The following is a 54069-nucleotide window of genomic DNA, read 5'->3' on the forward strand; positions in this document are numbered from 1 at the left end:
CAGTGTATTTCCTTTTCCAGGTGTAAACTCTGGAGAGTCCCAGCAGTTTGTGTAAGCACCATTCTGGTTGACGGCGGTGGCAGGCCACCCGGTGAGACATCACGTCCACAGAGTTCCTTATTAGAATCTGACCTCAGACCAGCACTGTTCAAGCGGCCTCTGCACTCTTTGGGCCCTGAGTTGGCTCGTTTCTGTTCACGAAGAGGTTCTGCATTCATACTTTCAGGTGTGGAAAGTAAAAGGAAAAGGAGGACAAGCTACGGTCCGGTGCTTTGTTTGCATCGTTGTCTACGAGCTTCCCTGTCTTTTCATACTGTGGCTAAATGGTGGTGAATGCTATGTTATTACCCTGCATGGCAGAGAGAACGTTTCCCAGGCTTTGGTTTGGATTTGTCAAAGCGCGTGTGTTTGCATCCGCACGCTTCTGTACTGTATATACATGCGTGTCCGTCAACTGTGGTAGTGTCTCTCTAACTGTGGTCTTGAGAGACATTTAATGTCCAATGCCGCTTTAAAAAATATCAACTCTGGATAGCATCTCTACAGAACCCGCATTAAAAAAAAAAAAAAATCATATTAAAACCGAAGAATAAAATATGATGCACGGATGTCCATGTCCGACACAACATCCACCATATATTGAGAGCAGTCACTGATTTTAGGACACTAGCAGCCACTGCCACACACATTGTTCCATGCTTGTCCAGAGAATAAATAACACTGCAGTCACAAACGAGATCTCCAAGCTGACACAGCACCTGAGTGACACATAAAAAGAGAAAAACGATAGTGAATCAAAGCAAATGAGCATCTACTTCTACACTTTTACTGCTGTAACCTAATGTGTTGCAATACGTAAGTGTTTAGCTGTGTTTGAGTTAATCTGTTGTTACCCATCAAAGAACTTTACAATAACTGAAGTAAGTAAATTTAGCAATTTGGCACAACAATACAAGGAATTCAAAATCTTTTATACTTGTTAGCTTCCCCAGTTTTTTTTTAATAAGCAGATTAATTCAATTTTTTTCTTTATTATTAGTAAATGATAAGTATGTTTTGTTTTCACAGGTTGCCACACGATGTGTACAATTTCAGATATGTGGGTCAGAAACGACAGATGACAATACACTAGAGAGGGAGAGATGGTGATGTTCATTCACTTAGAAGATGTCATATTCTTTCTACATACAGTGCATCCAGAAAGTATTATATCTCATAATGACAACCTGAAAGAAGTTTGTTTGGAATCTTTGCACATTTGTTAATAATAAAAAATGAAAAAGAACTATTATGGGGTTTTGTTTGTAGAATTTTGAGGAAAATAAAGAAATGTAATAAATTTTGGAATAAAGCTGTAATATAACAACATTTGGAATAAATGAAGCGCTGAATACCTTCTGGATGCACTATAACATGATGATGAATTTATTTTGGCCTGCTTGACAAAAACATTACAAAAAAATAAATAAAACACATTTTGAAGAAGAAGATTCTTTCATGTCAAAATTAAAACAGAGTTGAAGAGTTGATTTGACTTCAATCAATTCAGTTGAAAAACACTTATTAGTCCCCAGGGGGCAATTTAAGGCAAACAGAATAGTACAGCAGGAAAAAGAAACTACAAGTATCTGTACACCAAGAAATTCAGATGGTGTTACAATCCTTTGAACATATTCACTGCACTCAGGTGGTATTTTCTTTATTTAACCACCTGTGTGACATTGGAAACTTTACATTTCTAAATAATTTGGATTATGCAGTAGAGATTTGTTTTCACTTTGACATGAAATAATATCCTTTTTGTAAAATTTCTGTCAAAAAAAACAACAACAACTAAAAAAAACGCCAAATGAAATCGACAATTCGAAATCGTGATTAGATGTTGTCATAAAATAAAACAGGTGGAAACTTCCAGAGTAGGAGGGTGGATATGATTTGTCCACCGCACTGCAGCTTTCTGAAATGAATAAGCTTTCTGAAAATGCATAAGATGAAGAGAAAGCAAAGGGGAAAAAAAGGAATGTTGAACATTTCTACGTGAAGCTGAAGTGGGAGAGAGGGGTGATGAAGGCAGACCAGGGTCAAATCATTTTTTGCTCCAGGAAACTACTGAGTGGCGCACACAGGGGGGTGAGGGGGTTGGTGGGGGACTCACCTCTGCTACAGGAGACGCCAAAGACTTCAAGGCCAAAGGATAAAGGCAAGAGAAAAGAACAAGAATAGAAACAAAAACTGGAGAAAGAAAGAAAGAGATGACGAAGGAGCAAAGTACAAAGGGAGAGAATGTTCAACATATGTTAGTAACAGCAGAGACAGAGAAACTATAAGCATCAATTATGTAAGCATCCATTATAACTTTTGTAATTTTAGGGGCTTTTATGAAATTGGACATTGATTCCACATTGTGACTGGCTCTAAGCAAAGATCTTTAAACCAAGGAACCTAAGAAGCCTTTAACTGTGAGCTTCATGCTTAAGCTGCTGGTGTTTAGTTGACATATTTCACTTTTTGTACAAAAGACAACATGTCCTACAAGTACGTACCTTTTCCTCCAGGTCTTTAATCTGCCTCCTCTGGATTTCTGTTTTGTCTTCAAGGTCACGAATCCTCTGCAAATGTTCAGAGAGAGAAAATATTTGGAGCGTGTAAGGCAAACTTCCCTGGCCGTGGCTTTGCATGGGAGAAATCAACTATTCTGTGCATATGAAACATAGCAATTGATCATAAAAACACCCACACACACACACACACACACACACAGATCTATCACGTGTTCAGACGGAGACAAACCTGGTGCGCCTGGTGCAGCAGCTCCATCCTCTCCTGGAGGATCTGGCAGTCGTACTCTCGACTCTTTCTCAGCATCTGCCTCCGCAGCTTCTCCACCGCCGTCCGCAGCTCGTCCCTCTGACGCTCATCCAAAGGCTCGCCGTACTTTATCACCTGGAGGAGGGAGCAGGGCATCACATGGTGAGATCTCTACTCCTACATTCTTATGTAAAGTAAATAGAGGGTGACACTGCACTGCTCTGAGCTATCTAAGTATAAGTATACTTGTACTGGTGTTTTACTACAAATATTATTTTATAAGATTATGTTTTCATCGGACTTTTCATCTTTGTCTCTTATATGATATGAAATAAGACAAAAAATAAAAAGACCTTGTCCTGCTGCAGGGCGTTGTATAATGTCGCCTCCAATTCCTGGATTTGCTGTTGATGAAAGAAATAATGCACCACTATTATTTTTCATGTTACACGCATATGTAATAAGTTACTAATTTTGTTAGGAAGTTGTCGTTTACTGTTGGTAACCAACAAGCAACTTGTGCCAGACAGTAGAGGATCAACCTGGTGGACTGAATACTGGTTGTTAAAGTTGTTAAAGTGGACACATCACATCCCCACAGTGGGACTATAAATACACAGTCCATGCACACTCACCATGTAGGCCTGGTCCAGAGCCTGCTTTCTGTAGTCCAGCTCCTCCTCTAGATACCCTTTCTGTTTACAGAACATCTCCTGTACAGAATAAGCAGGTCACTGCCACTGATTAGGGGCTGTGAGCAGTGTTTTACTAGCAGAGTTTAATTCCAGTCCAGTCAACTATAAATAGTCATCAGTGTTGTGCTGATTTTAATTTTTTTTTTTTAGGGATGTGATGAGATGCTGAAAGTAAAGCTATTAAATCAGAGGAAATGCTAAATATGGTCCTTTGACTGGATCATGACTATGAACAGATTAAAAAAAAACCTGATAGTTACCATCTCTATCTGAAGGTCCATCATCTTCTGGTGCAGCGCTGCCTCCGTGCCTTCAATCTGCTGAATCCACTAGAGGGCAACAAAGAGCAAAACACAAGTCACTAACCACCGTGCGTGTTCATCTCTCTGTTATCAGGTCTCTAAACTCACCTTCTCTGCTAGCGACAGAACAGTGCTAGCCTGAATAATGGCCACCTGCTCTTCGTTTCTTAAGTTCTGTAAAAAAGGAAAACAACCTTTAATTAATACAGTGCTTGTTTTAGCATCGTGTGGCCGTAATGGGGTCAGTTCAAATGATTTACCCCATTGTCCCCCAGGATATCTAGAAGTTTAATGAGATCAGGTATGCACACGTCCTGTAAAAAGAGAAAAGAAAAAAAGAATGAAAACCTTTATTGGAAATTTTTACTTTCAATCACAATTTTTTCTACTATAAAGCTTCAAGGTGAATTGATGTATGTCCCACTTCAGCCACACACACACACACACACACACAACCATGCAAACCCAGAGCTCAGAGTTGTCTGGAGTTTTCCTGCAGTGTTCTACAAACTGTGTGCTTTCTTCCCACTGCGTACCTTGACTCCTTCCTTCATACAGTAGATCTGCAGTGCACTCACTCCCTCGGAGAAAGGATGCATCCTCAGGTGGTTGAATGGAGGGGACCTCCTCTCACGCTCCTGCAACAACACACGTACAACAGAAATCATGAGTCCCACTTGACTTTGCATGAAAAACTTAATTCACCCTTTTTTTTTTTTTTGTATGTTCTCTGAAAAAATGCTGCATGCAATAAAACCAGTGCGCACATTCAGAACCAGTATTAAAGGCTGAAAAATACACATTATGGAACAACCCGAGCTCCTTTGCTCAGCTTTTCACCTCAGTTCCCAGGCATGGCATATTTTCAGTGACGATGCTGTCATTTCAGCAGGTGGTGCTCTTTGTTCATTTCAACACGATACCGAGCGTGTTTGAGCATGTTTCCTCTGCTCTCACGAAGTGACAACTTTATCGCTCACTGCATTGTGCCAGTGTCTGAACACCAAGTCTGCTGTCAGCTACTCATCAGCCTGACAGACAGGCTGGCGGGCAGCTGACTCGACGAGCAGATTTAATGTGGAAAACATGCACTTCACATGCCAAAACATGGAGCGTGTGAAGGGGTCAGCACGCAAAGTGACTGCACAACATTTGACATTTTACATGCTTAAAACCCACATTTAGCTTTAGCTTCAGTTATTCATTTGAAGCCCACATTAGCAGCTTTTTCTTCACTACAAAATGACCACGGCATCAAATTCATTTTACACAAGATCTCGTTTTTTGCATCATAGGCAGGATTTTGACTTCATAATAAACCATAGAAAAATGTTTATATATGAAATTTCTCTTTAATCACCAAAGTATGTTTGGTGACCTTTTGGAAACACACTCACCTCTAGCTCCAGTATCCTAAACTCCAACAGTTCATTCTGGTCTTTGGAGTCTTGTAGCTCCTGCTGCAGTCGACAGGACTCTGTCTCCACCTTTTCCACCTGGACACAAGAATGAATCAGAGAGTGTATTGCATTACCATCCATGTGTACAGATTAACAGTAGCAATAACAAAACTAGCAAAGACAACTATAACCATCAGCACAGCTTACATGCACTGCCAACACATCACTTTTCTCGGAGCATCATTTTTTATGGAAAACATTTTGGAAAACAGTCTTTAAATCGCGTCCAACCTTGTCCAGCAGTTCCTGATTCCTTCGTAAGAAGAGCTGCTTCTCCTCCACCCATTTGGAGTCCTGATAGAAGACAGACAGTCGGTGCTTTACATCAAAACAGGTTGACAAAAGAGCGACACGACCATGTTTACATTTATATTTAGTCATTTGGCAATTGCAAGAAAAACTAGAAAGGAAGTTTTTTCTTTGGTTTGTTTTTTAAATGTTATGGTGATGACTGGGTTTACATGCATTTAAGTAACCAGGTTACGTTTACTTGCACTTGAGCCGCAGCAGAAAAAGCCCAATTCTCCTCCACCTCAGACTTATTTTACCAGCCTTGCTGACAGATTCTAACTGTATAGTGACAGAAAAAAAAGAACGCTGCTTTCTGACTTTTCTTTTGTGTGTGTGCATGTTGGTGACACAGCAGAGGGACAGGATAGAAAAGGTATGAAAGAGGAGACATCTGAGGAGAAAACTGAGAGGAGGCAGCTGATCCACAACAGGAACTGTCTGAATAGGCTTCTATGAGGCACTTTGTGTCAGTTGAGCTTCGGATGGACGAGGCAACATCATTAATGAGCTCTGTGTTACTCACGCGCGCAGTTGGAGAAAGCTGATTAGAAACCTGGTTACGCGTATACAAGGAAATCCGCGTTCTCTGACAGAAATCTACCCGGGGAAACCAGGTTTCCCTAATCCTCTTCCCCAGTTTTGGAAACCAGATCTTCCATTTACACCTGTTCAAATGGGCTCCTGACTAAGGTTTTAAGACACGCTTGAAAAAATGTCCTGTAATTTCTTGTTTTTTTAAATTGGATTTCTGGAAAGACAACAGCGTTGGTAGAGAACCTTCCCAGCTGCTGCTGGCCACATGTCAGAGTGTCCTTGAGCAAGACCCTGAAGCCTGGTGTGTGCTCCTTACTTGTCATTGCCGAATGACAAAATATAACGTAAATAAAAAATACACAAACCGTATTTTGTGTACTATGCATCAACTCCAAGAAAAATACGGATTTACTCGTCATACCAAAATAAATCTAAAATTCTTATTAAAGGGTCTTATGAAAGAGTAAATAAACTTCACATTACTTTGACAGAGTCTTTATATTCACTGTATGTTTTGCTGTATGGTTGCATTACATTGATAGATGCAAGCATCTTTATTCACACCTGTGTGTGTGTGTGTGTGTGTGTGTGTGTGTGTGTGTGTGTGTGTGTGTGTGACCTACCTGTCCCTTCATGGTCACTTCCTTCTCCAAGTCCTCTATTTTGGCTTTATACCTAAAAACATCTGCTTGCAGCTGCTCCTGAGCCTGAAACACATTTTCAATTGTTACTAGAGGAGGATTTTTAAAGTGGGGGTCATTCTGTGGTGCTGAATGTGTTCAACCACTGTACTCCTGTGAGGCTGGGAAGTGTTGGCACTCATAGCCCAATACTGAAGTTGGATGGAATTCCACTTACGAAGGATAATTTGGAAAGTGTGGGCCATTACCCAACCATTCTATAGACAGCTTTATTGACTAAAGTTTAATGATATCTGATGCCTGTGAAATGCATTGGGTGATGTCCACTGGATGCAGCTGCAGCGTGTGTACCTTGGCTTCCATCTCAGCATCCAGTATGCCTCCTTTCTGCTCCTGCAGCAGGGCGTAGGCTCGCTGTAAGGCCTGGTACTCCCTGGTCAGCTGACGAAAGCGCAGCTCTGACTCCTCGTTGGCTAGACCCTTGTTTGACACATACACACACACGCACACAGACACACACAAACAGGGTGGGGGATAAATGGTTTGACTGCTATGTTATTGACACTGGATGTCAAGGGGTTAAAATAATGAACAAGCGAATATTAGAACCCTCAAAAAGATGGGAAATAAACTGCATTTTCTTGCTTATGCGATGAATAGGCGACAAGCTATCACCTCATCCATGTCTTCATCTGGAGTAGCAGGAGTTCTGTCCATCCGGAACGAAGCCACTGAAGATGTCTCTGAATCCATTGACTCTTCATCATACCCAAAGAAGGTGTCGACTACGATGTGCCTCTGCAGAGAAGAAGGCAGGAAGATTTAGCTTTGTACCTGATATTTGGCCTCACCAAGATTCTTTTGAATTATTCTTATATACTGATCTTACTGATCCCCAAGGTAGAATTTATGACTGCATCTGATCCAGATTCAGCTGGCAGGCTTGACACCACTTGCATGTTTAAATCAATGCTAATCTACATCTATGGCCTTTAGCTTCTAAATAATGGGCATTTTAAATAGAATTGGAAAGATATTTACGAAATGTTGATGCATTTCGCTGCCTAAGTACATAGGTTTTGAAACTGATAAACATTTTTTTGTATTTTCAAACTGATACATTATAGGTTTGTTTGTTCCACCTTTATGGGCCTCGAACTTCTTTTATGCCTTTTCTTTCTTAGTAGTTTTTCTCTGTCCTGGTAAAAAGAGAAACACAAGACAAGCATGTCATTTATTTCTGTCCGCTTGCATCCACTGAACAACAGGAAAATAAATCCACATCAATGCTAACGCATATACACAGGTCACTGAGGAATTCCAACTGAGCTTTGGACACAAAAACAAAAAAGCTCATTTCAATTTTTCAGATTTTGAAAAAAAAAATACCCTTGTAAGATCGTCGATTATGCTTTGTTGCTCCAGGACTTGAAGTTTGAGAAAGGCTATTTCCTGGTCATCGTGGGCTTGGTCCAGGTCATTCAGGGATTTGAGCTTCTTCAGGGGAGGATGGGAGCTGATCTTTTCTTTCTGCAGACAGACGGAGACAGAGAAAAGTGCTCTAAGGTCATCAACAATCATCTTACAAAATTTTGTATGACGCTAACATGACTTAACACTGACCATCTCAAGGTTCTCTCTAGCCAGGCTCTTGAGTTTCTCCTCCAGCTTCTGGATAGTCTGCGTCAAGTCATCATTCCTCTTATTCAGCAGCTTGTTCTTGTCCAGCAGGGGCTTGCACTGCTTTTCCGCCTCACGAACTCGCTTTAGCTGGTGGGCAAACAGGGATACAAGAACAGGAGAGACAAGCTGGATGAATTGAAGTTAAGACAGAAAGAAGGAAAGTAGGAGTAAATTTTTAACGGAAGGATTTTGACCAAACCAGTTCATTTCTCTCATCGACCAGCAGTGAGTTGCGGTCCTCCAACTTTCGAATAGTTCCATTGAGCTCAGCAATTCGCCTCTGGTTTCTCCTCAGGTCCTGATGGAAAAAAGCAATAATATAACATTTCACTAATCCAATTACTACACAACTACTGAGAGAAAAACTAAATTAATATGATACGAGGAGGAAGCTGATGTCAATGAGAAACATATGGAATTAAATGTGAAGAGTGAGAGTCAACATTACCGAAAATCTAAATCTCACGAGTTGTCACATTAACAGTTGACCAACTCATGGTTAATCATGTCACATTGAGCTTATAATGGGATTCTGAAAACAGCCATTAAACACTGTTTATACAGATCAATCCTGGCAGATCGGTGCCTCAGCTACAAAGTGATGATTAAATGCAATAGCAAAGAGGGAAAAATGTGTGAGAGACATTGTTTTGAAAACTGAGCAGAAACTTCTCTTCCTCTTACTGGGCTGCCACAGTGCTCCGCTCCATCTCCAGCTCTGCCCGGAATCTCTCGTTTCGGGCTCCCCAGGCCGCACTCGGCCTCCTTGACGAGGAACAGCTGTTCGTCCAGCGCGTCCTTCTGAAGCTGCAGCTTCTGTAAGAACCCCGTTGTAGATTCCAGCTCCTTCTCCAGAGCGAAGATAGTGCGATCTTTAGTTTTGATTTCATCCACCTGTAGTGAAGGAGACGGAAACAGTGGTGCAGTGAAGAGACAGATGAAATTATATCACTTATGCTGTCGAACTGTCGTTATCGTTTACCTTAAAGGTAAAAAAGACAGGTCTGCTTTCTGCCTCTTAAACGTTGCCTTTGCCACGTTTCTTGCTGTTTTTCAGATAAAACTATACATTTTTATATTATTCTTGGACAATTTATAGACTATTAACAAATTAGCTAAAAATGTTTTAAGTGAAGAGTGAGTATTAAACAAATACCCAATGAAACATCACTATTATTCACTACGCTGAAATAAAAAGGGTTCTGCATATCTATACAAACAAAGTATAGTTGATGTATCAACTTGATTTCTAGAACTTTAGGGTGTAAATGTACATTGATGCTTTTAAACTTCCCTCTGTCCTTATATGAAAATATTTCTCTGCTTCTGGCTGAAAAACTCCTGACATGACATCACCTTCATCATTATGACTTCGGAGGATGTCACGTGGAGCAGCTCTGGAAAAGAACTCAAAACCAAAGTATGACACATGAAATGACATGATCTGAACTCAATGTAGCTCCAAGTGATGTCATCTGGAGTCATTTTTCAGCTAGAAGTAGGGAGAGATTTAATTCTAGGTAAGCCATAGGGATGTTTAATGACGTTCAATTACACATACCACCCAAACTAGAACCAAAAGAAGTTAAATATCAGTGTGAGCGTCCTTTAAAGCAGATGTTAACTCTTGAGTATGATAACATTTAGTAGCAGTGGCTGCGTGTACCAGTCTGCGGATGTCCCTCTCACAGTCCCACTTGATTTTGGAGATCTGCTCCTGGTGCTGCTGGTGCTCCAACCGCAGGTCGCCGGCCTTCATCTTGTCGGCCTGGATCATGTTGCTGAGAGCCTCGTCGGTCTGCTTCTTTGTAGTTTTCAGCTCCGATATCTCCTGCAGGAGCTTCACCCTCTCTTGGTCAAAGAAGCGACGCGCCTCCTCCTTGGCTTCCAGGGTCAGTGCTGTGCGCACCTGAAGAGGAGAAAGCAGAGCTAAACTTTAAACACCTCCCACCTGCATTAGCTCAGAGATCACTACCACATCAGCTGCATCCACCCACGTACTTCCAAATCAAGACACATATGGTTCACTCGCTCACCCACTTCCCCCTCCAGACACCAGGACTACATACACACCCATTCACCCCCCCTACAGACACCCAGACTGTATTCACCCCAGCAGCTCCTCCTCCAGACACCCTAGATAACATCAAGAAAGCTGAAGAGGAGGTGAGCAGGAACCAGGAAGTCTGTATCCACCTGTCAGCCAGCTTCCTCACCAACAGAACACAGCAGGTAAGGATGGGAAAAGTTACATCCAGCATACGGCAAACCACTACTGCTGCTCCTCATGGATGTGTCCTCTCCCCTCTGCTCTTCTCTCTCTACACAAACGAATGCACCTCAAGCGAATCTACTGTCAAGCTCCTAAAGTTTGCAGACGACACAATATATCTATATATAAGTTATCGGCCTCATCCGAAATTATGAAAGACTGCATGTCAACAACCTGGAACTGAAGATGCTCAAGACTGTAGAAATGAGAGAGGATTTCAGGAGAAGCCCCCCCCCCACACACACTGCCTCCCCTCATCATATCCTGCAGGCCTGGGTGAAATTTTGAGGGTCCACTATCTTGCATGGCTTGAGTTTGGAGAACAACACTGACTCTATCCTCAGAATAGCTCAGCAGAGGATGTATTTCCAACGACAGCTTAGGAAATTCGACCTGCCACAGGAGGTGCTGATCCAGTTCTACACTGCTGTCATTGAGACTGTTCTGTGCTCCTCCATCACAGTCTGGTTTGGAGCAGCCATCAAACAGAACAACAACAGACTGCAGACTCCACTGCCCACTCTCCAGGACTTGTAAACACCGAGAGCCAGGAAGCAGGTAAAGAAAATCCCCACTAACCCCTCTCACCCTGGACACAACCTCTTCCAGCTCCCGGACAGTCTCCTTCCTCGGGCCATCTCACTCATTGACAGCTGACCTCATACTTGCTGATACATTGCTGCTATCCCTGCTACTGTACACAGTGGACACACTGAACACTTAACACCTACATGCTCAGACAAAAAGCCCCACACACTGCACCTGGGCCTGCCTTCTTATTGGTCATTTTCATATTGTCTGTATTGTTACTCCTTGAACATGTCCTGGAGAGCAACCAATGACCGGAGCAAATTGGCCAACAAATCAGATTCTGATTCTGTCCTTTGATAGGAGCCAATTACAATTAGTCATTTACAGTAGCTGAGGCTTTTATCCAAAGCGACTTACAACTAAGCAGCAGAAACTAGGGATAACTTGGTGGTTCGGTGTTATGCCCAGGGACACTTCAGTTTGAAGCAGGGAGGACTGAGACTCGAGCCACCGTCCTTGTGGTTCATGGACGACTGCTCTAGCCACTGAGCTACCGCTGCCCCCCGAACCACGTTTGCTGCTTTAAAAGGAGAATCGTTTGGCTTTCTGTATAGTTTGTCCGGCAATTTTTCACCACACTAACTCCAGCCTATCTTATCCTCACCTTTTCGCCGCTGCCGTCGCGTATGGCGCTCAGTGCAGTTTTGAGCCTCTGGTTCTCCTGGTCTTTGATTTTGGCGTGGCGGGCCAGCTCCTGCTCATGATGCCGCGTCAGGTTTTCCCTGAGGGCCTGCAGCTCCTTTTGCTTATCCTCGTGCCACTTGGCCCGCTGCTCTGTTAACATGGCAGTGTAACGATGCTGCTCCTGCTCACGCACCCGCTTCACTTCCTGCACCTTGTCGCGCTCCAGCTTGCTTACCTGGAAGAGGAAGAGGAGAGAGAAATTAGGTTTGGTTAAATACCTGGCTCATACCCTATACTGTGCTCGAGTAGCCATCAGCCATTGTCTTTAAATATTTGATTATTTGGATTGACTTCATTCTTTTATTCTTTTTGCTTCCCTGTAACTGATTTAGTTTGAGGTGAATTGTACTAATCCTGCAATTTTGTATGTTCTGATGATGAATTCTAATGTGTTTTTCTCTATTCACGTTAAAAAACTCTAAGAAAGTGACTTGTTTCAACCCTAAGCAGCATCTGCTATTTTCCCTCAGGCTGTGGACTGCTCCTACAGCCTCCAAAGTCAGGATGAAGCCAGGCTTGCAGACTGGACCCTCACAGACCTCTTTCATCCGTAACATGATCTGCTCACCCTCACCACGTCAACGTCTGCGAGCACTGAGTCACAAATGGAGGAAATCTGCTAAGACAGACACAGTTGCTTCAATGCATATGAACTAAATTTTCTGACCCTATAACTCATTTCAACTCATTATTCAGCCTGTTAATATTTTATAAGTGAAATATGAACTCTTCCTAAATAAAAAAAAAGCCAACATTACATTATTACTTTATTTCACATCACCCATGCTGGTCAGAACTGATCAAACACAGACTGCACCCAGTGCAGTAGTTAGATCGAGGCTCCTTTATTAATGGTGGATTTTAGACAGTTCTCGACATTTACTGACTTTCCAGGAAGGCAAGTGTTTAAGTGCATGAGTCAGCAAGTGCATTGAAGTCCGACCATTGCCTAGAACAGCCCTGCAATGAAACCAGCAGCAGAAAATAACAGTCACAAGCCACAGTAACCTAGATTGCCCTGGAGTTTGCATGACTTGAACAACGAAATCTTGATCCCGAATATGAAGGATGTCTCGTTTTGTAACATGAGGTAAAATTTATTGGCCTTACTTTTGCGGGGAAATTTGTCACGCATGGAGGTTCAAATCTATAGAGTTCGCACATTTGAAATATTCAGATTCATGTGTTTTGATGTTGTGCACTACCTTGCATTTTTCTTGGTGTAGCTCGATCTGAATGTCAGTCAGTTTGGACCTGAGCTCTTCATTGGCTGCCTGCAGGGCAGAGATGAGCGCTTCGGGCTTCTCGCCCTTCGTACGCCCTTTCTTAGACATCGCGTCAAATACTAGAGAGACTCTTCTTCTAATGCTTTCATTGAGACTTCACAGGAACTTTCCGAGGTGCTCCCACAGTTTCCAGCTCCTCTTCTTCCTCATTCTCCTGTCAAGACAAAAGGGCTTGTGGGGTTGGGGAGAGACAAAGAGAGACACACTTTAGAGAAGACTGCATTCAAGTTAACACCATTTTCTTTTTAACAACAGATGTCAGCTTTTCAAGTTTACCCACAAGTACCAGCAAGATGAACATGTAAATGCACCAACACAAAAAAGGTTCCTGCGTATGTATCGTTATTTTCTGCTTATTCACCACTGCTGCAACTGTTCAATACCATGCACTGTCTGGGACAATAAGCTTGAAGCTAAAGATAAATGAGGTCAATCTGGACCAAGCGAATCAGTCAAAACTGGCTTTAATCACAATAATAATAAGACTGATACTCAAACAGGAGAAAGAGTAAACACGCAGTAAATCAGCCCAAACCGTTTGACTCGCCATGTACATTAATTTATCAGTTATCCCTGCCTTATTCTGAGGGAAGGTTTGAGTTTGTCCACTTATCACTTTGGTGATACACCGTGACATATTTTTTGTTTTCGTTTTTTGGACCCTTTTTGTGGTATCATGTGGTATGGTGCCTTGCTCAGGGACCCTTTGCAGAGAAAGGCACCCAGCCTCCAGGGTGAAAGGCTCAATCACTGACATGTACCGAATCAAAACAGAACAGATCCCGTGGTCACTGGTTGGTTAAACTAATGTGGTTGGACACACAGGGACGTTGGTATTGCATAGTTACAATTTGACAACTGATGTCTAAATCAGACTTGATCACTACACGTTGTAGAGCAGAGTATAACCCACGTGTTAGAAACAACTATATGTATAGTGGGAATCATTTGCAGATAACTTACAACTTGTTGCAATAACATAACCAAAATTGTCTGATAGTTACCTAATCATTCCTTATGAAGCCTGCAAATTAACTTTAATTCTGTGGGAAGGCTAATGAAAAAGCCTCCGTAATGTGCTGGTTATTGGAGAAAATTAAGAAACAGTGTTCGGCCTTTAAAGTGATGGGCACATTTATTTTATTTGTGTCTAAATTTAGACAAACATTCAATATCATGTGCAGATTGGAGAAGGTTTGTGGTCTCAGGATGTGTCTACCCTCTAACCCAGATAAAGAATTATTATTATATAAGGATTTCATCCTTTTTAAAAGGAACTCAATGTGTGCTAAACAGATTTAGCACACATATCATGGCCATGTTTAAAAATAGAAAAATAGATAGAAAAATATCATGGCCATGTTTAAGTCCGGCCATATGGTATTTGCATAATTCTTTTCGTGCACATTATCACTTGCATAATACTGACAACTGATGCTGATTAAATGTACAAATGTCAAATCCTCATAACTTCTACAGTATAGACATCTGAATACAGAACCTACAGATGTGACAACTACAGTGTTTGTTCATTGATTTTTAGATGCATATAGGAACATCTGTATTAGATTACTGCACATGGTAACTGATGGGTTTTTCCCAAATTTCTACAGCTGGTGGAATGTTTTTCAGCGGATTTCCTTAAAGCGCAATAATCAGCCGCCCACAAAAGCACACATGCATATAAACGTGCACACCATCACGCATCGCCGTGGTTACTCAGGAGGAGTTGGATGCTGTCTGTTGTCATTTGGAGAGCGGTGGCATAACATCGCTTAAAAGACTTTAAGATGCAGATTAGAGACGAAGCTGTCGTCATCATCACATTCAGTCCACGTGGGCTTTTAAGTCTGCAGTTGAAAAGAGCTGCTATTCTTTTTTTAAAAATGTTGTTGTTTTCTTAGTTGAATACTTGTACTTTTGTACTTTAAGTAAATTTAAAGTGTGTGAATAGCACTGTAACTTGAGTAAAGAACTTCAAGTGGTACTTGGAGTGGAGTAGTTTTTCTTTTTAGGCACACATTTGTACTTTTGCAGTACAATTTTACCAGTAGAAGTCTCTAATACACCTTAACACCATCTAACGTAATTGTTCTTCCAACGCTGCAGTAAATGTATGTGTACAAAGCCTCACAAGTACCCAAGAACTTTTTGAGCAATGTCACAGCTACATGTTTTTATGAGGACATGACATCTGACTATTGTGTCCTAAAACTTTAGAAGTAATACATTTTGTCAGTACTTCACTGTTGATACTAAAATGCCAAGATGCCAGAACTAAGAGAAAAATACATTTGAATCAAAATACATGGAATTCAGAATGATAAATGAGCAACATAGACAATAGCAGGTATTTGGGATAACAAAATCAATTACATCCATGTTTAGTTTCCCTGCTGACCTTTGACCTTTTTGATTAGTAGAATATCTGGAACAGCTAAAAATAATCTATTGGTTACACCACTGACAAACTATATGCATTTAAAGCTTGGCTACTGATCCATTGTTTTAAAAAGAAGCTTTTCAACCAAAAATAATAAAACATTTTCTAGTTTCAGCTTCTAAATCGTGAGGATTTTGCTGCCGTTTTTCTAATTATTTTGTTAGAGAGTGATACATTTGGTATCACTGGGTCAAACAAAATTAACTTGCCGTTTGACTTTGGTGACCAGTAGGGACCAGTGCTTCTTCACTCTAAAACAACTAAGAATTCATAATAATAATGGTAACGTGCTTTTATTGAAAGTTCTTGTACATTACATTTTGCTGTTCTTATTGTATTTCATTTACATTTTACATTTACATTTAGTCATTTAGCAGACGCTTTTATCCAAAGCGACTTACAAGTGAGGTACAAGGCAGCAAAAATCTAAGTCAAGGAGAAAAATATTTCCATTGTTGATCTTTGGTTAGTCAAGCTAAGCGCCCCTTATACACAAACTAATCCTCACATAGTAGAAAAAAACACTACAGTGGTAGTGATGATGACTCAATAATGACTTATTAATATTTATCTTGATCCATCCTAATCCAACCACGACTCACCAAGACTTCTAATACTGTATTAACCCACGAACCATCATCAGCACTCAGAGCCTGTTCTGCAGTGCGAAGCTAGATATGAATTTGATATGAGCCCAAGTCAATCTGATTAGCGTCATATTGCATTTTCAGACTGCACTGAGGAATAATCCTTTGAGTGGTCAAATGAACACATCACACACACACACACACCGAAATTATGGTAAAATACTGGGCCATGAACCAGACGTAGCCTCAGCTATCTAACCTTATTTAGACTTTCCCTTCTATTTATAAATGTATCACCTTCCCTCTTTCTCACTTTATCCTGTAAATACTCTATAATGCAACTAGTGGCTGAAACAAATGCAGAAATGGTAAAGAAACAGGAATAGTTTTTAATCAGCACTCAACTCCTTTACAACAGCAATAATAATATCCAATAATAACTATAATTACTAAAAACGTCAATAACTGATCCTTTAAATCAATTAGTCCAAGTTCTACTTTATCTAACAGGACCTTTGCGCATCTCAGTCGAGCTGCTAAAATATACTTTGCATCCTACATCTCAGACACCATGCTTCTCTTACAGTATACAGTACGGTACAGTATGTAGCATACGGAACCAGTTTAGAGTATTTTAATACGCATAAACTTCTTGCTTCAAAGTTTACGAATCAGCCTAGGGGCTGCAAAACATTTAGTAACTAGGTTGCTTTGCAGTAGAGGTTGTAGTGATACATTAAGAATATCTAAAAAACTTCACAAACACAGCAGGATAACTAGCTTCTTCGCTTGTTTCATGTGTAAGCCGCTTTGGATAAAAGCATCTGCCAAATGACTAGAAATGTAAATGTGGATAAGGTGAAAACTCCATAAAGGCAGATGGGTAACTTAGACAACAAGTCTTAGTGACCGATACGTTAATGAAGCTGAAAGGTGCAGAGTCAGGTCATAACTCTCCTGAATGTTTTACGTTACACAGTAATTTGATTCACTGTTTGTGTAAAAACTACTGATTAGTGCAGCTTTTACAACCTGCACACTCAAAAAAAAAAAAAAAAAGCATTAAAACAGATCAAGGCGAGCTGCTCAGCATCCAGCAGAAGAACACAACTTGATCTGGGAAGGCATCGATGGGTGAGGTGTGTGAGAAACCACGTGAATGTTTTCTGGGCTTCCTTTAGGAAAGCAATGAGTAAAATGCTCAGTGACCAAACAGACTGAGCAGATTAAGAGAGAAACTAAACTAACAGTAAGAAAAAAGCCTGTTTTCCCTGTTTTCTCTCTCTGCGCTGATTGTGAGTACGTGTGTGTGTGTGTGTGTATCACTGCGCTGTACAACATGAAGCACACTGGCACCATGACCCACTTTCCACTCCTCAGACATGAAATGCGGTGGTTAGCACGGGTTTTTCCAGTCAGAGTCTCCCCAGATAAGACAAGCAAGCAGACGTCCTGCTGCTGCCGGTAGGCTTCAGACTGTAGGTATGTTAATCTTATAGAAGAAAACGCTAGAAAATATGGTTGATTGTTGGGCTTTAAGCCCGTAATCAACTCTTTTTAAAGATTTACAATGTGTTTAATGATGATTTGGGTTGTTGCCAATGCGGCATTTAACAGTGTGGGCTATGATGCTACAGCATGTTTTTAGCCAAATCTGGCTCATTCACTCCAGTTTTATTTGATGTCATATAATAAATGGAAAGTCAGCTACTATGTTCCGTAACACTGCAGGTTGCACAGATATCACAGCTTTTATTCACTGTAAAATTATCATTTTAATTTGGAGAATAAACATGATTATGCTTCCTTACTTTAAATTGCCTTTCAGAAATAATTTTGAAATCTGCTAATCTGCTCTTTAAATGAACGTAAATATCCAGGCTTTATATGTTGTAACTAATACATTTGAAGTGCCTCGGTTGTACTGTCACTTCTAAACAAGTTTTAACTTGAACTGGTAAGTTGAATCAATTTTATTGAATACGTTCGTTAAACACATTAAACTGCTTTAAGTTGTTTCATTAACTCCCGGCTGATTCTTTTCATACTAATCACCTGACCTCATACAATCTGTTAAAAAAACACCTATGAAACCGATTGATTAATAGTCAAACATGCCACCATAAGCATTAGGTTTATCAGTACGGCGGCTCTGTCCTGACCTTACTGTTCTACCACTGCTGTCTCTGCCATCTTGTCATTTCAATATATGCCTAGATGTTTGAATGTATTTTTTCTTTCCATAATAAATCTTTCAACCTAGAGCCAACGTTTTCTGTGGGGATCTGCCGTCTGACATTCCCCGTCCAGTCAGACCTTATTACAAGCCTTGGGTTGGGGTCAGGATTAAAGATCTGCTGCCTGTGAGGAAATATTTGGAGCTTTCACATGCTCACATGGACTGTTGTGTAAATGCTGGCACATTCAAAATTAGCACATGCGCACACTTAATAATAAATCCCCAAATGATTCATCATGTCCCTGCTAGATTTAAATATCTTCACTTTGACATCAACAAATACAGCAGTAGAACATTTTTAGGAAAGTGCTGTTTGGGTTCTAGTTCTACTCGGCCAAATACCAAATCCTATTAGGATTCAGATCAGATTATTAGAGTAATAATTACTATTATTCTTCTATTAATCTGATCCAGATTAAAAGCCTAAATTTTGTATTTGCAAATTATGCTAAATGAGGCATCCGTGCATTTTTTGTTCCACATTATCTCAGTAGACTAATGATTTTAACCCCTGTCTCAATTACAAGACGGAGAATCCTTAAATAATGAAAACTCTACACCAACCTGTGGCCTGAACCATCAAAAATGAAGCAGTGTGAACTTATTATCATTTGTTAAACACACGGGAGGCAGGAATCCAAACTAATCCTAATACTAAGACTTATAGAAGTTTTAGTGCTTTGGGTTGTTAACTGCTCAACCAACAGGCCCCTTTTCCTAATCCACGTTATGCAACTGAGTCAGCAAAAGTTAGAGCCATGCCAGCGCTGCCCAAAAGTCAACGAGCAACTTACTGTTTAAAGCCTAAAACGACTTTTAATCCAGCCTGAGGTCAAAACGTCCAGCATGTGTATCAACAGAGCTGAAGGTTCATCAAGCTGATCCACGTCTCATCTGCTGTGTGCTATTCAAGTTTAATAAGTATGTGAATTTACAGGCCATCCAGCAGACCCGTTTGTATGATCTGACTTTGAGTAAATGTTACACCTTTTACACACATTAAAACGTGGTCTTGGGCAAAGCAGCAGTGCCAATCAGGAAGATCAGCAGCAACACATGAAGCAGAAAATTTGTATGAAGTGAAACAAATACAGCTCTAACCAGAAGACAGAGGACGATCATTGCTACATGATTCACACCGACTGCATCAGCACCATAACTGTGACAACGGGCCCCAGATCAATTCCACGTTTACAGTGATTTTTATTCCAGTAATTATATCGGATCTGTTTGCTCCATCTGCTATCCGATGGCTCTTTGAAGTGCACTACAATCTATAGACTCTCACCTTGGGCAGTCACTAGCCTACATCTGTGCTGACCCTAAAACAATAGTGTCACAAATCCCTTCACAGCATGGGTTGAGTGTCACATCAGGCCAGTGTGACATCCACAGGCAGCTGCAGGGTAAACCCTGTGTCTGCAGGCCCTCACCGCCCACAGTGACTAGCATCCTCTTGCAACATCACTGCAGCATCCTCTTCAAACACAACCAGTCCGTCAGAAAAAAGCACGCGCTGCCCACTTTACACGTCGGGTGTATAGTGTCTTTATATGTTTAGTTCTTGAACCCAGTGCGCATCTAGCTCCCCCCTCCCACCCCCTCCCCCCCGAAGCACACAGCTGGACGCTTCACTGCACGAGCACGGCTACCAAAAAGCCTGGCACCAGAAACACACCGACAGATGCGGCAGCGTGCGCATCCGTCGTGTGTGCATGTCGGCTCTGCACGGCACTGAAAATCCGGACACAGGCTCGATCCCCGTCATCTTTGAAGGGCTTGCTAGTGTAGGCCCGCGACTTCCGACATGCAGGATAAACACGACCAAATGAGACTTTGCTGGTTTTTTTGTTATTGTACAGAATGAAGTTATTTACTGTTCCGACCTTAGGCCACTTGTCTGGATCAAAGCGACGGTGAAATAAAAACGAGTCCATGTTTGTCGCCCCGCAGCTGAGCTGATCAACCTGACACAAACCAACAGGCCCCGACTCGTCCCCATAATTCCCAGTTTAGACGATGGTAACCCCAACAGCAGCGTTTACATGTTAGTCTTCACCTTACCTAGTAATCGATGCTCTTAGTGCGTAAAATCGTGTCCGTGGCATTCTGTCTGTCTCTCTCTCTCTTTTTAAGACATTAATCGCCGCCTCCGCTGCGATCTCAGCATCAGCAGCAGCCCCTACAATGAAGCAGTGATGGCCGGTGGTGATGATGCTGGAGGGAGCCCCGCCCTCCACTATCCTCCCCTCCCCTCCCCTCCATGCAGCTAGAATGAGCTCACTGGTTCCCAGATGAAGCCCAGATCCCAGATCCTAGATCCCAGGAAGCGTACAGGAACTGTAATGGTATGTGACGTGCAATCAACGTTTATGCACTTTATTTTTCTCTAAATAGTCGTTTTATGTCACGTTATCATGTGCTGACGTCGTCAACAGGAAAGAAATTGTTCCTTGAATGTCGCCTTTAGATGGATTTTTCAAAAGGACGCAGACCTACTGAAAAGTAAGGATCTCAAGTTGTACTGTTCAAAACAAACAGGAAATTAGAAAATTCAGACATCAAATTACCAAACTTACACAAAACGAAACAAACACATCCAACTTCCAAACAAATGAAAAATCATCCAAAAATCATTCAAAACATTTAAGGAAAAGTGGGAGGCAGCGAGTGAGATGTGGCGCCATCTAAAGGTCGGTCTCAGAGTTGTGCGTAGTTGTCAGACCCAGATTCCTCCGGATACGTGGGTGAGGGGATAAGACATGCAAGGGGTGGCACTTCTTTTGGATAAAGGCTGTGCCAGGTCACCCTATCAATGGCGTGGTCTCCTATAACCTTTTTCTTGTAGTTGCGGGTAAGATCTCTTTTTAGCTTCTCATACAAAATCATATTTGTGAGGAGGTGGTCATCTAAGACTATCACACATCCCCCTCACAAATAAGATTTCTTCAAAGGTTCAATTCATGTACAGAATAAGAAACCTGATGGACATACATTTAAGTTTATCCATTTAAAATGGACCCTTTATTTAGCAACAATAATGAGAAAATACCGACAGCTCAGATGAAACCCACACAGGCTCAGGGAGAACATGCAGACCCAAAAAGGCTTCAGCCATCTGGGGATTTGTACCCACGGCCTTCTAGCTGTGAGGCAGCAGCACCAGCAATGTCACAACCTACAGGACCTGAAACATGTGATGCTGAAATAGTGGTGCCACATCACAGAGGACACCTTCAGCAGTACCTGGAGTTTAGGACTCAAAGGGTCAGAGCTGTTTTCACCACAGAGAGGGACCTACACAATATTATTATATCAATAATAATATTGTGATTGATCTGTGTATATTTGTTAAGTATTTTATGTAAATGTTCATATACTTTAACTTAAAGTGCTGAGAAATCATAAAAAAAAACTGTAAATGAAGACAAAAACATTTTAATAAAAGACTGTTTATTGACGTACTTGTTTGCCCTTGTGAAGAAAAAACACACAATGTAACAACTGCAATAATTTAAAGACCATATAAATAAAAAATGTTCTGGAAATGATTTGGAGGAAATGTATTATTCTGCGTGGATTTAGAGAATATAAAATACTTTGGATGCAAATGACAAAAATTAAATTGAAGAATATTAGTACAATTTTACCCTAAAAAAGCTGTTTGCAAAGAACAGAATGTTAATTAGTGAACAAAAAAGTGTTTTGCATAAACTTCCTATATTAAACTCTAAACAGAACAGATATCAATCGATGTAAACCAGTATCAAAACCAAAGGTGGTTTAGCCAAGTATGTTTACTCAGTTTCATTTCTATGCAAAAGTGTGCAAAAGAACTATAAAACTATATTCATACAGAAGAATTCATGACCAGCTGGAGTGTAATTTGTAATAAGTCAGTAAAGAACAATAGGGCTCAAAATCCGACGTCATCTACTAAAAGCAGATTTTGTATTTAGGCAAAACTAACATTTTCAACTTTCACTTTAAGACAAGAACATATAATTTACCTGAGAGCCAAAGCACACATGTATTAATATGTTCTATTAATAGAAAGATTTTACACTGGACTTACTGTATAGCTCTACCAGTTTACTTTGAATTTAAAATGAGTATTGAAAACCTGAAATCTGAGCTGACTGTCGACCCTGTTTGCTGTACATATGTATTCTTTAATTTAATTCCCACATTAATTCACTTATTGAAGTGTGAATGTTTGCCTGAGCTCTACCTCTTTTAAAAAAAAAAAAAGATATAATAGAGTCAGATCTCACACACCTCATTAAATGTGATAAACTTGGACAATGGACAAAAAAAAGAAAAAAAAAAGGGAAAAAACACTGTGTTGTAAAATGTGTGTGTGAGTTGCATCATTGCCAAAATTAAGGCACTATGGTGTTTGTGTGTGTGTGTGTGTGTGTGTGTGTGTGTGTGTGTGTGTGTGTGTGTGTGTGTGTGTGTGTGTGTGTGTGTGTGTGTGTGTGTGTGTGTGTGTGTCGCTCTAGTGTGGGCTAAGCTTTAGTCCACTTCTGTCAGGCCACAGGGTCTTCTGAATTCTTGTCCTCGTTCATGGAACCACTTGTTTGACACTGAAAAACAGAAAAAACAATGAACACCAGTAACAGAAGAGCAAAGTAAAAGTCTGCATCACCTGGGCTGCACCACAAATAAACAACCATTAACTTCCATTACTGACATGGTGGAGGTGATGTCAACAATAACATTTAAAAACATTTGATAATACTGGAACATACGGGAAGGATTAGGGCCACTGTAAAAAATAATAAATAAAAATAAGTAGAGAGAGAGCGAAAGAGAAAGAGAGATAGAGATACGTCTTACTTTTCCCAGAAATTGTTTGTATAAGATGACTTTAATTTCCAAATTCAGAGAAAAGACAAAATTCTGAGAAAAATAGTCAGAACTTAATGTTTTTACAGTGTCCAGGATCATATACAGAGGTTTACAGTACTTAAATGTGTCAACTTACCCCATTTACTTCCTACTAAGACAGGACAGGCTGCATGCCTGGTCCTATAGTCTCCTTCACCGCTCCTGAACAGATTGTACCAGAACACTGCTGTTCCCTGTTGAGAAATTACAGTAATGTAATGACTCATTTTATTCTCCATTTCCAACAATAGGGAAACAAGTCGAACGCTCGACACACAATGAAGCAAATGCTGAAGAAAACACCTGAAGCACAAGTGGCTTTAGGCTGACAGGACTTTACTGCAATATTACATTATCTGAGGACAGGGGGGAGGACAACAGGACATGGGAAAACCTTAACGCTGGCTATGACTGACGAGTGACAGGAACATACACACTTGATATAAAAGTCCATCATAACATTAAAATATCCAGGTGGTGGTAATATTGTAGCTGATCAGTGTGTATTAAAGTTCCATTGGAAACTCTTTACATGAGAGTTTAAGAAGTCTGCAAGTCTTTCTAACACTTCTAGTAATTGTTTACCGCTATTCTCCTTTACTATTCTCCTATTCTTCCCAAAATTAGTCTGATTTAATAAACATAAGATACATAAAGTAAAAACTTCCATATACGTTTGAGGAGGGAAACAATAAAAATAATAAAATAAAACAAAACTGTCGTCACCTTTCTAGGCCAGATTGCTGCTCCAAAGTCTGGAAACACCGTGGCACCTCCTGCCTCCACGTCGCTCATCTGAGAAAAAACATCAAACTGGTTGGAAAATGTCTGTTTTGTACTTAAAGAGTACACATGGGTATTCGACGATCCTTAAAGTATAACTTTTTCACTTTTTAAATGCACATCTGCATTTTGGCAAAACATGCATGTAGGGCATCAGACAAACATTATGTTGCTATCAATATATACAAACCCTGTTTCCAGAAAAGTGACATCGTGTAAAATGCAAGTAAAATGAGAATGCAATGATTTTTGGCTTGTGTGCCTTTATTTTATAGTCGACTGCATAGTATATATAGAGAGAGCGGTATGACATGCAGGTTTCATCTGATACAGAATGTGGTTTGGCATTGTTTTCCCAAAGATAACATAATCTGGATGGCAGCATATCTTGCACCAAAACCTATAACACATATATCCTTTAGCATTAATGGAGGCTTCACAGGTGTCCAAGTTACTCATGCTGTGTGCATTCGTACAACCAGACACCGACTGCTGAACTGTCACCTGATAACAATTCACATGATGTTTTTCCTCTTTAGCAGAGACGTATGCAATAGAAGGCAGCCTCATTACTCAAACTTGTTTAATATGGTTGTTTGTTAGAACCTAGATTAGCGGATGCATCTTTTCAGAGGTGAGCCAATGCCGTGATTTCCAGTACACAACCTGTAGTATGTTTATAATGCAGTGCTGCCTGAGAGCCCAGAGAGCAAAGCCAGTCAAAACACAGGTTACTAAGCCGAGGTGGGATGTTCCACAAAGTTTTTTTTTAAGAAAAACACAATATTTCCAGTCTTTTGCTGCAGCTGTCACAACTTTTTGAAACCTGTTATTGGCATCGAATTAAAAAGAAGCACATATTTTTTTAAAAAGCATTGAGATTTCTCAGTTCGAACATTTTATGTTTTCTTGTCATATTTACAACAGAAAGAACTACATTCTCTTATTGTTTGCATTTTACAAAATATCCCAACATTTGTGAATATGGCATTAATATTTTACTTAGTAATGCAGATGTAATAATACAGCAAATAATATTTTACATTTAGTCATTTATTTTAACGATGTATGTAATGTATTTCCATACTAATAAATGTTAACTGAGAAATGTGAGATATGTGTCATTTCATTAAAGAAATACACATGTTTTGATGAGTAGCATGTTCATGTTTGTGCAAATGAGGGAAACACATTACAAGTAATGATTCTAAGAAGGTTGGTAAGTGTAGTACAGCTATGGAGAACAACCAATGGAAAAAAAAAGAAAAAAAAGAGAAAACACTGTCTTTAAACTAACCAACAGTTAAATGGTCGCTTATGCAGCACTTTTATCCAAAGCACTTTACAGTTGTTCCACATGCCCATCCATCACTTAGACGTGATCTGCTGTACCCTGAGTCAAAAACATCTGTTGAGCTGAACTTTTTTTTTTAAACCAAAATGTGCATTGTATTGTCACTTTGTGGGGTGTTTTTCTTGTTTACATGTTTCATTATAAAATAAAACACTCTGGGTAATTATAGTCTGTTTTGATATACAAAAAGAAAGGGCTTAATCTTTTTGGTAATATTTACTGCTTCCTGACAACAATTTTCCTGCATGAACGGAAGGTTTCATCATCTTCTCTCCCTATACACGATTACATCCTGTTCATATCTAGTGTTCAATTTACACTTATTCAGAGAAGTATTATCATATACAGTACCTTATATCAATAATGTAATATACATGATGAAAGTGTATACTACAGGTAAATACTACAGGAAAATGCCATTCAGCTACACACCTCATTAAAATAACGAGTAAAAATGAGGATCAGCTTCTAAATCAGCCTGTTAATGATGATGGCCAACAAAACTCTCCACAATATGTACTAGAACTGATTGACAGACAAACTTAATTCTTAGATATTTGCCACAAAAGTGTCCGAGTCATCCAGGGATTTTTTCCCGAGCACCAATGCCAATGAGCAGATCTTTGTGAAAGTCAATCAATCCAAGTCCAAGATTGAACCAGAGCTTATGCTTATGCCCATGAAGCTCAAACAAAAGAAGAATGGGGAGATCAGGTTACAGCCGCCAGCAACCTTCAAACAACGACGACTGGATGCACGTACTTACGTAGTTCAAAAAGGTTGCCACACGATTTCCCGTGCCTAATCTTTTGAAAGCATCGGCTTCATCTTTCTATAAAGATAAAATTCAAAAGTGAAACTACATGACGCAAACACTCCCACACAAATGTACTTACATAGTTAAGGAAGGTAGCAAGTCTATTTCCATCGACCTTGAGGTTGCTGTCAAAAGGACGCTGCAACAGATGTTCATATCGTTTAACCCAACAACACAAACACTCACATTAGGAGCCCGCCGCTAAGGGCACTAATACACTCACATCTACTAAATCTAAATGATTAAGTGTCAGAAGAAAAACTGAATTACAACAAAATAACATCTTTCATCTGTTGAAATAACAGCTCTGAACGCACATAAAAAGGGAAATATGACATGGAGCAGTTTGGTTTGCACTGAAAATGTTTCCATAATTAAAGAAAAGCAATAGAAAATATACAAATGCACAAAAAAATACAAAAATAATTTGTGTAGATTCTTAGTCCGAAGTGAAGCAAAGAATGTAAGATTAGATTAGAAATTTAGGGATGGTGGCCAGATATAACAGAGGGAGGCATAGCTGTCTTAATATTTCCTCATGCTAAATAAAAATAGAAGTAGTAACTGCTTTGCAGAACAATATTGAGTGTCAAACCCCCAGAGAAAATCCAGGGGGTATTTTTAGACAGCAAAACCCTCCCCTCACTTAACACATTACTGGTCTCACCATGTTAACTGTTGGGGGATGTGGGCGCTATCTTGTGAGGACTCCACTGCCTTTTTGTTGGTAAGCTGGAGTTCGTGTTCCGACTTTCTGTCATGAGTCTGAAAAAGTCAGTGTTTCTGCCATAATAATACGTCAGTGGACGAGTGCTGCCTTACAACTTTACCCAAATTAGAAGATCTTGCATGGAGCTACTGGAAAACCGTTTATTGATTTATAGTTTTTCCACTGATTGTTGTTGCAATTTAGTTTATCCTTGTTGGGTCCCTTTTCTTTTCCTTTATTTTTTCTTCATCTCTTCCCATCTCCATCAAATGTGAAATGTGAATTATAAAAACTTATTAGTCAAACACAATGCAAGTAACTGGCAGACACGAGTATAAAGACCACACAAGATTACAAGGTAGCGCCTGCAACCCCCAACAGTTAACACAACATGCCGTACTGTATTATTTTCTAAAGTGAAAAATATGCCAAGTCAGTTAAATTTTCACACCCTTTTGACTTACCCTCGAGAAGTCAAAATGTGGTTCGTACTGTCCTCCAACTCCATAGTTAGCAACCTGGTCAGTCATTGACAGATGTACGTTAAAAAAAGAGAAGTTAATTGTACTGCCAAATTACAATATATCTAGACACATTATTCATATGGTGAATAATGAATATTATTATTTGGACAGCTATAGACTAAACTGACGACTGTTCTGTGGCACAAAATGTTGGTGCAGAAAATGTTTAGTGTGTTTACTGTCCACAACATTTTATCCCTTCAAATGGCTTCTGTAAACATGAAATTGCAGAATACTGTATCTTATCTTTATATTCTGTCATTTCTTTATCTTGTGGTGTTTTTGTCAAAAGCAGCATTTCAAAACACATTTTCATGTCTTTTTGTCCAATGATGTACATTGTGGTCTTAAAAAATGTGTAAAATGTTTGTTTCAGGCCAAATTTAAAAAGTCACCATCATTTTTTAAAAATGATGGTGACTTTTTAAATGTAATGTAATCTGAAGTATTTCTGTCTTACTATCTGTCTTTGTTTACCTGTAGTAACTCTGCAGTGTCAACTGTAAGGCCTGTAAGGTCTTCCATTCTCTGATTAACCCTTGCAATGACAGTGTCGTCCATTCCATCCAACCATGCACTGAAAAATAACAACACGTTTTCTAGAAACATGTGGATGCGTGAAAACACAAGAAGAATTACAGTACAGCATGAAGAGTCAACTTCCTGATCTTTAATGCTTTTTGACAGAAAAATAAAGATTTGTAAAAATAAAAATCTTCTTTTCCTTTCAGCTGTTCCCTTTCAGGAGTCGCCACAGCGAATCATCTGCCTCCATCTAACCCTCTTCCTCTAGACCTCCTGCCTGGCAGCTCCAACCTCAGCATCCTTCTACCGATATATTCAGTTTCTCCTCTGAACATGTCCAAACCACTTCAATCTGGCCTCTCTGACTTTATCTCCAACACATCTAACATGAGCTGTCCCTCTGATGTCCTCATTCCTGATCCTGTCCATCCTCGTCACTTCCAAAGAGCCGATCCTTGATGCAGACCCACCTCCACCTTGAACTCCTCTGTCCCACCTGCAGCTCACCTCACCGCAGTCTTACAACTCTCATACATGTCCGGCACCACTCTAACATACTTCTCTGCCACTCCAGACGTCCTCATACAATACCACAGCTCCTCTCTCGGCACCCTGTCATAAGCTTTCTCTAAATCTACGAAGACACAATGCAACTCCCTATGACCTTTGGGGAGGGTTGTAGCCTCACCAGTATATAATACAACCCATTTTAGAGTTGGCATTAACCTAAAGCCAAATCTTCAAAATGCACACTCCACTACACACCTAGCCAATGAACAAGTCTCTGAGTATTAAGTGCTTAGACTGAACTTGTAATAATAAAAACTGATAAGGATTTGTCTGTGTTAACCACAGCAGTACCCATGGACCCTGTCTCCTGCATGAGTTACCTTTTTGATACTCTGTAGTTGGCTGTGGTCAGGACACCTGTTTTGGGATCACGGACAGTGGCTCTTGCCAGCTACAAAAACAAACACACACACACACACACACACCAATAAAGATTAATTAATTAACTACATTTTTGACATTTGTGCTTTGCCACATAAATATCTTCATCATATGAAGACATTACATGACATTACACATAACATGAATATAATATCTGTCCTAGTGATGTGAGTGATTAAGTTTTAAATACCCAAGTTTTTCAGAACTTTCACTACACTTTTTGAAGCGAATCCACAAGCCAAACATACATTTTGCCCATGTAAAGCATCTGACAAATCCCGCTTACAAAATTATTGCATGTTCTGATAATTGTTACAAATGTTAGAGCAAAGTGTGGCATTTATAAATTGCTTTTCGTCTCACATTGGGTTTCGCCAGCTCCTTAATTTTCTCTATCTCCTCGCTTGAGAGGAAATCCAGGTAGCGTACGATGTGGGGGCTGTCCCACTCATCCTCCTCCTTAACAGGCTTCAGCAGAAGACGAGGGTTCCTCTTGCCATCCCGGTAGCGACAGAACAAACGACTGCGCCTCGCTTCATTCTGGTAAGGTGTAAGATAAACACACAATTAAATGTGAACTGCTAATTGGTTGCTTCCTAGTCCACCCATTTTAATTTATACTTGTGTATCAATTGGAGGTATCACGTTGGTACCATGTAGCTGTATAAGATGTTTTAACAAATTAGGAGAAAAGGAGGAACTCGAATCTGGTTTGTTTTGAATGCTCCCTTTGCTGCCAAAATCCAAAATTTACAAGATGAGGTACCAAGACTTGCCAAAAAGCTCCAAAAGACTCACATAGAAACACCAACATTTCTAATCCACATCTTAAGACCCATTAGCACTTGGAAGTTTGTGTCTGTATTGTGTGTTAGTGCAGTTTTCAAATATGCAATTCATTGGCTTTTTTGACTGAATTAACTTTACTGTTATAATCTTCATTTGTATGTATGCACTGAATGCTTGTTATGTGTTTTCAGGTCTACCCTGCAAAAAAAGAGAGCTGAAATTTCCAGCTTAAACCAATCTTAAATAACTACTTAGATGGAGAACATCCGAAATTAAACAAATAACCCCTAACATCACAACAACATCCTCAGACCAACCAACAGTAACTGAAAAACATCTGTGACAGCAGAAGTTTGAGAAACAAACCAGACACAAAGTCTGTAATTTTTTATAATTAACTAAAGTAAAACATTACCAGCACTGTGAATGTTTAGTCTCTACAGGTAATGCAAGCTTAGCATTTATGTGTTTGTGTCAGAAGTGTGGGGGCATAGAGTAAATTTAGTCTCACCATTTGGATCCCCTCTCCTCTGCAAAGGGCCTCGTAGGACTCTCGCTCTGGGAGATGATCTTTAGGTCTCATGTAGGTCCCCAGCTGGATGGGCTCCTCAGAGGCAGGCTGGTAAGCCTGGTTCTCCTCCTTGAGCTGCTTTGACAGTAACCGCTCAAAATACCGGAGGTTTCCTCCCGCCCTCTGGTGGCTGGGGTCTGTCAGTACAAGAAAAAGAAAGTCCATCATGAGTGGCTCAGGGCTGAATGGACTGGAGCAGAAGAAATACTGCAGCTTTGTCTAAATGACGACTATGGTTTCCAATTTACTTCATATTAATCGCTACTACATTTACCTGTAATTATTAGTTAACCTTCCAATGAATGAAAAAAAAAAACCATCATCAGCTTATAAAGTATGTTTTGATAACAAATTTAACTTAGTCTATTTAAATTAGTTCCACATAGTCCAAAATACAACATTGGTGCTTCTTATATGTTAACACATCAGCAACAATGATCCAACAGTATAATATAACACTGACAATGGTTATTGTGTGTGGAGATACTAGATACTAGCACAGGAATATTATTATAGTGTGTTATAATATTGATAGTTTGCCTTAAATAAATTGAATATTGAATCTGAATACTTCTTCCAGCAAAGAGTTGGATAAAAGCAAGTGTTTTCGAGAAATACTCTGAATGAACTGCAAGGTCATTTGTATGTAGGAGCACTGCAGCTTCGTGTGCCAATATAACAGTAACAGCGTGTACTGAGGTCAGTTATTGTGGTTGGAAGAAAATGTGCAGTTATAATAATTTTACTGGAAGCCATTAAACTCCACAAAAACACATTGAAACAAAACAAATTATCATGTCTCCTCTTGTGCAGCTGATGTACTTATGTGAATGATAGATGTTCAGTATGACTACTGTCTCACACTAACCTCCTAGAGTAACCCATCAATCACCCTGCCTAATAGATTTACCTGAAAAGACAGACATGCAACAAAGGCCCACAGTTAGAGTCTGCAGTATATAGCATGCACTGCCAATGATTCAGCTACATTGTGTTAATACAAATTAACACACCGTATCCTGATTATTATATCCAGGCAACCATTGAAGTGAAAATATGACAAACTGTGGTGTTTTACAGTAGATATTGTAGAGTAATGCAGTGATAGCTTCTTTGTCTCGGTTTTTCATGCATTCTCGGTACGAGTTTTAAAAGACAACTTACTGCTTAATCTACTGCGCTGGATTTTCTACAGGTTCAGACTCTGTATTTTAAACTTCACTACATTTATCCAATGGGTAGCACAATGAGAGTCTCCAACATCTGCTCTACCTCATTTCACTTGACACGTAAAGCAGCATACCACTGTGCTAAAAAAGATGTCCTCCAGCTGTCATCACAGCCCTTAATACAGTGACTAAAATAACAGTTTGCAACCACCAACCCTCACTTCAGATGAACTACACCCTTTAGCTCTGGCGCACACACCACTGCAGTGAGAGATGGAGGTGGACTGCAGTGATTAGTAAAACAGCAAGAGGACAACCCATCAATTACCCTACAGTAGAAGAGTGAGGGTGTATTGGTCAACTAACTGGTGTACGTGCATGTAATGGGAGCAGGAACACTGCTGCTCCCTAATTATATGTTACAGATGCTATTTTAGTTTCTTAAAAACTGATCATAAAAGACCTCATCCGTCATTTATAGTTACAAAATGGTCAAAGCTCAAGCTGTGATAAATGATCGTCAGTAGTTCACACACACAGTGTCCTTGTCTCAGACCGCTTACCAATAGCCACCAGTCGGCGTGTCAGCTCAATGGCTCGAGGCAGGTCTCCCATCTGGTACACAGAATAACTGAGGTAGTCCAAAATGTCCACTTTGGAAACCACCGCTTCCTCTCCAGCATCCAGCTGCTTCAAGGACTGCTGCATCCACAGCACAGCATGATAATAATCTGCATCGTTATAGGCCGTCTTCCCCATGTCAAAGCAGTCATCCACTGTCAGTATGGCATGGTTGTGCACACCTAGGGAAGGATACACTGAAATTAGACTTATATGTTCTCTTCATTACATGATCACTAATTTCACAACATTGTGTATTTTAGTTTTTAGCAAATTGGTTTTGCTTAATAAACAAAGTCAGGCTTTTTACTGTACTTTGGTGTCACTAATGCAAACCTGCTACCATGTTTTAAGTTTCTATTTAACTGAACATCTGCGAACACTCCCTGGTTACCTGGCAGCTTTCCTCTGGAAAAAGCTTCAGAATCCAGTTGATATGTGTCCTGAAGACGCATCAGCGCCTTGGCTGCACCAGTCTCATCCTCCTGATCTGGGAAGTACTGTCTGTGCATGGACATGTTGGAAATGAACCCTGCAGAAAATGGGATGGTTACGTAATTAATCACCAAATTAACCAAAGAAAGAAACAGCAGAATGTTCAACTTTGCAATGATCCAGCCACCCAAAGCTGATAAACAGTTTATAAGACAGTATAGAGTCATGGAATTTAATATCAATGCCTATAAAATAATAACTAACCATATTATAATCTAAAAATATTATAATAATATTATAATAACTAATTAAAGATATAACTATGTAAAGATATAATATGTACTGTACGATATATGACTGGAAAGGGTAAAAAGAAAAAAAAAAAAAAGCTCTTTTTACTGATATAACCAGTGAAAGATGGTAAAGAAAAGTTAATGGATAAAGAAAAGAAAATGCTCTGATGTGAGTAGAAGTACAAGTTTTAAATCATATCTAAACACAGTGTGTCAACTATCTGCAGTACTTCCAGCCTTCTGAGTCATAGCCACGTATGCAAAAATCACTTGTGTAACACACTCATGTTTATCTGCCTCACACAGATATGAGAAACACAAATACATTTTCATGTCCAAACACACACACGCCAAGATGAGGAACAGCTGCAGCTACATGATGACAACAGCCTCTGTTCTCTCTCTTCCTGTCTGTCTCATAGTATCTGAGTAGAACAGCAGGACAGACATTTGCACTCTGCAGTAGAATCTTTAATTACTCTGCCCTGGTATTCTTTTGTGACGCTGACCACTCGCTCTCTGCACATGCTGAGATACGCCCCACAGAAAAAGTGGTGGCTGCTGCCCTTCAGTCACATTATGCAATGGGAAGAGAGATTTAAAAACCAAGGCTTCTTTACCGTCGGAGGGGTTCTGAAGCACCAGGCTCTCCAGTTCGGACCACTCTGTGTTGAGTCTCTTCATTAGTTTGTAGGCGTTTACTGGGTGGGCAAGGTAGCCCTCTGGGTCAGACGTGGATGCTCTTGTCAGCGCATCCAGTTTCGTGGCCCAGCTAACAGACGGACAGAAAAAGTTACATTAAGGAGAAAAAAGCTGATATATACACTGAAGAACCAGAAGACTAAAGTTGTATTACATCCAAATAAAAGGTACTATACAAGTGGAACAAGGGTGCTACACCTCTTTATGAGAAAAACTTCCATGGTTTTACACTCAATTGTTGCAGTACTCTTTACATTAACAAATCCCCGTGTTCAGTGTTGATAGAGCAGGCTTAAACGTTTGATGTATTTTGGCAGTATTGTTAAATGTTATTGAAACAAACATTACTAATATTCATACTATGGATCAGTAACACTGAGATGATTTTAATACCTCAGACAAAACAGAAGGATGATTTTTTTTTGCCCCTTTTACCATTAGAACCCTGGTATCCCTGTTTTACCTCAAAGCACAAAAGAGATGAAGTTATGATTCTTTTTTGAGCCTGATTTTCATTTAATTTGAATTTGCCAGATGTGTCTCTGTATGTGATATTTTTCCTCCTAAAAATGAGCAATACTAGAGCTACTATGGAACAAAGTATGACCCCTGTCTCATATATAATAGATACACTGTGGGACAGCCCATCAAACTATGCAAGTATGCTAAAATAAAGTACAAGTACCTAACAACTACAACAATAAACGATAAATAAGAGTTATAGAGCCATATTGGCTACAATTAACCAAGCCTATGTAAAAGAATGTACCTTTTGACTGCAGCAAGCTTGGACTCCTCTGCTTTTATATACTCCCTCAGAGACTGAACCAGCTCCTTTTCTGTGTAGATCAGGTCTGTCATTTGCCCTGCAGGGACAAACACGGACAGGGTGCGGGGCTCATTTCTCATGCTAACACGTTTAATGTGCAAGTTTATTATTTGCAAGGAAAAAAATCGCAGTTTCTTGATTTAAAGCTTTATTAACCAACATTCTTTAAAAAAATATCCTCACATAGAATTGCTAGTACTGTCTAAGAACATCTATGAGATATTAAAACTTATATTAATACCTATAAAATGTATCTCTGGAGCCACTGTTTGCCTCACACTTACCGGGGAGGAGGGTAAAGGGAAACACTTGGCTAAAACCAGCATAGCTGACCGGCCAAGTGCAGTAGATCAATATTGTTTTTAGTGGGTGTTAACTGACAGGATGGAGCTTGTTTGATCTAAAGTCTATGGTACTGTATACTTTAGTTATTTGTGAGTCTGTGATCCTTGTCCCACTTGTCAGATTAAGAGAGTTGAATGCACAATTAGAATATACAATGTATATAAAGTGTTGCAAGGTTCTAATTCTCTTGTTTCTTCTCAAGTGCAGAGGAGATATTGCAACTTCACCTGTAGAAAACAAGCTGAACGTGTTTCAGCACAGCAAATAAAAAAAAAACCTTTTCTTTTCTTCAGACATCTGCAAAAAAGTAATACCGGGACCACTAAGTAATTCAGGGCACCTTAAATGAACTTAAATTTTACGGCCCTGCTGTCCACATCCACCATTTAAAAGCTTTTTTAAAATATCAAACACACACACAAACACACATTCCTGAGCTAAAACAGAAAATGTATTTAAATCGTGCAAAGTACAGCCATGCTGACAGAATTTTTATGTTTTTGCAGCCAAAAATGCAAAGATTAGATTTAGAATAACAAAGTACAGAAATGCATTAAAAACCAAACAGTGTTAAGCTCCATTTGTAAGGTCAGACACTGATGTTGGACGAGAAGGCCTGGCTAACAGTCTTCGCTCTAATTCATCACAAAGCTGTTCTATCGGGTTGAGGTCAGGACTCTGTGCAGGCCAGTCAAGTTCTTCCACACCAAACTCACTCATCCATGTCTTTATGGACCTTGCTTTGTGCGCCTGAATTCATTTATTTGGATGGGTGAGCGAATACTTTAATTATTGCTTTTCTTAAGATACAATAACCGCATTTAGTTAAAGAAAGGACTTAATGGATTCTTAACATAAAAGAGTGCCTGCACACCCATGTGTGCTTTTAAGATGGACTGCAGCTTAAACACATTTACTGTAGTTGTCAAAGCAAATTCAGGGTTTCTTCTCTTTGCACTGCAGAGTTACTGCATAATTGGAATAAGAGAGTCCCACAAGTCAAGTTTGATGTGTCATTATGAATTTTGTGGCAAACTGATTTAAGAAACTTCCTCATTTGACAAAATGAAAGCAGACAAACGGTAAACTGCAGTTAGAAAAAGGAGAAAAACCACACACAAAGGGTTTTTAACTTGCCTATGGAGGTAAAGACTTCTGCCTGTGTGATCCAGGAGCAGCAGCAGAAGAGCAGAGCCCAGGTGGCGAAAGACATGGAATTTCTCATGTTGTCGCTTTCAGTGACCTGAAAAGACAAAAACAATCACATCAGGCTACGCAATACTTGTGCAGTGTTTTCATGTCCTGAATACTGTGCCCATCCATAGCTGACATTATGCTGGCCTTTCAGATTGGCTACTGAAGGATGACAAACAGAATTTCAATGACAAAATTGTGCTTTTTATTCTTAAACCACACATAAAAACAAACGTGCAGTTTTCATTGCCCTTAGTCCACAGTTTATAAATCCATGCTGTGGTTCTGTTCTGAATTAGTCCAACATTATTCACAGTTTCCAGTGTGTGTGTCTTATAAATGAGTCACTGATGTCTACATAGAGGCATGTTGTCATAGTAGCCTCGATGCCCAGTTCTCATTGGGAAAGAATAATTATTGGACAGTGTGGAAAAAGAAAAATTAAGTTCTGTAATTAAGCATTCTGTATCTACAATGCAACACAATTCCAATTTTCAGGCTCAGCTGTGAAGGTCAGCTGCAGTTATTAGGTTCATTTTCCTTCTCGTTCTTTCAATGTGGTCACCAGATGCTTTAATGAAACGTGTTTATGACTCATGCAAATGGCTAAATGAGGCTCAGTGCTCATTGTAATTGAATCACCAACCAGAGCTTGCACTGCAGAAGGTTAAATCGTTGGTGTACAGAACACTTAAGTCAATTTAGCTTAAAGTACAGTATACAGTTTCAATATGGCAGATGGCCATATAAAGCTAATTGTTTCTAGGTTTAAGATTTACTCTTTAGCGAAATAACGTAATTTTGGCAAAAGGAACACGAGTTGTGTGGTCCTCAAAGGACAGGTCTGAAGCTGAGAAAGAACTAAACAATAAAATTCTTTGGCAGATATTCGCTTTTTCTAAGTCCAACTTTGAGTCCTGCTTTGTGATTTTAGATGGAAAGTCACCCTGCAACACTTGCTCATCTTGGATTTTGTTTAATTGTGCTTTATCCCTTCTCTCCTCAGTAATAACTGCTTACTGTTGCCTGTGGTCGAAGATGTAAAGTGGGAAAGTTCCGCCTTAATTGTTAGTGTGGTAATAACTGCTCCAGGTGAAAAATAAATCATTTCACTTATACTGTACGTGACACCAGCAGACAAAATGCAAGTCAACTTTCTACTGGTGACAGGAACATATAGTTTGGCCTTTGAGAAACCGTGAGACTAAATGAATGTCAAAAAGCAGCGAACAGCAGCACGTGTCTGCCAGTGACAGATGTCCAGTGGATCCTTTGTAACTTCCTTGGAAAACAAATAGTTAGGATTTGGTTTATTTGTGACAAATGGACCCTTTAATGAAGCAAACATGCAGGCCACCTTCACCACATGGTGTTAGCCAACAGGAGGTACTGCTGGTAAAGTACTGTGAAATGGCTTTAAAAACCATACAAATCTCTGTGACTTTCAATTCAACTGTCCAGTAGTAAGCGGTTCTGAAAGACTCTACACCAACACGTTTTAAATAAGCATCTGATGAATGTTAAGGAGGAAGAGAAGAAATCAGGAAACCTCGCACGCATTTTTAGCAACAATGCTTCTGTTACTAATTATGTTCGTGGAAAGAAAGTTGTTGACTCTGAGTTTTAGTGATTATAGTTATTTTGCGCCACATTTGTGTCTGCAAATATAGGTCAGTGGCTGCATATAAAACATTTTACAACATGACTGGACTGAGATGCACAGAGCACCACATACTTGGTTTGACTTTTTGGCTTAGGAGTAGAAGCCTCTTATCAGTGTTCTCAGCCCAGAAGAGTCATGTCTTCGTGCTGGAGAGCTGGAGAGCTGTTCTAACTTGTTGCCAGTTGCAAGCTGCAGGCTTTACAAAATGTGGAAATAAAGAATGTTACATTTAAAATCAAAATAATCTTTGAATATACTGAAAAACGTATTTTTATGGATTGTGTTACGTTTTATGAAAACCGTGCCTGATGCACAAAATACAAAATCTTGCAAATTTTGATGAATTAAAAAAATACAAATTGGAACAAGCTTCTATCCATCCATCTATTATCTCATCCGCTTATAGTGTAGAGATTTGGGGGGGGGGGAGCCTACCCAGCTGTCACTTGGCAATAAGATGAGTACACACAGTCAGAGGGGCAGAGACACACAGCTGCAGGCAAATCCATCATGTCTTTGGACTGTGGGAGAAAGCCGTACTGCTGCCCGCTACATGACATCTTGACTGGAAATACTAAGTGCATGGTTATCCATGCCTGATAGTTGTAGTGATTTGTCTTGAGTGTTCGTGCAGCATGTCTTGACCTGAACCATGATAGCACCAAGAGTGCCAAAGTACTACCAAAGTACTGCTAAAGTACTGTCAAAGTACTGCCAAAGTTATTTGTGTTGACCAAAATGAACAACAACAACAAAAAAAGTTGTTTTCAAGCGTCAGTTCCATTTTTTTGGACTTTTTTTTGGGACTGATTTTTCCCTTGACCTATTTTTTGTTGACTGTGCACAAAAACCACTGAAAAAGAAAAGAGCACACTACATGTTAGTGTTCTTCAGGCTGTAAAATCGAAAGGAGCTATTGTTTGCTTCAAAAGCTTTATAAATAAGCTTCTATATCAGCAGGGCAGAGCCCCCAGGATGTAAACTAACACGTGATTTCAGTTTACTTGATGAGAAGCAGCCCAGATAACTAGTACCTTGGCTTTAATTAAACTAAGCTAAACTACAAATAAACAGAGCAAATATTTGTCCTTGTAATTTACAGCCTGTGTGCTTGCTCAGCCTAAACAGTGTAGCTTGTAGTTGCAGGCTGTAGCACCCATGTCACATTCCTGGAAATAGGCCTGTTACATTTATTACCCAAGCTTCCTTAGTCATGACCCTTGTCTGGAATTTCTAGCAAATGTAGTGAACCACACCAAGGAGAGAACAGAGCAGGACAGGTGTCTTTTTATTTTAGTCTCTCCTTGAAAAATAGGACATGAGGACAAATCATCATCTGTCTGCAAAATCAATGTCAGTGCAGGTCAATGAACAAACTGACTTACAGTTCTCTCTTTTGGTAAAATATGCCTGAACTGCACAATAACAACAATCCGTGATCTCTGCTCCTTTCTAGCCAACTATTGGATTTTTCCAGACTATTGTGTGTCCAAGATAGAGAAAGAAAGAGAGAGAGACAGAGAGATAAAGAACCAAAGAAACAATCTCTTTCCAAGGTCTACAACAGGCCGGGGATTTCTCAGTAACATTTACTGAGAGAGAAAAATCCCCAACATCTGTATTTTACTTGTTCTTATGTTCTTGTGGATGTAACTTGATTTAAAAAACATCCACAGAGAAAACCTGGCTGGTTCGAGCAGCAGCTGTGTTCTGTCACACAAGTACCAAATGGGAAAGTTCAGAAAGTACATCTTGTTTTGAGTTTTGAGGGAAATCAGATTAGATTGAGATGAGAGAACAACAACCATTTCTCAAAACAAAACATTAAAATGGATGTTTCTCATCTCTGCTTTTGCCTCACAGTTTGAAAAATCTAATGTCACAAGAAATGCAAACGATAGCACAGCCAAAAATCAAAAAGTACTGAGGCTGAACCGTTGCCAAGACAACTGAAGCAGTTAAACTAAAGCTCCAAAAGGCCTATCTAAAAACAAAAATGTAGAAATTGTAACAATGTATTTCACAAAATAAACTATCAAGAGAATTTATTTAACCTGTAAGATGTGAGAAGGTGAAGAAAAACAAGATTGAACAGGAAAAGGATGAAGAAAGACTGATCTGCAGGCCACGACCCTCACTGCAAAATTCATTGGAATTAAAGTGATAATATATTGACAGAAAAATGATGTGTCTGTTTAGGAGTGGTTCCCACAGCAAAAGATGGAACAATTTGACTCAGAGAGCTGACAAGGCCAGATGCTTCATTGCAAAGGCTGGGAACATCCCGCTTGGTGGTTTTTGTTGCTTGCAGAATTATCATGCCAGTTCACAATGAGTGTGGATTAATTTTCAGCAGTGAAGACCAAATTCCAGCATTTTGATAAAACTAGTAAGGAGTGAGAAAGCAGTCATCTGCAATATGAACAGAGTTGCATACCAAAAAGTCTTCATAAGAGAGGCGGTGCTTGCCAACTCATTGCACACCCTCAAGACCAAACTGTGAACGGGGATGTGCAACAAACCGTTCATATAAAAATATATATTAATTTCCACCTGAAGCTAAGCAGTAAACAGATCTGCCACTCATCCTCCACATGCCATCATAAACAAAATTCAGATATACATCCTCATGCAAATCCACGTGTGCAGAGTGACACTGTACATGCATGTTACATTACACAGTCTGTGTGCATGTGCAGTATTAACAGGAAGGGAACATGCTCAGACACTCACATACTGTCAGTCTCCAAGATTTAACACTCTACAAGAAACAATCTCGAATTCAAACATGAAACTAGTTGCTGTTGCTCAATATTTAGAGTATGAGTATCCATCTCTACTAAACTATAATTATACAACTTACAGTTAGTTCAAACATTTTGCTGACACATTAGTAGAGTGTAATTTATTATCAGACAATTTAAAAGATCTCTGCACAGTGAACAAACTCAAACGTTTGCTTTGATTTTCACTTCTGCTTTATGTGAGTAAAGAACATAAGTTCAAAGCACTTTCACAACTTCACAAAGCCAGCTAACAAATGGAAACACTCTTCATGGCATTTTAGTATGTCCTAACCCAGAAGTAAGCAGCACAGAGTTCCAACAGAGTTTAGCCAAGCTTATAAACTAGACAGTATTAGGAAGGAAGAATGATCTGACTATGTCAATGCAATGGGGAAAAAAAAAGAGACTTCTGGTGGCCATGTGAGGTTAACCTTGGGCCAAATATGTTTCAGATGCTATTAGTTATGCTGCCATGTTGCTATTAAAAACAAGGAACAACCTTTTGCACGTGGCAGCTAGAGGAGTCATCTTTTTGTTGCTGATACGACACAGTCAGTATTAACAAAGTTGCCTCTCTTTCACACTACATATTAACAGAAAGTGACAAAGAGGTTTACATAAGCATGGACCTGAGAACAAACACTTGCTCAGCCTTGAACACACCACATCCACAAACATTTGGGGTTATGTAAAAACAGAAGGTTCATAAAATAATGTTTAATAAGAAAAAAAAAGACAAATATTGTTCTAAATATAGATCACTCTGGGATCTAAATGGGCATTGTTTCAATACTTATAATAAAAGAACATCAGACTTGACACTGACTGCAGGAATAGAATGTAAAGATTAAAACATTAGACATAAGGGAAAGATCTGATGCATTATTGTATGTTGCAGGTGGATCAAACAAGGCATCAGCCTCTGTTGACAGAATAATGTTCATCACGCCTTTTGTTGCCTTACAATTACAAACAATCCAGCTGGTCCCATCTGCAACTGCTACCATTGTGTTAAATATAAATCACTGCAGGGCAGAAGGCATCTAGGGCCCACATTCAACTCTTTACTGTGGGGCATTGTGCACTTTAGGCCACGGGTCACAAAGCCCATGTCTTTTTTCTTTTGTCAGTGAACTAACCCTTAAAACCTGATGAGCAACATTAACCATAATGCTTTTTTTGTTAAAGGGTCCTAGGAGTGCAGGACCCAATCCCAGTCTATATTGGTTGAGAGGTGGGTACATGCTGTATAGATCATCTGTCCATAGGCCAAACATTAGAACAAACAACCATTCATGCTCACATTCACACCTACAGGCAATTCAGAGTCAACAGTGACCTACAGTAACATACGTGTATGTGGAGTGTGGGAGGAAACCCACACAAGAACGAGGAGAACACACAAACTCCACCAGAAAAAGGTCTCAGCCAGCCGAAATAGAACATGTGAAGAAGACAGAGTTTGCTCAAGAAAATTGTGTGAATGTAGGAATTAAATGATTTTTCCAAAGTTTTCTGATATTTTAAAAAAACAAATTTTTCAGAAAAAAAAATTAAATAAAATCAGAAAATTCAGAAAAATATCTTTCAAGCATATGTGAGCATTTTCATTGTTTTCTGATATTTCACAGATCAAATTAATCATGGAAAAAATAAATCAGCAGGCCAGACAATAAAAGGAAATAATTATTAGTTGCAGATCTGAGATGAATTACTCGGCAAGAACTTTGTCTAACTGAATTTCCAGACATCTGGAGGTGAATGATGAGCAAGTCTTCATGCAAGTCTTTTACAAGGAATAGTGAAAATAATTGGTACACTAACCCATGAGAATAAGAAACAAGACACTTTTGAAATATTAATATCTGAATCTTACATCTATGACGCTGAGATGAGGGAAAATAAAAAAAACATATTTTCCTTATTGGTACGTATAATCCTGATTTTACACACTTTAATAGATATCTCCCTGTCAGGTTTTTTTTTTTTATTTGCTAACGTTGAAAAGTTTAAATAAAGTTAAATCACGTGTTTTCCTTTTAAACCAACTTTGCTCTTGCTAAAATTGATATTGGCAGCAGCACAACTGACAGGCTTTTGCTTTGCAGAGCCTCCGTCTGCAGTTCGTCCGCTCAGCATCTGGACAGTAGTCGTCCCAGTGACGTCAGGGGCAGAGCAACTTCTAGAAACGAGCAGCCGTTCGGCTCGTTGCGCCCGGTTCATGTCTTGTGGTCTGGGACTGAGCGCAACATGTGCAGGGGTTTCAACTTAGTGGACCAAAGTCCTGCATTGTTCGTCACGTTATGTCTTTTAAAGTGTGTGTAACACGCCGTGTCCTGTCCGAGATGCTCTGCCACAACAAAGTTCGCGCCCAGTTTCCAAACTTTGTCCCAGTGTCGCTGTTAAACATTGCGGCCCCGCTGCCTCGCTGGGGCTTCGTGTTACAATGGAACGTTAGGCTCTCAAACATGACAGAAATAAACGCGGACATCGACTAATAACTCTTGGCTACTTCACCCTCTAGGCACCACAAAGCTCCGGCGTCCGCTGTCTCCCCCTTGGTGAAAAACCTGTTGGATCCAGTTGTTGACAACCATCCCAACATGTTCGGGAGACACGAGCTCAGCGATTCAGCCACTACCACTGATGTGAAGAAGGGTTTCTGGGGCTAAGCTGACACCATATTTCATGTTTCCTTACCTTATTCGGTTGGGATCCGAAGCTGAACCTCACGCTTTGATATGCGGACGTGATATCACTTGGCACATTGAGGGTCTGGAGCAGGACAGAGGGGTTTTAGTCGCTGCCACGTACAGAACCTCCTGGAGGCTTTACCGTAATAGACGTAGGAGATGCGCGGGGGGCATTCCTCGTTTTCTTTATTGTGTTGCCTTCAGGTTCACCTCCTACACTCCGTTTCTTTATATTGCACATTGGACTTTTTGTATAAAGAACGTGTTGAGAAAATTGGGTCTTGTAATATATTAGACTGAAAATAAAGTTGTAGAATGTAGACCAACTGTCGCCTGTGTCTTTGTCTTCAAGGGGGTGATTTGGTTCTCACTCAGATACTACACAAAATCAATGGCTTTCGGTTTGCCCCTTCAGGGGCCGACACAGCCAAACGTGTTCCGCACGTCTATTTGGCAGCGTATTTACACTGGATGCCCCCTCGCATTTTTATCTGGGCTCGGGACCAAGGTTGCCTTTGGTGGCTGGGCGGGGCTACATTTCGTGGGGTGGGATTCAAGCCTACGGCCTTCTGCATCCCAAGCACTGACCCACTGATCAGATATTACACAAGAATGATTAGAATTCATACCGACCTTGAGGATTGTCCACATAGGCCAACCTACCCAAATTCTATAATACCCAAATATTGAAACATATCTAGAGTTCAGCTAAGAAAAATCAAAATACAGGTGTTCCTCGAATTGCTTCCGCTGGTGCCTTCAGGGAACACATTCTGAATGTTGATTTGACATGTGTTTTTATGCCCTTGGTAGCTGGCTGGGGCCACCTGGTGGAATGGGATTTGAACCCGTGGCCTTCTGCATCTAACGCCAATGCTCTACCCCTGAGCCACCATAAAAAAAAGAAAATTTTGATCCATTGTAGTCCTCACTACAAACACAAAAAGGACAACAGAAGACAAATTTCAGGACAACAATGAAAATGTTTGAAAAACGACAACCAGCATCCATCCATACATCCATTATGTGTCACCGGTTGTCCTTTACAGGTCATGGGGGGCTGGAGCCTATCCCAGCTGTCATCGGGTGAGAGGAGGGGTACACCCTCATTAGTCTATCTCAGGGCCACAGAGAGACATATTTTAGAGCAATTTTAGATTCACCAACTAACCTAGCATGCATGTTTTTGGACTGTGGCAGAAAACCCTCGCATGCACAGGGAGAACATGCAAACTCCACACAGAAAGCCCACAACCAGCTGTGGCGCAAACCACAGCCTTCTAGCTGTGAGGCGGCTGCGCTGACCACTCCATCACCATATCGCCCTGACAACCAGAAATAACACAAAATCTTTTAACAAATGGGAGTACTTTTAAAAGTAATGTTTTCATAATACTTATACGTGAGTATTGTTTTTAACAGTACTTTTACACTGGTGTGTTGCTATTTCTATAACATCTAACTCCTGCTATCACGTGGTGAAGTCTGAAATTAAGGCTACAAATATACACATACTATACTTTACAACCCAAGGGTGGTGCCTTGGTGGTACGTGCTTCACATGTCAGGATGCAAGTAATGCTGTAGGGTAAAACCAAAGAGATACAGCAGTTGTAGTCTAGAGTAGACAATAATCATCTACACCCATATTTCAGTTGTGTTTTAAAGAAAAATGTTACTTATTTAAAAGTAAAACAAATACTGGACAGAGAAGCCCAACCAACAGCCACTGTTGTTTCAACACCAAAAGATAATAATGCAAAAAAGCTGATGAAGTTGAAGTGACCACTAATCAAAGCTTCACACGCAGGTTTCATTATGTTTTACTACTTGCAAAAATGTAGGTTGTTTGTAGGGTGTTGGTTAACGTCATGGAATGCAAACATTATCACCTAAACTTTTCAATCTTTTAGAGTAATTACGGTAACGTAATCCATGCAACCCGTCACGTTCACAGTGGATGTGGGTTCCCAGGGCTTGTTCACCGCATGGACTGAACATAATCGGTAAAAAAATAAATAAATAAAAAAACCCACAATGCTTCATGGCTTTTCAAATAACTGCTGACCTGGAAGCGTGTCTTCCTCTGTCTTTCCTGTACCTGACTCTTATGTTACATATGTGCAAATTGGACAGAAATGGGCCGAAATGGGACTTTTGATACCCCGTTTAGCGTCATAGGGAGGCACCCTGCTTTGAATGAGCAACATCAGATGCGCTCCACACTCCCACGTGAGTTGGAGGCTGTGGTACATATGATGAAACCCTGGAAGTGATTGCAGTGCACATTTTCATCACGGGGGATTTTCAATGGAAAACATGAACATCAACAGCTTTCTGAAAAAATGAAGATCAGTGAGAGATTTTTATTTCAGTATTACGGAAAACATTAATTAATTAAAGCTGCCAGTGTGCACCAGTACAAGAATAACTCATCCACTCCATCACTAATCTTGATGTTGATGTGCATCAACGACTATTAATTACAATAAGTTAAAAAAAAATGCATGTTAATCTCATTCTATTCTGTGTTTGCATCTGCCTACACGTATAAAATATAAAGTAAAAGCCTTTTTTCTACACTTTATGCTCAATTCTTCTCTTACACTTACATTTAGCAGACGGTTTTATCCAAAGCGACTTACAAGTGAGGTACAAGGCAGCAAGAATCTAAGTCAAGGAGAAGAAAACATCAAAGCAAAGTCCTATCAGAGAAGTGTCCACATTTCACGAGATGCAAGTGCGAGAAAGAGCAGAAAGTTGTTGTTTTTTTGTTTTTGTTTTTTTTAAGTGCATACTCTGATCTCCATAATTGCATAATTAACTCATTACTACTAACTACGAGTGGAGACAAGTTGTATTTAATAAAAAAGAGCAGCCAGTGCTCATATGTTATATGGAAGTGTGTCTCAGTTTTTTCGGGGTTTGCTTCTCCTGCTATGAAATACAGTTCCGTGCTCCGCCTTAAACAACGTCAGGACAAAAGTCCACACACCCCATTTGCCAGTTCCTGTCTTTTATTGTATTCAAATATCTAAGCAGCATTGTCTTTAATCAAATCATTTTTCTATGGTACTTTGATGATATTTTATGTCTTTGATGACCTTCCATGTAAGGTTTCACACACACACAAAAAAAACGCTGCAGTATTCACTAATGTCCACTAAGTGTCAGCAGTGATCGATGGATAAAGGCAAACGTCATCTCTACATTTTTCATTACCTATGTCAATGAAGCAGTTTGTGCCAAGATGCTCGGTGATGACCACACAATCTTCATTGATTAATCCTGATAAATGTGACTTTTCACTCTGACTGTGCCCTGACGTGGTTGAACATCCCTTCTTCTACTCCCACTAACTATTACAGGTTTTCCCCACAAACCCTTTAGTTTTGTTTGTGATGTTTAATTTGTTCTTCAGTCTTCACAGTGAGACACTACTGGCTGTGTATGAAAACATTTTTCATTGACTGGGTGTGGGTTCAATCATATTTGATGCATCACGGTACACAGTAGTGACCTAAAGGGGCTGTGAGATAAACCGGAGGGGTCTGAAGTTGCTGAACAGAGAAGAGAAGAAAAATATTTCTGCACCATGAGCCAAATGATTTCATTTTCTTTAAATATCAGATTTTTTTCAAGACTATTTTACTTTTACTGCTTTTTTAAACCACTTGTTGCATGGTTGTCACAGGGGGTTTGGGACTCATGGGATTTTAGGAGAGGCCAATGCCTATTACAGATGTTCATGGCTGTTGACTTCTCGCTGGCTGAGAAGTTGAATTATTCCTTTGCCCAATTTGAGGTGGATTCACTGGAGGTAGCCACACTACATCCACTAGCTCACTGCAGCTATATTCCCAAGGTGGATGAGCACTAGAGCAGATTGCAAAGTGGTCCTCACCACCACCCAGAAGATTATCAGCTGCCCTCTTCCCCCTTTGGAAGAGTGATACAGTACCAGCTACTTCAGGACAGCGCAGGACATTCTCAGGGACCCCTGTCATCGTGGTCACTCCCGCTTGAAAACTGCTGTCCTCGAGCATTGTGCAGTACTGTGCAATACCTGGCAGCAGCAATGTCTTGTGTAGTTGGTACATGTTGTTTTTAAGTTTCCTTAGATTTATTTATTTTAGTCTTTTTTATTTTATCTGGCACCTAAGGATTGCATTTAAATTTCATTGATCAATGACAATAAAAGGACTTTATTCTATTTCATGAATTGTTCAAATGTAAAAGTACTGTTCATACTTCGGCCAGCAGGTGTCACTCTTTGCTAATGTCACGCATCTCACTGCAATAATTTATAGAACTTTAAATATAAACACTCTTTCTGTTCAATTCCCTATGAAATACAAATGAAAACGCTCATCTCTTTGCTTGCAGCTAATTTGTACCCACCTTTCCCACAATAATGCAGAATAATAAATCCTATCATAAATCTGGCCTTGTTTACACAAAAGGGCGTTTCTGCTCTTAGCTAAACACGAAGGTATTTTGCTTGCAGTGATGTCAAAGTTGAGGAATAACAACCAACCATCAGGTAAATTTCACACCTGAGCATATTTAATAATTAGATATCGACAACTGAAAATGTAGTAAAGAAACAGTAAGCCAAAGTAGAGGAATGTCTGATGCATGGCGGCAATTTTTGGGAATGTGGCGTCAGGGGGGAAAACATGTTGTGTGACCACGTCTAGAATCAGTAGCATCATGTTTAGAAGTGTTGAATGATGACAAAATACAAACAGAAAACCAACCTTCCACCCATTCATTTCCTTCAGCTCAGATTAAGGTTTTCCAGATGTTACAAGCTCCTCCGCACGTGAAGGCTCATGCTCCACTTAGCTCAGGCCGGTTGAGTCGCGGAGAAAGGGGACGAGGTCAGGGATAATTTAGCGAGGACACACAGAAGGACAGTGTAGTACATGTGCATTTGAGTTGTTACTTTCTGCTGTGCGAGCCTGAGTGATTTAATGTGAACACACGCAGAGCAAGTTTTGGGTTTCAGTCACTTTAATCAAAGCTCGGGGGGCGTGGAGGGGGGTTCATCAGGGACTCTGGCCTTTCTGCCATTTATTCCACCCTGCGTGGGAGTTAAAACAACACAGTAAGACACAGAGAAAACGATTCACTGTATGTGTGCGTCTGGTTCAGTGACTCCTACCAGGTAACAAGGCAGCAGCAAGAAAAAGACATTAAAAGCACAAAGAGGGATCATGAAGTCTGCTGTGTGAGAAAAGACATTTCCATGAGCGTGTTTTCTCCGATTTTGTGTAAAGACCCAGCTTTTTGTTACACACTAAAATTCCTTTACTTCATATAAAGCATTAACACTTTAGTAAAGCACAGGTGGCACATTACATTGTTATGTGTGTGTGTTTGTGTGTGAGAGTGTGTTCCGTGTGACTCCAAACTGGCAGCAGAAGTTGGGGATTACGTTGCACAAACCGTCTGTCAGCACGGCAAAATGAACCCCCTCAGGACAGAAGAGACAAAGTGTTGCTCGCAGCACGCTGATGTCAAAGGCCATTTGGAAAGAGTCCCCCACATTTGTTTTAGGGAGCTCGGAGTGTTTGACACTAGTTACCTTAATAAGTCACAGGAATGACTGGAGTGATATTGACAACTTAACTGACGCCATGTGAATCCATCTATTAGCTATTCCCACTCATCATGCTAAGGGTCACGGGAGGTTGATCTGGGTCAGAGTCAAAGGTCACATTCAAGGCTACATTCTCACTTTTGTGCCATGAATTTAGAGTCTGCAGTTCATTTAACATGCACCTTTTGTTGTGTGTCTTTGAAAGCCAAGCTTCCCAGGACGAGGATGATAAAAACAAAAACAACAAGCCTTTCACTAATTTAAAAAAAAAGAAAAGCTCAGAATTGAATTAGGCCTATAAAACATAAAGTAACAATGACAGATTCCATATTAAATCACAGAACATTTGGAAAGTTTGAAGTAGCCTCAGCAGTGGGAAACAAAAGAACACTAGTAGACTTGGGAAGATAATCTGGAAAAGATCAGGAACCCCACTAAAGATACATTACTTATCATAAGTTTGTTATAACCAACCACAACTGTCCAAACTATTATTGCTGATGTTTTATGAATCAGCAGTGATTAGGGTCTGCCAGGCACACACAGGAGAGAGAGCAGAGGGCACATGGGCCGGAACCTCTGAGGTTCTTGTCTGAAAGAGCAGAAGCTAAACACTAAAGGACCAAAATATGGACAAAAACTTACCCAAAACAAAATGTCCAAAATAAACACAAGGCAGAAACAAAATGTCCAAAAGGAGACGTAGGTTGGAGGATCCTTCCCTCCTATTCCTAATCACTTGGAACAAGTGCTTAACAGAGCAACTCTAATAAACCTTTGCGGCTGTCATTTATTTTGACTGCCTGTATAATTCTGTGTACAGTACATGTTCTTTTACAAGGTTTTTTACAAGGTTGCACAATCATGCAAGCGCAGGTCTGTTTGTGACTGATTGTGTGGAAGTGGATGTTTGCACACACCGCATTTGACTAAAGGTTGCTGTCAGTGAACCATTAACTACCCATTCAACCTGTCAGTCAGTTAGGACTTCACCAATATTGACACAGTGTTTTCTGGTGAAAGAACAGGCAGCTCGAGCAGATGCACAAACAGGCCACAGCTTAATACAGAGATTTGACTCTGACTCTCCATCATCTGTAGCTGTAACCTTCACAATGCTTCTGATCGTATTATTCATATTTCATGGCCAAACCTCAGTTAAAAGATGCATAACATCTCCAAAAAATGCTAAATGACTCAAAACAACCTGGATTTATCCAAAATAGGCGTGAAAAGACCAAAAAACAAAAAACAAAAGGGAATGTAAAATGACTAAAAAACATGCACAAACTGACACAAGATGTCCACAACCTGAAGCCAAAGGACCAAAACAGATGCAAAATTACAACAATTGAAACAATTTAAAATGAGCACAAACAGACCCAGTGAAAATCTTCAGCTGTGGCAGCCCAGCAGATGACATCTGTCTTATCAGCACCTAAAGAAGTGATGACAGCGTGCTCCGTCCAGGATTACTGACAAGGTCACCTCCATCTATACTTCATCTTTTATGATCTGGTTACACTAAAGCCAGCGCAACCGTCTCTGCAGGAGCCGGACCCAAATTGGTTTATAACCCAAAATGGCAGTCGTCAGTCGGGGGAAGACCAGACAAGTACAAGACTTTTTAAAGGCCGACTCTCTGGAGGCTGTGTCTCCAGAGAGCGACTCTCGGGCCATAGTGTGGTGGTTGTGGATTTCGTACTGCGCAAGGACTGGTAGCCTCCTTCCTGTCTACAGTTTCAGAAGTTCCCACAGCAATAAAAGATTTGAATGAGAAAGGCAGATTAGCAGACGCTGGCCGGCCGAGTCCTTTATTTTCTCCCTGCTGCTGGTATAGTGAGGGACAGCTGGTGCTCCATGACCCAGTTGGCTCTGCTACCTTGATTTTGTCTCGGTGGTTTACTCATGCATTATTAATGCATTTATTTCATTTGAATTTTCTATTACTTTTGAAAATGAAATCTTACACACACGGTGCATCTTTTCTTTACTTGATCCATGACATGGGAATTCTTTGTAAGACTGTGATCATTGGCTACACAACCAAACCTGACTCACAGCTTGGCACTTAACAAGGCTCCCACTCGGAAGCCGGTCAAAGCATCCTCATTGTGAAAATTATGAGGCCACAAAATCCAGAAAAGCATAATCTTGCATGACCTTGGGTTTGCAGCGCTGCTCCTGGTTGTCAAATTACATTGACGTCCACTGCACCTCTGGAATCATCTGGAATTGGTGGTTGACTGGTAACAGCACGGGGAGGCATAGAAAAACACACTCCCTCTGACATGTGCTGCAGCAATCAGGGAGCCGAGGGAGGATGGCAACCATTAAAAGACAGATAAAGAGGGATTGCGGGACTCCGGGTCCTCTTCCAGTTTCATTCTGAATGAAGTTATCGGGCTAAAAACCACATGGGCCCTAAAACCACATGCCTGTTAGAGGAAGTGAGGCCGATTCCCCGGAGAAAAACAATCACACGGGATGACTCTTAGATTGTAGGTGCTTTCTCACTCTTATCTCACTGTGTGGACCTGAATGCTTCAATACAAAAAAAGCAAACGCCATGTCTTTGAGTGGTTCGGTTTTTTTCTGGCCAGGATTCAAAACCAGAGCAGACATGATGTCAGAAGAACCATCTAAAGTAGCTAACACAATAATTTTCAGGGTAGAGAGAGTAGAGATCCAGTTACCTGTTACAAGACGCTGACCCACTGAGGCAAAAAGGGGGGGGGAATCTCCAAATCACTAACTTCATACTTTTAATAGATATAAAAGTGCTCCAATTGGAGAAAAAGGTTAATGATCAAGAGCACTGGATTGATGAATAACTTGACTCTATTAATACCTACCTACACAATCCTGTTAGCACTTGCCTACAAGTTTGGAAGGGGGGGATTTTGCTGCTTCTTGCTGGTTTAACAGTGTTCTTGCCTCATTTGTTGCCACTTTAATTGATTTTTGAAGTTAATTATTTTTGAGGGATGTTAAAAAACTTCACTCAAAAACAAATGAGTTTGTTCACCCTGTAATTACCTTGATCAAAACTAGTAAGAAGTGCATAATGATGATAACCGAGTACAGTTAACTAAATAATTTAAGTTAGGACATCTACTGGATTTTACAACATTATAACACACTCTTAACTATTATAACTAAATTTAGGAAGGCAAGTAATAAAGCATTTCATAGTAACTGCATTTTTATAGTAACTGCGAGTTTTCTATTGCTTTTTAGACGTTTAACAGCTTTTATTTAGTTCCATAAGCTTAGCTCAACCTTTTACTGGCATGTTTAAGTCCAGTGTAGATGCCCTGTTTGGTTGATCCACCATAAAACCAAACATCACCAATAACGGTTGTGCGAATGTCTCGGTTTTATCTTAGATATAAATCAGTCAAACCCCAAATCCGTGCCTTAAAACGTTTGTTTCACTGTGGTATTAATTCAGTGATGGACCCTGACGGCGGTATGCAGCATGAAAGGGAAGCAACACGCGAGAGTCTGGAAGCCATTATGCAAAGGAGTTTAATCTCTACCCTTACTCGTCTAAAGCCACTGAAGTCCCTGAAGCTGCGAGAGGGCTGTAAACACGATCTCAACGAAGAACTCTTCAGGGATGTCTCAGAAATGTTCAGCAAACAACACACGCACATTGAAGGAAATCTGTTTTTCATTTTCCTGGAACACTTCTCATGTTAAAAACCTTTGTGGTTTTGATCATATTCATCACACAGTAATTGCAACCAAAAATAGATTTGTTCCAAACACTCTGGAGCAGTCATGTCGACCAGAGGGACAATAGTTGGTTATTGCTATTGGATAGAAATTTTCAGGTAAAACTGCACGAGGTTAAATGTGTTTGTCCTCCTGCGTGAAAGCTGGCAACGGGGAATTTTTACAAAAGACTAAGCCAGGGATTCCACAACATGTGTGTATGACATTTTTCCGCCTTGTTAGTGAAGAGTTAAGTGCCTGTACCGCGGCCTGAAAGGCAGGTAAACAGGCTTTCAAGCAAAGAAAGGAAACAAAAGCCAGACGCTTGGTATTTTTCTTAGAGTGTGGAAGTGAGGGGCGGTAGATGCTGGTGTGTAAAGGTGGGGGTTCGTGTACGTGGGTGTGTGTGTGTACTGTTTGTCTCTTTTATGATTATTTATTGCAAGTGCTGCTTGACATTCTTGTATGGGGCTGGTTTCTAGAGAGGGGAGGAAGAGAAACAAGAAAAAAGTCCATGTTTATGCAGCGATACTTACACGAACGATATCAGTTTCAACTTGTGTCAGCGCAAACTTCTAAACTCTGGCTTTATGCTCTATCTAAACAAGGTCTGCTTGTGTTTGTTGTCTCCTGTTTGGCGCTGGTGCTGTTTAACAGCTGCTGACCAGTAGCTTTATTTCAAAGACACTTTTGCGTGCTTGACTCACTTCTGCACGCATGCACTGTTTATTAAATTCCGAGTTAACTAAAGGCCAGGAGCCAAATGCTCATACAGTACGGTGCTTTGGTGTGGTTTCCACCATGAGCCCACCAAAAAAAAAGGTAAAGTAGAGTTTGGTTACTGACTGCATTTCTGGCATTTTTTGTCTCATTTCATTCAGGCTTTTAAAAGGCAGACTGAGTGTAGTTGTGTTTGAGGGGTTTTACAGTAAAAAGAGAGCATGTGTAATTGTAGGCTCGTCCAAAAAAAACCACATGTTGGTAACTATGGTGACAGGAAAAAACCATTATAACGTCAAAATGGACTCATATTAGTTACAAATTTGCAGGATATTTTAGGTCTTCAGAAACCAGTGCAAGCGTGACTAGAACCACTTTTACTTCAATGGACAACTTTTTGTTTGTTTCTTTATGACACGGCAGCCTGGATTAGCTTGTTCAGCTTTACCGTAGACATCTATTGTTGTCCAAAAAATATTAAAAAAACACCCTTGTTGACTTATTTCATCATTTCAATCCTGGTGACCATAGTAGTTTTTTAATTTTAATAGTTGCACCAGACACTAAAAAAATGGAGACGAATCACACAAAACAAAATCATGTCTCTGTATGTTCTGTCGACTGTTGCGAGACTTTCCCGATGTTCCTCCCAATAACTTCACATGGGCCCTCCTGAAACGTTTGTGATACAATGAGCCAAAGAAGAAATACTGTACACAAGAAAAGTCAGCAGATCTTTGAGCTGTAAATCACCCAAAACTATTTCACTGACAAATACTTTCATTTTCCAGAATGGAAATTTTTGACAACTACATTTTGATTTCCTGTACATATTCCATTTGAATGAAAGCAATTTCCCTAC

General features: G+C 40.1%; 2 protein-coding genes across 7 annotated transcripts; both read right to left on the reverse strand.

Annotated features, from left to right (window-relative positions):
* Positions 1–581: 581 nt before the first annotated feature.
* jakmip2 (janus kinase and microtubule interacting protein 2) lies at positions 582–20739 on the reverse strand. Of its 2 annotated transcripts, XM_067492288.1 has the most exons (24): positions 20581–20739; positions 13167–13418; positions 11882–12136; positions 10081–10323; positions 9099–9308; positions 8614–8712; positions 8355–8501; positions 8121–8261; positions 7874–7930; positions 7407–7529; positions 7083–7211; positions 6714–6797; positions 5497–5559; positions 5203–5301; positions 4342–4443; positions 4066–4119; positions 3914–3979; positions 3764–3832; positions 3444–3521; positions 3162–3212; positions 2791–2943; positions 2544–2609; positions 2156–2232; positions 582–758 (listed from the first exon to the last, which is right to left on the reverse strand). In XM_067492288.1, exons 2-23 carry the CDS (start codon positions 13293–13295, stop codon positions 2182–2184), a joined length of 2469 nt encoding a protein of 822 aa, XP_067348389.1. In that variant the 5' UTR covers positions 13296–13418; positions 20581–20739; the 3' UTR covers positions 582–758; positions 2156–2181. The 2 variants fall into 2 exon arrangements, with proteins under 2 accessions (XP_067348389.1, XP_067348390.1); XM_067492289.1 differs by lacking the exon at positions 3444–3521.
* Positions 20740–22911: 2172 nt separating this feature from the next.
* On the reverse strand, positions 22912–49567 carry LOC137107926 (prolyl 4-hydroxylase subunit alpha-2-like). Of its 5 annotated transcripts, none has more exons than XM_067492086.1 (15): positions 49413–49567; positions 35964–36069; positions 34422–34518; positions 33571–33722; positions 32617–32754; positions 32165–32404; positions 30373–30569; positions 29436–29612; positions 29012–29082; positions 28074–28173; positions 27537–27590; positions 26313–26378; positions 24136–24204; positions 23507–23603; positions 22912–23105 (listed from the first exon to the last, which is right to left on the reverse strand). In XM_067492086.1, the coding sequence occupies exons 2-15, from the start codon at positions 36049–36051 to the stop codon at positions 23035–23037; spliced, it is 1617 nt and encodes a 538-aa protein (XP_067348187.1). In that variant the 5' UTR covers positions 36052–36069; positions 49413–49567; the 3' UTR covers positions 22912–23034. The 5 variants fall into 5 exon arrangements, 4 of the variants coding, with proteins under 4 accessions (XP_067348187.1, XP_067348189.1, XP_067348186.1 ...); XM_067492088.1 differs by lacking the exons at positions 26313–26378; positions 49413–49567 and adding exons at positions 26443–26502; positions 43170–43374; XM_067492085.1 differs by lacking the exon at positions 49413–49567 and adding an exon at positions 43170–43369.
* Between the last annotated feature and the right edge of the window lie 4502 nt (positions 49568–54069).

Source organism: Channa argus, chromosome 22 (assembly GCF_033026475.1).
Source record: "Channa argus isolate prfri chromosome 22, Channa argus male v1.0, whole genome shotgun sequence".
NCBI lineage: Eukaryota > Metazoa > Chordata > Actinopteri > Anabantiformes > Channidae > Channa > Channa argus.

What these genes read in the sequence shown, in the direction of transcription:
- LOC137107926 (XM_067492086.1), bottom strand. Translation starts at nt 36,051, where the DNA reads ATGAGAAATTCCATGTCTTTCGCCACCTGGGCTCTGCTCTTCTGCTGC. An exon ending in AAGCTTGCTGCAGTCAAAAG is followed by an intron (nt 33,723 to 34,421) that starts GTACATTCTTTT and finishes TCCGTCTGTTAG; the next exon opens with CTGGGCCACGAAACTGGATG. An exon ending in CTTAGTAGGAAGTAAATGGG is followed by an intron (nt 23,106 to 23,506) that starts GTAAGTTGACAC and finishes TCTGTTTTTCAG; the next exon opens with TGTCAAACAAGTGGTTCCAT.
- jakmip2 (XM_067492288.1), bottom strand. Translation starts at nt 13,295, where the DNA reads ATGTCTAAGAAAGGGCGTACGAAGGGCGAGAAGCCCGAAGCGCTCATC. An exon ending in AGAGGGACATCCGCAGACTG is followed by an intron (nt 9,309 to 10,080) that starts GTACACGCAGCC and finishes CCTTCACTACAG; the next exon opens with GTGGATGAAATCAAAACTAA. An exon ending in ATCAGGAACTGCTGGACAAG is followed by an intron (nt 5,302 to 5,496) that starts GTTGGACGCGAT and finishes TCTTGTGTCCAG; the next exon opens with GTGGAAAAGGTGGAGACAGA.